Raw genomic sequence first — 72,089 nt, 5'->3', positions numbered from 1 at the left:
TACGATGTTACCCCTGGGTCAATAGGTTATCTCCCCCTATGGCGGTGACACGACGTTATGCAAACAGCCGATCCGTCATAGTTAATATCTGGAGGCACCCCATTTTAGGTCAAAAGGTTAGCTGATTTACGATGTTATAACCCATAAAACACAGGTGTTAACCAATTTTAGATCAATAGGTTATCTGCCCCTATTCGGCGGGCGGTGTGGACTGACACGATGTTATGCAAACAGCCTACCCGTCATAGTGAATGTCGGGCCTAGGGCACCTGTCTTTTCGAGTTGGTAATAAATAGTTCAATGGGTTTTCGCCGACAAACACTTTCAAACACTTTCGGGCTCCTAAGGGTTGTAAAAGGGTACCGTAAAATAGCGGGTGGTCATCGGTAAAAGTGTTTTGGAAAAAAAGAGCAGAGTGTGTACAAATTATAAGGTTTTATTATTGCTCCCAATCGCTAGAAATTGGCTTTTTTTCCCATTCACTATAAATCGCGGCAGTTTGCCCGAATTAGTTTTATCTCTCCGAAATAATTTATGTACCCAAAATTGGACCGCCAGTTTATTATTCTTTTTAGGGGGATCTCTATGGGCGTTTAACATTACAATAAAGCTAAAGGGTCCAGTTTGGGGTACATTTGGTCCGAAATGGGGTACATAGGGGCGAAAATGGTGACTTTGGTTGTTTTTAGGACACATGGGGTCCATTTTTGGGTACATCCGAATTTCAATTGGAAAAACGAAGAGCCGTAATTTGTTCCACCCATCCCTGAACTCCTTAAATTTATTGCTATAATTTATTTATCGCTGGCGAACCCTAGAATATAATTTATAAGGACAAGTTATTTAAATTTAATTTAGAACTTTTGTTTACATGATTACGACTAATCCGATATATAATCCGTTTAAATCGTAATTTATCTATATAATTGTAATTAATTCGACATTTTAAAGGGTTGAAACGAACTACCTTCTGCAACTTGTATAAATAATTTAAATAAAAGTTCTAACTCACGTATTTGTAGTGTCTAGCAGCAGTATCGTCTGACATACGAGGGACAGCGACAGTGGACCCAGGAACGTTATCTACACAGCTTCGGTTAGACATGATGCTCGAGAAACGGTTTGTAGTGTACTGCCGATGGATGACGGGGGTGAATGTCTTATATATATAGCGATAATAATTTGATGACTAATGGGAGAGGTGGGGGTAGAACCTTCCATACCGGAAGTTATCTTTAAACTAAATTTATCAATAAACCAAAAAACGGATTTCAACTTTATATATTTTATAAAAAAGCAAATGGCATACAAATTATTAAAATAAGCAAATAACTAAAATAAACAAATGACTAAAATATACAAAAAGAAATATTGACAAATAACTAATATATAGAAAGGAATTATTTACAAATGAAAAATACAAACGAGAAATGAAAAAAATATATACAATAATTAGAGGCTGTCGATGAGTAGTTGTTGGAGCATGTCGTGGAACAGCCCCTCTGTGTCGTATACAGCTTGGGACTGCTCCTCGCTGTCGGTGTACGCGAGACACGCTCCTACCTTCCATCGACACAACTCGCTTATTTCGAGCGAAAGTCTAAAAAAGGGTGTGGAGGTTTGTATGACGTAAATTTAAATCGTCTGAAATAACTTAAAATTACCTTTGAGCGAAGGCCACGACTTCGAGACTGGGTTGGTGGTCTGCTCCCATGAGGTTCCTGTTTAGAAAAAAAGACTAAGCAACACGGCGTTTTTTGTAAAAAAAAATGTATGCGTACGTTATAAGCGAGTCGCTAGGTGGGAATAACCGGAGCCTAGGGTCAATTTGGTCTAAGTCGACCGGCTCTACGGGGATTACATCCGGATATGGGGTGTCTAATAATAGAATTAAATAAAAAAAGAGACAAGGTATAAGATAAAGAATTTATTTATTTTTTATAAGAAAACACGGTTATGAAAAATGAGATCTAATAAAACCCGCAGGGTTTGCAGGTCGCTGTCGAGCTGAACCGCCGACATCGCCAATGACGGGGAGGTCGTCACCGTCAGGAACGCCCGGGCCTCAAAGAGGGCCGAAACGTCTCTGATGAGACTAAAATATATATTTTAAAATACGGAATATATTATTATCAATATTTAGGTATAAATTCAAGCTTACCCATCCCCGTCAATGACGAAACCAGGTCCGGCGGTAGGGATTACGTCGGCGGGTCGCTGGAATTGCGGGTCCGGATAACATCCTTCACCCTCCGAAGAAGAGCGACTCCAGCTACCCGCTTCAGCAGCGGCCTCCAAACCCTGCGGGTTGAACAGGTGTTCACCCTCTTGCACTAAGGCGAAGCTGAAAGTATATATATTATTATTAAAAACCCCAGCCAAAATCGAAAAAGGGTTTATTTGGGGGAAATATCAAAATAACATTTAGAGATCACCGAACTAAAAAACTCACATGTCGACGTCCTCATCCGAGAACAGAGGCGATGGACTTCTGGATGCCATGATAGCAGAGTTGTGATGTCTTAAGGATCCAGTTCCAGGGTTTTTATACCAAAAGGACCCCCATACCCACTTTGAGGGGGACCCACCATACGTAGGGGGCCATTTGGGATGTAAAAACAAAAATCTATGAGAATCCCTCGTAGTTTAAACTGAAATAGTTAAAAGGATTTATTCCACATAGTTTATGGGGCTCCATAAAAGTCTACGCGCAACAACATTCATGTATAACCATTTTTCGACAAAACGTTTGTCACCAAAAAATATCTAACACTTTGAGACGTCTTTTTTAAAAAGTTTTTGAGTATATAACTCTTTTACCATGACCATCCTTCGACGCTTAAAAACAGCTGTGAAAACAATCGCTTTTTATAAACATTTCGGTGCGTAAAAAAAGCACACTATTTTAACAATACCCGATTTGACGCGTCATGTTAAATTCAGGAGTCGCGCGTGGATCAAACTTAATTTGCATCGTAAAAAAGGTTAGGGTTGACACAAAAAAAGAGCCCCCTAAACCATTTTCCCTTCAAAGAAAAAGACCGTAGGGGCCCACATCGTTCAATTAAGACTCGAGCGGCGTGGGCCCAAAGGATTCCACACTAAGGGTTTGGTGTCTAATAAAACAGCGGCTCGTAAAAAAATTTGGGGGCCGCTCGGAGAACAAGAAGGGCACCGTCAAAAAGTTTTTTTCGTATATTCACCCCAGTTTTGTCAAAATAGTCAAAAGAGTTTTCTGCGTTTCTTTTGAAAAACAACATGTGTCAGCGATAAAAGGATGAACCGCCATAGGCCTCCCTTTTTAATTTTTTTATGGTTAGCCACTGCCTCTCGCTATCAAACAACTCTTTTTTTTTTATATGAGAGTTTCGTCTGATTTGAGAAGCGTACTATATTTAGCCAAATTAATTGAGAACTTGGGCCAAGTAACCTGAGAATTTGGTCAAGTTAAGTCCTATATCAGTTATATAAAACCTGAAATTATTTATTTTTTTTTGCATTCTAATTTAAACATCACTTTAAAAACCTTATGCAAGTCAGAATAGTTGTGTAGAGTACTAATAACGTAGATAAATATTTAGTGGTTCAGTTATGTGTAGGGAAGCTTGTTTGAAGATAAGTTTAAAATTAATTTGGAAAAAAACTTGAGCTTTTTAAATATATGATACAGGGTGGATACCAAAATTTCAAAATAAAATTTAATAAAAAGCTTGCTAAATGAAATTTTTTCACTTCCTAACAAAATCAATAGGTGAACACAGACTTAAAAAGATAATTTTCAACTATAGTTAACGGTAACTTCCCTTAAATTTCAAACTTAAAACACTAAAGTTTCATGCAAGCCAATAACTTGGACTTTTGAAAAATTTTCACTAAGAATCATCACATTAAATGGGAGCTACTCTGCATCGTAAAATTAAAAACTCAAGCAATTTTTTTCCCCAAATTCATTTTTAACTTATCTTAAAACACGCTTCCCTAAGTCTGACGAGCTCTGTAGGTTAATAATAAAATAGCTAAATATTTTTTGGGGGTCAATAATTTTGATTCTGAGTGAAATATTTGCATATATTACAGTATTAGTTGAAAAAATTTCATTTATGTCCATTTTAAATTTTTTGTTGTATCGCATTATAATATTTTTTGGCCGCGTAAAAGAAAAATAATTTTTGTAATATATCATCTTATAAAATGTTTTGTAAAAAAATAAATATTTTTATTATCTTATAAATCAGACTCGCTATTTCTCCTTGCTCGCGTCATTTTTGTTTTTAGATTACGTAATTAATAGTTCATTGGTGCATAATAACGTAGAAAATGTTTTGGGTTCATTTGACCTGTGAAAACTTTTCATATGGTAAAGTTACTGGACTGAACTTTGACTTTTGAAAATTTTTCACTCAGAATCATCACATTAAATGGGAGCTACTCTGTATCGTAAAATTAAAAACTCAAGCAATTTTTTTCCCCAAATTCATTTTTAACTTATCTTAAAACACGCTTCCCTAAGTCTGACTAGCTCTGTAGGTTAATAATAAAATAGCTAAATATTTTTTGGGAGTCAATAATTTTGATTCTGAGTGAAATATTTGCATATATTACAGTATTAGTTTGGCTAATTAATTTTTTTTCATCTGCTACCTTACTCAATGGGTGAACATAGAATAACAAAGGTAATTTTCCACTATATTTAAAGCCAACTTCCCTTACATTTCACTATGAAAACACTGAAGCTTCTTTCAATGCGATAACTTTATTACATGCATTTTTTTGCCCAGGATTACAATTATTGAATCGAAAAAAAATATGTGACCACCTTAGAATTACCCAACACAGGTATTCAGAAGAGATGGTGTTCAATTTAAAAAAATACTTTTTTTGGATCCACCCTATATCAGTTATATAAAACCTGAAATTATGTATTTTTTTTAATTCTAATTTAACCATCACGTTAAAAACGGTAACTTCCCTTAAATTTCAAACTGAAAACACTAAAGTTTCATCTTTGACTTTTGAAAATTTTTCTACCATTCTTTGTATAAGTGCTCCTAAACATTGTCATTTTCACCGCGACCCTAATAATTTCGCCGTTGTGAAATCTCACAAAATCGCTGTGTGGTACCGAAAAATCGTGTGTAAGAAAATATAAGTCGTTTTAAGATTATTTTTGCTACTTTTTCATCACATTGGTTTTACGTTATGTCTGTTTTCTAAAATTACGTTTCTTAAATAGCGTAACGTATTAAAGTTGAATAAAGAGTTTTTCATTTAATTTTAATTTTAGTGTTTTTATAATATCTTTCTGACTACATGTGTATTGTTTAATTTCTTTCATTTTTAAAAATGTAATTACTTGATTTAAATAAAGCGTGAAAATTATTAGTTTCGAAATGATATTTACAAATCTTATCCAATCTAAAGTCCATCGTTCGGGTATTAGTAAGTATTTCATACAAACTAACTTAATTAAGTATTTTTAGAAGTGAAGAGAAAACACATTGTGAAAAACCAAATGAAAAGAGACTTTAAACGGTTTTAAAAATCTTAATATATATATATTTAAAAAATCCAACGTTTCGGCAGTGTAGCATATGAAAGTATTAAGTTTCAAAAAGTGCATTTAAATTGAAGTGGGGCCTATTTTGGGATTCCCCTTGTTCCTCCTTCTTTCATCTCAGCATGTTTCCCCTTTTATCATGTTTTCTCTCCAAAAAATAGCCAAAAATCTTAAATCAGTAGGTCTCGATCCTATTTATCACCCACCGCCCAAATTGTCAGCTTTATTATGTAATAACAAAGTACCAACAAGGCCCTCATTTATAAAATCTCCTGTGATTGTGGTGATTATTACATGGGGGGGGGGGCAATGCCGTAGCCCATTTCTTCAAGGGCGTAAAGAGCCCCAAAAATATAAACAACCCGTACAATAATTCTCCCCTTAACGAACACCTTCGTGTTTTTGGTGCCATAATGCTAGATGGGACTCAATAGACATACTAGCTCAACCCAAAATTACATAAAACTCATTTCAATGTACGCGAATCCATCGAAATTTAAAAAAATAAATCTGCGCAATGTTTAAACCGTGACGATGGTTCTCTTTAACGTAGCCCCGTTTTCTCCACTTTTTAAATGTTTTATGGACCTCACCCCCTCACACAGACAACAAACCAATTCCTCCTCTCGCAGAATCCACCCATTCAGACCATAGTAGCCTCGAGCGCGAACGAAGATATCGAGCCCATATAACACTTCGACGGGGGTCGACTCGCCTTTGAGAAAAAAAAACGCTCGCTGCTAAAGAACAGTGGCATCCACTATATGTATGCATAAATATTTTTTCGTCCCAAAGTTTTACCATCGTACTGTCAGACTTGTAAAAATCCCATGAAGAAGGAGGAACAGTTCCTCCGAAACGTTCGATTTTTTAAATAAATATATTGTGAATTTTAAAAACGGTTAAAGTCTCTTTTCACTAAGTATTTTATATATTTGAATATCGGAATTGTATTTCGTTGCGTTAAAAGTAGAGTTTAGATGTATAGTCTTTTTAAGTAATACTCGTGATATAGGGTCAAGTACCAAGCATATTTAAGTACTACAATGATATTAAATTAAAGTTTAAAAATATTTCCATTCTACGTTACTTTAACAACGAATATTCTATGACGTCAAAACACTCAAATCCATGTTTCAAATTCAAATTAACCGCGCAAAACACTTAAATCTATGTTTTCATTTGATTTTTAAATTAACCGCGACGCGCCCCCAGACCGCGCCCCCCCGAGAAATCCGCGCCCCAGACCGCGCCCCCCAGGGGAAATCAGCGCACGCGCGACGCCCCTGGCTACGGCGAGGTGGGGAGGGCTTCGTATATCAACATATTGTGTTCAGGCCAACTTGTTCACTATGTTATATTGTTTTACTAATTTACGCGCACTGTGATTTTCGCAACTTACCATTAATATATTAGCATCTCTGTATAATGTATATAAACAAGGTATTTAACAATGCGTCGGTTAACGCCATGCAGTTACATTAACATCGCTGCAAAATATCGCGTTAATCATTCAATCAATCAGCTAAAGCACATATCGTGATGACTACATGTAAGTCGTTCCGGCTTCGTAGGTATGTCTCTTAAATAAATAACTAAATAAATAAATAAATCTAACCGTCATAAGAACATTTGTACCTACACATATTGCACTTTCATTACTTGAAACTTCAGATTAGTTAGATTGTATCGCTAATTAATCCACTGAATATTTTAGTATCCCGTTTTTGTGAATAATTCCAAACCGAGTTAGTTTTGTTTGAAGTTACGAGCAGACCTGTTTCAATAAAGTTTTAAAACGGAATTTATTTTTCCTGAGTGACAGAGAAAAGATTCGTTCATACCAAAAAAAAGGTAACGTCGTCCATCGTAAGTTAATGCGAACTTGTCGTATTGTCGAAAACGTATACCGTTAAATTGTTAAAGCTCTCGTGGAGGTTTACGATAATAATATGTAATGACTAACGTAGCTAAACGATAATAGTAAGTTATGACTAACGTAGTTTATTGATAATAGTAAGTAATGACTAAACGCAAAATTTAACCATGGTTAATTTAAACTAGTAAATAGTAAGTAATATACTATAGAGACAGATACTTCATGGTTTAAAATAAACTTTTATTAAAAAGAATATTGGGGAAGCTTTTTCGAGCCCACTCGTTCCTTTTCAACCCAGATAGAAATGGCTAAAAAATCCAAATACAAACAGATAGAGCGCGTAAAAAGTCATAACCTGAGCGGTGCGCGTAAGCGGATAATACAGAAATATAAATTACTTGATCAAAAAATTTTACGAATAATTTTGAGAGCTTTATCTAGTGAATAAAAGTTAACCATCCCCGACCTCAAGGGTGGTATCGACTTAGATAGAAGACCCTATATGTTCGCGAATTCCGACAACGACCCTAATTTCAACATATGTTTTTTATATTTTTTATTTCTTTCTTTTATTTTGTTTAATTATATATATTTAAAAATGAAGCTGAAACAAATTTTAAAATGACTTTGGTTTCCCATAAGACATGCTGAACACATATCAGTCGACTATAGCTATCTCAACAAGCTATACAGATGTTTCAACTCACACAGTTAACGTAACTTCAGGGCGGTGCGCGTGCGCTGATTTCCCCTGGGGGGCGCGGTCTGGGGCGCGGATTTCTCGGGGGGGCGCGGTCTGGGGGCGCGTCGCGGTTAATTTAAAAATCAAATGAAAACATAGATTTAAGTGTTTTGCGCGGTTAATTTGAATTTGAAACATGGATTTGAGTGTTTTGACGTCATAGAATATTCGTTGTTAAAGTAACGTAGAATGGAAATATTTTTAAACTTTAATTTAATATCATTGTAGTACTTAAATATGCTTGGTACTTGACCCTATATCACGAGTATTACTTAAAAAGACTATACATCTAAACTCTACTTTTAACGCAACGAAATACAATTCCGATATTCAAATATATAAAATACTTAGTGAAAAGAGACTTTAACCGTTTTTAAAATTCACAATATATTTATTTAAAAAATCGAACGTTTCGGAGGAACTGTTCCTCCTTCTTCATGGGATTTTTACAAGTCTGACAGTACGATGGTAAAACTTTGGGACGAAAAAATATTTATGCATACATATAGTGGATGCCACTGTTCTTTAGCAGCGAGCGTTTTTTTTTCTCAAAGGCGAGTCGACCCCCGTCGAAGTGTTATATGGGCTCGATATCTTCGTTCGCGCTCGAGGCTACTATGGTCTGAATGGGTGGATTCTGCGAGAGGAGGAATTGGTTTGTTGTCTGTGTGAGGGGGTGAGGTCCATAAAACATTTAAAAAGTGGAGAAAACGGGGCTACGTTAAAGAGAACCATCGTCACGGTTTAAACATTGCGCAGATTTATTTTTTTAAATTTCGATGGATTCGCGTACATTGAAATGAGTTTTATGTAATTTTGGGTTGAGCTAGTATGTCTATTGAGTCCCATCTAGCATTATGGCACCAAAAACACGAAGGTGTTCGTTAAGGGGAGAATTATTGTACGGGTTGTTTATATTTTTGGGGCTCTTTACGCCCTTGAAGAAATGGGCTACGGCATTGCCCCCCCCCCATGTAATAATCACCACAATCACAGGAGATTTTATAAATGAGGGCCTTGTTGGTACTTTGTTATTACATAATAAAGCTGACAATTTGGGCGGTGGGTGATAAATAGGATCGAGACCTACTGATTTAAGATTTTTGGCTATTTTTTGGAGAGAAAACATGATAAAAGGGGAAACATGCTGAGATGAAAGGAGGAACAAGGGGAATCCCAAAATAGGCCCCACTTCAATTTAAATGCACTTTTTGAAACTTAATACTTTCATATGCTACACTGCCGAAACGTTGGATTTTTTAAATATATATATATATTAAGATTTTTAAAACCGTTTAAAGTCTCTTTTCATTTGGTTTTTCACAATGTGTTTTCTCTTCACTTCTAAAAATACTTAATTAAGTTAGTTTGTATGAAATACTTACTAATACCCGAACGATGGACTTTAGATTGGATAAGATTTGTAAATATCATTTCGAAACTAATAATTTTCACGCTTTATTTAAATCAAGTAATTACATTTTTAAAAATGAAAGAAATTAAACAATACACATGTAGTCAGAAAGATATTATAAAAACACTAAAATTAAAATTAAATGAAAAACTCTTTATTCAACTTTAATACGTTACGCTATTTAAGAAACGTAATTTTAGAAAACAGACATAACGTAAAACCAATGTGATGAAAAAGTAGCAAAAATAATCTTAAAACGACTTATATTTTCTTACACACGATTTTTCGGTACCACACAGCGATTTTGTGAGATTTCACAACGGCGAAATTATTAGGGTCACGGTGAAAATGACAATGTTTAGGAGCACTTATACAAAGAATGGTAGAAAAATTTTCAAAAGTCAAAGATGAAACTTTAGTGTTTTCAGTTTGAAATTTAAGGGAAGTTACCGTTTTTAACGTGATGGTTAAATTAGAATTAAAAAAAATACATAATTTCAGGTTTTATATAACTGATATAGGGTGGATCCAAAAAAAGTATTTTTTTAAATTGAACACCATCTCTTCTGAATACCTGTGTTGGGTAATTCTAAGGTGGTCACATATTTTTTTTCGATTCAATAATTGTAATCCTGGGCAAAAAAATGCATGTAATAAAGTTATCGCATTGAAAGAAGCTTCAGTGTTTTCATAGTGAAATGTAAGGGAAGTTGGCTTTAAATATAGTGGAAAATTACCTTTGTTATTCTATGTTCACCCATTGAGTAAGGTAGCAGATGAAAAAAAATTAATTAGCCAAACTAATACTGTAATATATGCAAATATTTCACTCAGAATCAAAATTATTGACTCCCAAAAAATATTTAGCTATTTTATTATTAACCTACAGAGCTAGTCAGACTTAGGGAAGCGTGTTTTAAGATAAGTTAAAAATGAATTTGGGGAAAAAAATTGCTTGAGTTTTTAATTTTACGATACAGAGTAGCTCCCATTTAATGTGATGATTCTGAGTGAAAAATTTTCAAAAGTCAAAGTTCAGTCCAGTAACTTTACCATATGAAAAGTTTTCATCAGGTCAAATGAACCCAAAACATTTTCTACGTTATTATGCACCAATGAACTATTAATTACGTAATCTAAAAACAAAAATGACGCGAGCAAGGAGAAATAGCGAGTCTGATTTATAAGATAATAAAAATATTTATTTTTTTACAAAACATTTTATAAGATGATATATTACAAAAATTATTTTTCTTTTACGCGGCCAAAAAATATTATAATGCGATACAACAAAAAATTTAAAATGGACATAAATGAAATTTTTTCAACTAATACTGTAATATATGCAAATATTTCACTCAGAATCAAAATTATTGACCCCCAAAAAATATTTAGCTATTTTATTATTAACCTACAGAGCTCGTCAGACTTAGGGAAGCGTGTTTTAAGATAAGTTAAAAATGAATTTGGGGAAAAAAATTGCTTGAGTTTTTAATTTTACGATGCAGAGTAGCTCCCATTTAATGTGATGATTCTTAGTGAAAATTTTTCAAAAGTCCAAGTTATTGGCTTGCATGAAACTTTAGTGTTTTAAGTTTGAAATTTAAGGGAAGTTACCGTTAACTATAGTTGAAAATTATCTTTTTAAGTCTGTGTTCACCTATTGATTTTGTTAGGAAGTGAAAAAATTTCATTTAGCAAGCTTTTTATTAAATTTTATTTTGAAATTTTGGTATCCACCCTGTATCATATATTTAAAAAGCTCAAGTTTTTTTCCAAATTAATTTTAAACTTATCTTCAAACAAGCTTCCCTACACATAACTGAACCACTAAATATTTATCTACGTTATTAGTACTCTACACAACTATTCTGACTTGCATAAGGTTTTTAAAGTGATGTTTAAATTAGAATGCAAAAAAAAATAAATAATTTCAGGTTTTATATAACTGATATAGGACTTAACTTGACCAAATTCTCAGGTTACTTGGCCCAAGTTCTCAATTAATTTGGCTAAATATAGTACGCTTCTCAAATCAGACGAAACTCTCATATAAAAAAAAAAGAGTTGTTTGATAGCGAGAGGCAGTGGCTAACCATAAAAAAATTAAAAAGGGAGGCCTATGGCGGTTCATCCTTTTATCGCTGACACATGTTGTTTTTCAAAAGAAACGCAGAAAACTCTTTTGACTATTTTGACAAAACTGGGGTGAATATACGAAAAAAACTTTTTGACGGTGCCCTTCTTGTTCTCCGAGCGGCCCCCAAATTTTTTTACGAGCCGCTGTTTTATTAGACACCAAACCCTTAGTGTGGAATCCTTTGGGCCCACGCCGCTCGAGTCTTAATTGAACGATGTGGGCCCCTACGGTCTTTTTCTTTGAAGGGAAAATGGTTTAGGGGGCTCTTTTTTTGTGTCAACCCTAACCTTTTTTACGATGCAAATTAAGTTTGATCCACGCGCGACTCCTGAATTTAACATGACGCGTCAAATCGGGTATTGTTAAAATAGTGTGCTTTTTTTACGCACCGAAATGTTTATAAAAAGCGATTGTTTTCACAGCTGTTTTTAAGCGTCGAAGGATGGTCATGGTAAAAGAGTTATATACTCAAAAACTTTTTAAAAAAGACGTCTCAAAGTGTTAGATATTTTTTGGTGACAAACGTTTTGTCGAAAAATGGTTATACATGAATGTTGTTGCGCGTAGACTTTTATGGAGCCCCATAAACTATGTGGAATAAATCCTTTTAACTATTTCAGTTTAAACTACGAGGGATTCTCATAGATTTTTGTTTTTACATCCCAAATGGCCCCCTACGTATGGTGGGTCCCCCTCAAAGTGGGTATGGGGGTCCTTTTGGTATAAAAACCCTGGAACTGGATCCTTAAGACATCACAACTCTGCTATCATGGCATCCAGAAGTCCATCGCCTCTGTTCTCGGATGAGGACGTCGACATGTGAGTTTTTTAGTTCGGTGATCTCTAAATGTTATTTTGATATTTCCCCCAAATAAACCCTTTTTCGATTTTGGCTGGGGTTTTTAATAATAATATATATACTTTCAGCTTCGCCTTAGTGCAAGAGGGTGAACACCTGTTCAACCCGCAGGGTTTGGAGGCCGCTGCTGAAGCGGGTAGCTGGAGTCGCTCTTCTTCGGAGGGTGAAGGATGTTATCCGGACCCGCAATTCCAGCGACCCGCCGACGTAATCCCTACCGCCGGACCTGGTTTCGTCATTGACGGGGATGGGTAAGCTTGAATTTATACCTAAATATTGATAATAATATATTCCGTATTTTAAAATATATATTTTAGTCTCATCAGAGACGTTTCGGCCCTCTTTGAGGCCCGGGCGTTCCTGACGGTGACGACCTCCCCGTCATTGGCGATGTCGGCGGTTCAGCTCGACAGCGACCTGCAAACCCTGCGGGTTTTATTAGATCTCATTTTTCATAACCGTGTTTTCTTATAAAAAATAAATAAATTCTTTATCTTATACCTTGTCTCTTTTTTTATTTAATTCTATTATTAGACACCCCATATCCGGATGTAATCCCCGTAGAGCCGGTCGACTTAGACCAAATTGACCCTAGGCTCCGGTTATTCCCACCTAGCGACTCGCTTATAACGTACGCATATATTTTTTTTTTACAAAAAACGCCGTGTTGCTTAGTCTTTTTTTCTAAACAGGAACCTCATGGGAGCAGACCACCAACCCAGTCTCGAAGTCGTGGCCTTCGCTCAAAGGTAATTTTAAGTTATTTCAGACGATTTAAATTTACGTCATACAAACCTCCACACCCTTTTTTAGACTTTCGCTCGAAATAAGCGAGTTGTGTCGATGGAAGGTAGGAGCGTGTCTCGCGTACACCGACAGCGAGGAGCAGTCCCAAGCTGTATACGACACAGAGGGGCTGTTCCACGACATGCTCCAACAACTACTCATCGACAGCCTCTAATTATTGTATATATTTTTTTCATTTCTCGTTTGTATTTTTCATTTGTAAATAATTCCTTTCTATATATTAGTTATTTGTCAATATTTCTTTTTGTATATTTTAGTCATTTGTTTATTTTAGTTATTTGCTTATTTTAATAATTTGTATGCCATTTGCTTTTTTATAAAATATATAAAGTTGAAATCCGTTTTTTGGTTTATTGATAAATTTAGTTTAAAGATAACTTCCGGTATGGAAGGTTCTACCCCCACCTCTCCCATTAGTCATCAAATTATTATCGCTATATATATAAGACATTCACCCCCGTCATCCATCGGCAGTACACTACAAACCGTTTCTCGAGCATCATGTCTAACCGAAGCTGTGTAGATAACGTTCCTGGGTCCACTGTCGCTGTCCCTCGTATGTCAGACGATACTGCTGCTAGACACTACAAATACGTGAGTTAGAACTTTTATTTAAATTATTTATACAAGTTGCAGAAGGTAGTTCGTTTCAACCCTTTAAAATGTCGAATTAATTACAATTATATAGATAAATTACGATTTAAACGGATTATATATCGGATTAGTCGTAATCATGTAAACAAAAGTTCTAAATTAAATTTAAATAACTTGTCCTTATAAATTATATTCTAGGGTTCGCCAGCGATAAATAAATTATAGCAATAAATTTAAGGAGTTTAGGGATGGGTGGAACAAATTACGGCTCTTCGTTTTTCCAATTGAAATTCGGATGTACCCAAAAATGGACCCCATGTGTCCTAAAAACAACCAAAGTCACCATTTTCGCCCCTATGTACCCCATTTCGGACCAAATGTACCCCAAACTGGACCCTTTAGCTTTATTGTAATGTTAAACGCCCATAGAGATCCCCCTAAAAAGAATAATAAACTGGCGGTCCAATTTTGGGTACATAAATTATTTCGGAGAGATAAAACTAATTCGGGCAAACTGCCGCGATTTATAGTGAATGGGAAAAAAAGCCAATTTCTAGCGATTGGGAGCAATAATAAAACCTTATAATTTGTACACACTCTGCTCTTTTTTTCCAAAACACTTTTACCGATGACCACCCGCTATTTTACGGTACCCTTTTACAACCCTTAGGAGCCCGAAAGTGTTTGAAAGTGTTTGTCGGCGAAAACCCATTGAACTATTTATTACCAACTCGAAAAGACAGGTGCCCTAGGCCCGACATTCACTATGACGGGTAGGCTGTTTGCATAACATCGTGTCAGTCCACACCGCCCGCCGAATAGGGGCAGATAACCTATTGATCTAAAATTGGTTAACACCTGTGTTTTATGGGTTATAACATCGTAAATCAGCTAACCTTTTGACCTAAAATGGGGTGCCTCCAGATATTAACTATGACGGATCGGCTGTTTGCATAACGTCGTGTCACCGCCATAGGGGGAGATAACCTATTGACCCAGGGGTAACATCGTAAATCATCTAACCTATTGACCTGCCGACTATTGCCCCAAAATGGGACCCCTACAGGAGCCCGTTTCACCCTATTTAACGGTTTATAGCTGTTTGCATAACATCGTGTCACCACCATAGGGGCAGATGACCTATTGACCCAACATCGTAAATCAGCTAACCTTTTGACCTAAAATGGGGTGCCTCCAGCTATTAACTATGACTGGCCGGGTGTTTGCATAACATCGTGTCAGTCCACACCACCTGCGGAATAGGGGCAGATAACCTATCGTAAATCATCTAACCTATTGACCTAACCTTTTGACCCCGCCGAAAATGTACGCAAAATGGGGCCCCTATAGGGGGGTCCGTTTCACACCTATTTAACGGCTGTTTGCATCGTGTCCATAGGGGCAGATAACCTATTGACCTAACATCGTAACTCAGCTAACCTTTTGACCCCGCCGAATATTGCCGCAAAAGGGGGCCCCTATAGGGGCCCGTTTCACACCTATTTAACGGCTGTTTGCATCGTGTCCATAGGGGCAGATAACCTATTGACCTAACATCGTAACTCAGCTAACCTTTTGACCCCGCCGAATATTGCCGCAAAAGGGGGCCCCTATAGGGGCCCGTTTCACCCGCCCGCAGGTGCCCCCTTATCGGTATACACACTCACTTATCTCTGCCGTCGGAGTTTTAGCTTTGTCGAAGATACAGCTTTCATATCTTTTCTCTGATTTTGAATTCCCAACTAATTTTCCTCGTATAAAGGACGCGTTATCGTTTAGCCCATTCTTCCACGCGATAAAGAAAGGGACTGAAATGTAACGGTTGCCGAGTTACGTAGTTATTATACAACGCTATATTAAAAACCTTTGAAAGAAGAAAATTTTACATTCTCAGCTGCAGCTGGTAGTGGCGTTTATAGAATCTGTTGCTTCGAAAATAGACTGAACCGGCGAACCTTTTTCTCTTGACACTTACGTTAAAAGCGTGTCTTATCTGAAATCGGATAATAAAATACACCGTTACTTTGAAAAGGCTTCCAATAAAATTCGATAGAATTTGGACGTCACGCCGTTAAGGTCTGTACGATATAATGCCGTTCAGTAACTCCTAACTGGATCCCCCAGTGATCTTTTCGGCTAACGCGGAGGATCATGTCGGTTACGTTAGTTTTGGAGGTGTTGGCTGCCACCGTTTTGATTCTAGTCACGTCGATTCTCGCATATTGGTAAGATAAGATTTGCGTTCGTATTTTAACAAATAATGTATTTAGTTACTTAAAGGGACTTTCAAGGGTGTTGGTCCATTGATCGAAAAATATGTGATCGACAGTCGATCATTATACGTTGCAATTGATCGAAATTCCATTTGATCGAATCCCATTTGTCATTTGTTTCATAAGATCGAACCTTCAAATGATCGACAGTCGATCATTATACGTTGCAATTGATCGAAATTCCATTTGATCGAATCCCATTTGTCATTTGTTTCATAAGATCGAACCTTCAAATGATCGACAGTCGATCATTATACGTTGCAATTGATCGAAATTCCATTTGATCGAATCCCATTTGTCATTTGTTTCATAAGATCGAACTTTCAAATGATCGAATACTATTTGATCGAATTCAAAAGTATTTATAGTACCAGTTGGTATGTTTTTATTTTACCGTATGTCAATATGAAGTGCAGAAGGAATAATGATGGAATAATTCATTGCTTAAATGCAGAAGGAATAATGATGGAATAATTCATTGCTTTAACTGTAAATTTCGCTTCTCTAATTTCACCTTTTTTGAGCGGTAAAATTTTCGCTCCTCTAATTTTGCCTTTTTTTGAGCGGTAAAATTTTCGCTCCTCTAATTTCGCCTTTTTTTGAGCGGTAAAATTTTCGCTCCTCTAATTTCGCCTTTTTTGAGCGGTAAAATTTTCGCTCCTCTAATTTTGCCTTTTTTTGAGCGGTAAAACTTTCGCCTTTTTTTGAGCGGCGAAATTTTATCATTTTCGCACTTTTTGAGTAGTAAAATTTTCGCTCCTCTCTTTTCACTTTGCTCTCTTTTAAAAAGATCTGTTACGTCTCAATTTCACTCGAAATTGCACAAACTGCTCAAAATGAGAAGAGACCAGATCTCCATTTCCACCGAGACTTCGTTCCGTTCATATTTGTTTCGTTGCCCAATTACCCACTCGTTCTCCATCTCTATGGGGCTGCCTAAGTAGCCCCTTTTATTTTTATAACCCTGTCGAATTGACCAAGAAAAAGTATTGAGGTTTGCTGCCTTGCCAACAGATGTTATTTCTTATATTTGTTTACGCTTTGTTGTGTTTTATTGCTATTTTGAATTTATGTTCGCCTAAAATGGGTGAAAAGTATATATTTTTTTGTGGTGGTCACCCGGAATGGGTGGAAAGTCTGTTAGTTTATGGAGGACAGCTGGTGTCTTTTGCCAAACAAACTGTCAAAGTTGAACGAAGTGTGGATGGTCGTGATTCATCCTTGGAAGATGCGAGGTCTTGGTGATCATTGCAGAAATAACTTAAGTGGTAAGCAGTCTGAATTCCCAGGGGTGCGAATTCCTGCTCGTATTTAAACTGAACTCAAACAAATTTGGAGGAAAAGTTTAATATTATTGTCACGCCGTCGAAAGAATTCCCTCCAGAGCTATCACCAGAACTGCCGAAATATGCTTAAATATTATTTCGTTATTTATTTATTTATATATTTATTGCTTTAATTCTATCAGAATATCATAGCCCCCGTTTCCCTATACGTACGTGGCTATTGATCACCCCCCACTTGTGTTGGCACGTTTTTCATTATTATTATTGTGTATTTCTTTATCACGTACTAATTGCTGTCCCTTTTATTAAATATTAATAACAGCAAGAGTCGGATCAACGTGAAGTAGCGCTTTTTTCAAAACAAGATACTTAAACTACATTCTGACCAAAAGGCAGGGACTTACGTTGATCGGCTCGTTTGTAAATTTGAAAAGAATTTAAATAATAGTAATTTTTAACTAAATATTTCATATGTGAAATATGTATGTAGAGTATAAGTTGTCTAATTATAATAATTATATGGTTCTCTGACAACGTTATTGTCTCGCTATTTTGAATTTTAGCTTCCTTTGCTCTTAATAGATAGCCCCACGCTCTCCAGTAAAGTCGTTTATCGAAGAATCCGATAGATTCATTGCCATCTCTTATAACAAAGACCTTATCATACTTCAGGTGTCAATGATTGAAGGACAGTTGCTTTGAATATTGGCGAACCTCAATTAGAGTTTTCTCTTCTCTCCCTCCAACAACTATTTCTTAACGCACTAGTCCGTTTTTAAAATAACTTAACTAAAAATCAACTTTAAGCAAATCCCCTAGACATTAAGTTGACCATAACAAAATTAATTTCCTGTAAGTTAACTCGCCAGCCCCAATAGTGAAAGTTGTGCCGTCTACCGGGCCAGTTATTTTTACAATTCAGTGCATCTCGGACTTTTGCTCCTACGTCCTTAATGGAAACTCCAGAGACCCGACACGGAAAACGTTTAGAAAAGGCTACAAAATCATTCATAATTTAGTTTTTGATATAGAATTATATGTTACCTCTCACCCCTGTAACATGTAGTAAAGCTTCTACAAACAGTCCAAATCTCTCTTAGTAAGCTACACTGTTATTGAAACGGGGTAAAAAAACAACCTTTTGGGGTGTAGAAGGCTGAGACCCTGGACGAACCCTTTTTGGTATCATTACGCACCTTTTTTGGAGGTTCGATATTGAACCTTGAAATAGGGTTAAATAATAAACCTTAAATGATTGATTTCAGCACCCTATAAGGGTTTTAAAAACCACCATTCAGGGTACAACTAACCACCATTATGGGTAACCATAACCACCATTTCGGGTTGACCTAAGAACCATTTCGGGTTCAAATACCCACCATGTAGGGTTCATATAAGCACCATTTAGGGTTCAAATAAGCCCCATTTTGGATTCAAATACTCACCATTTAGGGTTCATATAAGCACCATTTAGGGTTAATATAAGCAACATTTAGGGCTCCAATAACCCCATTTTGGATTCAAATACTCACCATTTAGGGTTCATATAAGCACCATTTAGGGCTCCAATAAGCCCCATTTTGGATTAAAATAATAATAATAAGGTGGCGCATAAGCAGACGTTATTGACAATCAAAGTTTTAAAACCGACGCGGCAATTTACTAAAAAATCTTATTCCTTTCGAGGGACTTTCTATATTATAAAAACACAACACAGAACAACAGATTTACAAATTTTCGTCTCTAGCAGACGCTACACACGCTAGTGGAGTGTGGCGAGAAAACTTCAGCACCGCAGCGCCACCTAGAGCCGTTTCGGTCGCAAATAAGTTTTTTCCTCTCCCACTAGTTTTAAAACGAACTTTTTACCTCTCCGAGAGGACTATGTCTTCTAGGAGGGGTTTTACAATCACCGTGTCTATCTGTCTGTGTGTCTGTGTGCTGCGAACGCGTTACCGGGGCAAAGTCGAAAAACCATGTTTTCAGTTTAAAAGGAGGCAAAACCACCGTGTGACGGTGAGCGTTAACGGATGATTTTGCAGTTGTTTTTGTCGTTAACGCTCACCATCGCGACGGTTTCAATTCAGTTTTATTGGAAAGTTGGTTTTTTGTACTTGTTAAGCGTAGTGTGACGGTGTTTGGTGTGTGAATAATGGCGGATGTGGGTGATGAGTTTAGTATTTATGGGTGTTTTCTCTTCAACTTCTTATTGACTTTTTGGGACGAACCGAGTATTGAGGGTTACGTCTCAATGTCCAAATGGCAGGGTTCCCACCAATTGTTTACGGCATTCGTCTTAGTATCAATTTGCGATCGCATCGGGCGGGATTTGAACCCGAGACCTCTTGTATGACAGGCGGACGTTCTACCAAAGCACCACCGACACTTATTACGCATTATCGAAAATTAGACCTTTAGCTTTATCAGAAGCGTTTATTACAAATTAAATTTTGGTTTTTATTAAAATAGAACGAAATTTCGTGTTCCATTTAAATTATTGCATCGAAGTAATTCTAATGTAGCGTATTCTCTGTTGATTAAAAACGAAAGCGCCGCCCAGGTTTCGATCCCGAGCCCTTCTGCATGACAGGCGAATGTTCTACCACAGAACCACCGATAGATGTTACGTTTCTTTGAAAATTATAAACTCAGCTTAGCGGAAGAGTGTATTAATGGTTTTTAAAGTCAAAATGTTTTACGTATGAAATTTTAAAGGTCAAATCTTGTTTTAGCGCAGTCAGCAGAACCTGTGGGTGATCCACTTTGTTAGTTTTTTTGTTATTTATTTACGGGTTTTATTATCGTCTTAAATATAGTTGTAATATTGCAAAGGCGTTTATTTAACGTTTATTGATATACGAGCTGTCGTTTAGTCAAGAGGCTCTATGTGCTTTGTTGGTGGTAAGGTTTTTGCTTCTTGTTAATACATTTGGTTTGGATATTTAGATATCTACGATTCCTAATGCAGTCACTTATTTCCTGGGTGTGCGAGTCATTATATGATATTTGAAATTGGACGGTATTGGTCTTTTTCATTCGGTATGTGTCACAACGTCAACTGGAAGTCTACCAGTCGTCCACTACCATGCATATGTCGAATATAGCTATTTTACGGTATCTTCATCAAGGGCGAGTGTTGAAATAAAATGATCGTTAAAAATGAGGCAACTATTTCGTAAGCGAGAAAAATACAAATACCCTCTGTAGATATTTCTTTCATTAAAATTGGTTTCGTATTATATTCAACTGATAAACTTGTACTATAAAAAGGGTTAAATTCAATTTTGCATTGTTTTAGTACGTCTAACTCACTGTTGTAACTACTTAATTTATAATATTCTGAATAAATTATAATCGGTTGTTACGTCTCAATTATTTTAATTATAACTAAAATTTTATACCGGGCGGGATAGAACCGGGATTACGGTTTTAGAAAATAACTCTGAATTGCGGAGATATCTTCAAGGGTCATCTCGAGAAATTAATACCACTATTGACAATCCTTCCGAGGAGAGGTATATTTTGGCTTGCCAACTTGTTGTACTTGTCTAGTTACAAAACATTGCCTCGTCTATTTTTAAACCATACCAATAGATGGCGTTTTTTATGCGCAAAATTTTAAAGCATTTCTAAAGACTACTATACGGTACCTATATTCTTCTGGGTATTTCTGAGACAAGTGAAGCACGGGGCCAGTGAAGATAAAGGTGGCTGCGGCTAAAGAAATATATTAGGTTTTTCCAACATTGAACTGTTTTGAAAGACCTCAAAGTAAAATTAACCAAAATTCTGAAACGTACAAAAATTCTCCATAAAATTTTATATATGTACTTTTGTATTTGTTATTTGAAATCGTACACATGTACCAGTTTTGCCAACACTGAAAATCCCACATCCCGGTTAATATAACAAAATTTCCGGCAAACCCCCAAAACGTTTTTCACCACGCCCTTCTCAAATCTCACCGGAAAACATACCAAATATTTTCTACTTCCGTAGGCTAGCGCTGAAGAAAAGTAAATTAAACAAATATAAAAGAAAATACTAAAATCCGAAGGTCATATAATATACACAAAAATATACACTTGATATTTTTTCGACAATAGTGCTTTTTCCTAAAAAAATTAAACCAAAATATTTAAGGTCAAAAATCCCAAAAAATCATTGATTTTCACTTAAACATTCCTTTATCCCACAGAGCCCAATAAATCGTCAAAAATCCCACAATGCTGGATTTATCCCACATATTGGCAAAATTTTAAAGAATTTAAAAAATACCCTTTTTGGTTACAATTTGAACCCTTTTTGCTTCAAAATACATAGGGTGGAAAATTGAACCCTTCGCTTTGTTTTTCACACCCTTTCGTAAAAATAACCGTCGACGGTTCAATATTACACCCCGAGGTGTAATTTTGAACTTTACATGCACCCTTTTCAATAACAGTGTATGCTATTTACCAATGGTCCCTAAAATGTCTCTCTTGTTTTACAGTGTATATTTCAAGCGCTCCCATTATTGGGTGGATAAAAACATTCCCTTTGAAAGTCCCGTTCCCTTCTTGGGGATATTCTTTGGATTATTGAGAGGAAAAGTAGGTGTCTGAAGCGTCAATGCGTTACACAGTACCAACTCTCTTAATAAATCCTCTTTTCTTCAGTCTTTCCATGGATATGATCAAGAACTTTACCAGAGGAACGGGAAAGTCTTTGGGTAAGCGAATTTTAATCCTTCCTTCATCATACAATTCGTTTAAAAACTGCATTTCTCGTAGGGCTTACGCTGGATTTCAAACGTACCTATTTGTTTCCGATCCCGAATTACTTAAACTCGTTTTCGTCAAAGATTTCAATGTTTTTTCAAGCAGAAGGGTAGAGTAAAATTTTAATATTATTTGACACTTTTTGCGGTTCGTATACAAATTGGGTTTCATTTACATTGAAGTCCTTAAAAGTTGTGGCTTCATGACTGAATTTTTTAATTCAAACTTTTTCGTTTCCATTAAAATTTAGGGAGCTTTCGAACCGCTAAATTTTAAATGTAATGAAATAGTTTTCGTCATGAAATATTGTGTCTCTTCCATATAATTTTTTAAATACTAATTGGGCTTATATGACTGATTAGATTACAACAAAAGTTTAAAATATATTCCTTAATTGAAGTATTTATCAATAATATAACGGAACTCTAAGATACTTAAAAAGTTTCGATTCGAAAAATGAAATTAAAGAAGCGCTTGCAATAGAACGATTTCGCTGTTGATCAATTTATTTTCTTTATGTACGATATTTTATTAAATTACTATAGCAACATTGCTACCCAGCTACGATATAACTTAATTCTAAATCTGTTTTTATAAATTTGAATAATATAAGTACAACAGCAGACACCCAAAATTGGCAGCTAGACCCGAAGTAGCTCTTTTTTCAGTAGCTGTCACTAGCGTCGAAATAAAAAAGGCGGTACTTATTGGTACCCTTCGTTGATTGGATCGTTTGTAAATTGGTCAATAACACAAATTACAGCAATTATAAACAATAGTTTTACACAGGATATATAATCTAGGTTAAAGTCCACTAAATATAGCATAAGTTGTCTAACTACAATACTCTACAATGGCTCTCTGACGACGTTATCATTTGGCTATTTTTAATTTTCGCTTCCTTTGTCATAAATAGAGGACACTACGCTCTCCAGTAAAGTCGCGTTTTTTGAAGAATCGGATAGATTCATGGCCATCTCTAATAACAGGGGCCTTTTCATAATACAGGTGGCAACGATAGAGCCGCCAGTTGCTTTAAAAGTAGAACCATTGAGTCGAGGATATTACCGGATATTACAGTAACAACAATATATTAGAGGGGACGGTAGTCCCCACAGCAAGGTCCGGGAAAGTGACTAGCTTTTCGAGACCAAGCTAGTATTATCCCGATGCAACTAAGGGCCGATTTCAGCCCCTTGTATCTCCTGAGCCACTCAGAGTAGCGAGACAAGCAATATACCATTGGAAAGACCAGGTGCATACGACAAACATACAATAAAACTATATATCTAGGGCTGTTAGACTAATAATGCGACGTAGCTCAAAAATAGCTAAAATGTCAAAAAAAAAACTTTCGCCTTCTTCTTGCAGACCGATCTAGAACAAACACTACTTATCCGATTTGCATAACAATTGGTAACCACCTTCCACTTGATTTCCCATTGTAGCCTTCCAAAGGATAAGTCACAGTGCCTAACCGTCGATGAGGAAAAACTTTAGCCCCGCCACAATATTTTTCCAAATATTTGAATTGCGTCCAAGCAGAACCTGTTTGTTTCCGTGGTTTAGTGTCTCCGCTATATCTACAAATGTATTATCATAACGATTTAGACCTAAGCTATAGAACGGCTCGTCACGTTTTAATTTAAATTGGTATTTTCGAATTTTTATTTAATATACATTCTCATATAATAAGAAAAGCTTGTCATAACTCTCACTAACCCCTGTCCCCACGTATCCCCCCGTTGGCGTGGCCGTTACACATCTCTCGCCCTGATTAATCAGATGGTTTCTTCGCCGGGCTCGCGGTCTTCTCAGACTCACTCAGCCCTTTCTTCTTTGAATTAAAAAAAAACTCTCACTATATTTATTTAGCTGAATAATTTGAATACATATTCAATATTTATTTTATTTAGCTGAATAATTTGAATACATATTCAATAATAATTTTATTTAGCTGAATAATTTGAATACATATTCAATATTAATTTTATTTAGCTGAATAATTTGAATATTCAATATTATTATGAAAATACTACAAGACGTGCCAGGTAAGAAATTGTAAAATGGTTAGCGTACTTTTATAATCTAAAATCATGCAATTTTCCCCTACACGTTTGTTTAGGAGGGGGGGGGGGGGTAAGCTTAAACTCTCTATTGTCTCAAAATTATTTAATTTGGGATGTGTAAGTTTTAAGATCAGATTTCCAATCCGCAAAGAAAATTCTCTCACGTTGTCTAATTCTTTTCTGGAGGTGCCAATTAAGTATTAGAGAGGTCTAGGTCCCAATTTCCCAAAGTGTCGGGATGATTTTTTGTAGTTTCTTATTTGAATTTGTGTTTTTTACAACAAAATTTCCCGACACAGATATGCTTATAGCTATAGTATAATTTTAACTGTAAATCTACCGGGGTGGAATAGTGGAATAAGGTGGGGGGGGGGGGGGGGACGCAGAGTGGTTAATAGTTCTGGAACTACAAAAATATATGAAATCTGGCCAAAAACCTTAAGGTTAATATAGATGTTGCAAATCATGAAAAAAAGGGCGCGCAAGGTCTAGCGTATTTGATGTCAAGTAGCGTGATATGCGGGCTTTTTTTACCAAGAGTTATGAACAGGCCCATATAGAACTAGTCCATATTTCTTTTAAGACCTTGCCCATGGTTTGATTTCACTACTTTCATGGGCTGAGACATTAGGACGTAGTGTTGTTCAGTGGACCTTAAGGTTTTTGGCCAGATACTAATTACTAAAGGAAATCTAAGAAACGCCAAATGGAAATTGCGTAGGCAGGGGAGGGGAAATAGGGCATGTTTTCTTTTGCATGGTACCCCCTTTCCCCTCGTAACTAAAATCCTGGTTACGCCACTGTGCATAGCAAATTGTACGCGGGAAAAGCAAGCTTTATGTCAGGATAAATTGTAACGGGACTAAATAGTTATTTTTAAATACCTGACAATGCAAAGGAAGTTTTAATTAAATTTTATTTTAGGTGTTGAAAACAGGAATATCGTTGGTTGATAATATGCTATTGGTTATAAATGGCGAGAAGTGGAAAAATATTCGGAACACAATCACACCAGCGTTCTCCTCCGGGAAACTAAAGAGCGTAAGGCGTTTTAATGTTTAAATTTCATTAGCGTGTTTTTTTATCAAAAAGGAATTCGTAGATAACGCGCGTTATCTTGGAAACGCACAATGTATTTATTCATTGTTCCGGGGCTGATCCCGATACTGAAGTTCAAAATCTGAGCTTCATTTAGTTTCAAAATAGACCCATGATGTAAGTTGGGGGGCCGAAAATTAACAGTTTTACCTGGCAACTCAGCATTTGGACGGAACATCTGTTTCCTTACTTCATTACGGGCAGAATTTAACATATTCAGGAAAGCATCGATTAATTGCTTCAAATTGAAAATTCTGAAACTCGCGCGCTCAGTGATGAACTTCTAATTTTAAGTGACAATTTCTTCGCTAGATGATTCCAGTTATTTGCGACTGTGCTCAAATCTCCACGAGCAATTTTGTGAAATATTCCGAAGATGGAAAAGTAGTCAACTGCAAAAAGTAAGAAACTCTCAGACCCTTTCCAAAGGGTGGACCATTTTCATATCCTTATTAGTCGATTCATAGCACACTAAATGGGACATTTGCTCAGTCAGGCCACCTGTAGTTATAACTGAAAAAAGTTCCCTTTTTCGTACAATAATCTATATAATAAAACGCTAAATCCCTTTCGTTTCGTTTTCCGAACCCGCTTTCGCTGCGCGCAAAACCATCCCTTTATCTTCTCGATTTTTAACGGGTTGGTGTGAAAGAAAGGAATGGTTCTTAAACGAAACTGCAACAAAATAAGGATACTCTTGTCGAAGAAACGATACGGCTCCGTTACAAAAACTTACAACGTGCTGTCGAAAGTTTCGTTGGCCATTTTCTGCTTTTTTGTAGAGCTCTAATTTAGGTCGGACGTCCAAGGATTCCGTCTCCATCGGTTTAACGCCGAGCCAAAATCTGCCAGAGAGTAATACGATCGGGTCCAGCACGATGCTTTTAGTTGCGAAATATCCAAAGGTTACTTTACTATTATGATGGTTCGTGGGTTGGTCACACTCATTCTGTTCTGGAATGGCTATATTTCAACTGAAATTAAAAAAGAGTGCTCTAATCACGCTACGGGGTAACCTCGGCACTTAAATGGGTTTGTGCAATTGGACCCGAATTCAAAGGCGTATTTAAGGGGGATTTTCGAAGTGCAAATCCCCCCTTGAAATTAATCAAGACGGGGTGATTAACATTACCTTTCAATATCAAGGGGCGCAAATCGTGAGTTACTTTTAGGTCTCAAAAGGGGGGGGGGATTTGACTACCACCCGAAATAAAATCTTGAATACGCCCTTGCCAGAATGGTTGTCATAGATATTAAAGTTTTCACGGAGATATTAATTCGGCACTCAAAAGGATAAATAGTATTTATTGCCACGCATCATCAGATATAAACATGCCATTTGTGTTAAAATGGCGACCATTCCCAATTAGAGTAACATGGTCAAACACGTGAATATTTACCAAAACCAGTGTTTTCATACGGTCAATTGTACGTAACTTCAAATAAAAATTACATAAACCAGTTTTAGACACCGACGACTATATATTAACTAAAAACGTTGTCTATTTACAGAGATTTTATAATTGGCGGGGTCTTACTGCCATATTATTACCAGAATTTTGTTTCACAACATTAACTTATTCAAATTTGCTTTTGATTACAATTCATGAAAACTCTTGAACCACATTTGTTCACAATCATTTAGCCATTCGAGAAAAGTGAATGCGGAATGAGTTGTTCCGAGCTATCATTGAACTGGGATCAAACCCGGCTCCTCTTGCTGCGAGGCGAAAGAGCTAACCACTCCGCCACCGCACGCCAAATGACATAGTGTAATAGTGTTTTAAGGCTCTTTTATTAGGCTATGGCCTGGTGCCACTACTCTGTTCATATCCGCCATGGCCGATACACTCGGAGGAGTAACAATTAAGTAACCTAACAAAACTGAAACTAAACTTGGGTGAACGCTTTTTAAAGGGAATATTACCTCGGGTATTTCTTGTTGAACACCAACGTTTGCATCTCTGGCCGCTCTTGCCTTTGGCTTTAGAAATGTTTGGCGCCACTGTACAGGGTAATTTGAAAAATTGAAGGGTTCTTCCATAAAGATCGCTTTGCAGGTTATATTTCCTTTAAATGAATCATAAAATATAAAACCCAGGTAGCAAAACAACGTTATTATTTGGTTAATATTTCGTTTGGTCGTTGAAATAACGTTTTCTGGTTTTTTATTTGCCCTTCTTCAACGTTAATATATAATTATAATATTCACAATTTTTCATGTGTAAATTTGGGTATCAATATTCACTTGAAATTAACGTCATTTTCACTGGTTTTATCAACGGTTGATTTTAAGCTAGAAATTCACGTTTTAATTAAGTTTTTTTAACAATTTTTATTCACCAGTTTTCATGTGTAAAATTAGGTATATATATTCACTTGAAATTAACGCCATTTTCAGTAATTTTATCAACGGTTAATTTTAAGCTAGAAGTTCACGTTTTAATTTCGTTTTGTTTTAAACTATTTTTGTATTTATTAAATATTTATTTTAATAAACAAAGTTATATTGTGTTTTTAAAAAACAAATATTAATTCTGATGGTAAATTTTTACTATTCAATTTCTATCAATGACAAATGTTTTTTTCTACTTATATCCAGTTCTTATATTTTTTTAAACTTAGCTATACCCAAGGTTCGTAAATCGTGCATGCTATACCAAAGATAATATAAATACGTACCCTAGATTCGAAATATCGGCGTTTTCTCGTTAGGGTTTTACTGAGTTCGCGCCGGAAGTCGGAAAAATCGTGCTCCATAGCAGGGTGAGAAATAAGGAATTTCAAAAGATAACCCAAAATTATATTACTCACCTTTAGTTTTGTTTCGTTTAGAAACATTTTTAGAGCTACAGGCATGATCCATTATTGTTTTAAAACATTATAACGCAAAAATATCTGGTATCTTGAAAACCGCAAGTCAAAAACCACGGCGAAATTTTCACTTAAACTTTACGTTTTAACTACATGTCGGTAGCCCTGCCAGCTCCATGGAGGCAGTTTTTTCCGACTTCCGCCGCGAACTCAGTAAGAGCCTGCGTTACGTGAAAGGAACTTGATTTCCAATCTAGGGTACGTAGTTATAATATCTTTGGCTATACCAAGGCACATGAACAGATCATAGAGTATAGCAGACGGACGGTGACTAATCAGTCGTGTAGTGTCTGATGTCTGTTAACGGACGTGTTCGTTATTGGAACTTATTTCTAGAGAATTATTTACAAATTAAAGTAGGTTAAGGCAAATGGACTGCGATAAATAAGGTAAAAACAAAATGTATTTAAAAATATTATTAAAAAACGACAGGGGCGTAGGAACCAGGGGGGGCAGGGGGGGGGAAATGCCCCTCCCTAGAATTTTGCTGGGAGGGGCAGCTAATGTTATTGCACCCTCCAACATTTTGATCTGTTGAAATCTTCAAAAGGCTCAAATGCTCATTTTAAACGCATATAAAGCTTATAGAAAGAAGCACAACTGTGTTTAATTTTCAGTCTTTTCCCACCAATTCACATAGAAGTAAAAATTTCACATGCACTCGGAGAAGCTACACTCCATTAAAAATTCAAAACTATTCTTTAGGCCCCTTTTCTTTTCTCTTTGCCCCCTCCAACTTCTAGAACGTTCCTACGCCCCTGAAAAACGAAATTATAGCTCATAACCTTAATTATTTTTATTGACTTTGGTATGAAACGAGCATGTGTCCTAGGCTTAACGAAGAGAACCGTTAGCACTATCAGCAAGGGCCGCGTCAAAATTCTGAGAAGGAATTCTTCTCTTGAGAAGAGTTCTTCGTGAGAATTTTTCTCCCCGGGAGATTTCGCTAAAATAAAATGCGTCAAATGTAAAAAGACTCTTCTAAAGATGGCGGCTTACGATAATCCCACGATCGTAGTAAACTAAGCCTTTGACAATAAATGTTATTTTTACACGATTTCACGACAATATATGAAGCAAGGAAATATTTTATTTATAATTTAAAAGGAAAGGTTTCATAGGAAATTGACTAACCATTCTATATTCTCTTAAATAAATTTTCGTCCACAAAAATATCATAATGTTTATATTCTTCAACATCAAGTGAACGTATTAGAATATTAGCTGCCATTTTTATTTGTAATTTGACATGTGTGTCAAAATTTTGAGAAGTGAGAATTCTCACTATCAAGGGAAGAATTCTTAGAATTTTGACGTGCCCCAGACACGCAGATTTTGGCTAGTGCAGCGCTAGTTTTAAAATGCTTTCTTAATGGAATATAAATAGTTGTCAGTTTCAATGTATAGAATGATTTAAAAGTTGGTAAATTAATAAAAGTGAAGCTTTAATTAAAATTTTACATTAATTTTATTTCGCTTGATATGCCATGGGGTATAAATTATCTAATATATAAAGTAGTGTGTTTTTTTATTTGTCCGCTATAGTAATCTACAGTTTTCAACTTAGGCCGACTACATTTGGAATACTATCTCATGGTACCTAATAATTAGGTATATCCGCTATGTACAAGATACTACTCTTTGATCTTAGCCAAAACACCGAGTTTCTTAGTTCTTTAGGCATACACACGAAAAAAGCTTAAATGATTGCAATTTTTTTTTTAAAAACCTTCTACCAGACACTAGGCCATTTAATAAAATGCAAATTATTATGTAATCAACGTGTAATTGGTTAATATTGTCAGTAACTAGGTATGGTGCCATGCGTGGAGACAATTATGGCAGCGTTCTATTTTAATGTGTAATGTGTCGGAGTTTCATTACTTACGCTTTTTCCTTGATTACACAAATAATTAATTTTCCCCGTGAAATACTGGGAAATCCAGCTAGAATTAATTTTTTAACTTTGTACATAGTTCCTGCATGATGTTTCTTCCAAAAATATATTTTAGTTACATATACAAGTAAATAAAGGTTGATTAATCGTTGTTTGCAACGTGTTAGAGCAGTTCATTAAACGTTTCAACAGCTTTTAAATAATAACGATTTATTTGCATTTATATAATAACGATTCAATTGCGTTGTTTATAATAACTTCAGTAAATCGTAGATTATTATGGAAACAAGAACTTTTTTATACGTTACGCGTCTCGTTCTGTCACCGGACATCGTCAACGTCACACTCAACGTTTAATCTCATCTTAAAATTAACCGTTTTTGAACGGTTAATCAACGAGTTTTTGCTACATGGGAACGTTATGAAAATTATGATATAATAAAATATGTCCATTTCAGGGTGTCCAGACAAATCCCTAGAGTCCAATAGATAACCCCTCCCAAGGTGTCCACGGAAATGTCTCATTTGTTTATTTAGTCATTAATGTAGCAACTTGACGGAGGTTGCTCCTCTGGTCAATTTTATTTATTTTGACTTTTGTACAGGTTATACGGTAACTTTACGTTGGACGTCATTGCGAACATTGCATTTGGAACTAGACTGGATTCGCATAATGATCCTGATAATAAATTCGTCGCCCACGCCAGAAAAATATCCAGCAATGAAATCAGCTTTAAAACATTCATAGCTTGTAAGACTTTTTTCTTGAGCGTAACACAAATTCTAGCAATAAATAACTAGGAAATATTCCCAATTTCAGTTTTATTTCCAAAACTGGCCAAGTTAACTGGCATATCGTTATTTCCCATGGATCCTTTCGAATTCTTCGAAGAGATAACCAATTCTATAATAAACAGACGCAAGCAGAATAACGAAGTAAGTTAGATGGAGGTTCCTTCTACGATCCTTAACTGTAGTTTTTACACACAATCCTTAAGGGATTTAGGTGTACTATTTTCGCTCGGTACGTAGCCGCCGCCGCCGCCGTTCGATGTTCGGGTTCGGGTAATAACTCTCGACAGGTTTGTAGGAAAATGGTAAATGATACGTCAATCTATAGCTTGTATAAAACACCCGGTCCAGAAGTGTGTAATTTGCGTATTTTATTTTTTTTTGCCGATTTTCATTTTGAAATTTGAATTTCGTGCCAATCCTAGATTCAGAAATCAAATGCCATCTATCTCCAAATATTTCATCTTCGACCTTGGAAAATTAGAATTTTCGCGCTTAGTGAAACGGCTTCTAGCTATAGATACCAATTTCGCTTCTTCGTGTTATTCGGCCCCACTTGAAAAAAGTGATAAAAAACGCTAATAAGTAGAAAAGTCCATAATGAAAAAGGATAAAAAAGCTAAACCCTACACAGTTTTGAAGAAATTTAAAAACTTGTAAATAGCTCGTACCAATCGCTCTTCGAGCACACATAAAGAGTAATTGAGTTATTGTACAGGGTCTTTGAAATTTTGGTTAAATTTACACTCAGGGTTCTTATAGTGAGCTTATTAATTTAATGACAGGGTGATTGAAATATTGTTCCTAATTAATTAACAAGGTGATTAATAAAGCGCGGTCATGGGTCTTTCTTTGAGTTAAAATTACATTTTGGTTGTCAATGCTTAGTGGCTTAGATATATTAAACGACAAGGTGATTGAGATGATGTTTGTAATATACAGGGTAGTTGAGAAAACGCTTATTTTCGACCAAATTTATTTTGGGTTATAATAGTACGTTTATTAATTTTATGTACAAGATGATTCTAAATTTGTTCAAATTTTAATTTAATATTCAAACTATATTTAATACATCGTTGGGGGGGGATTGTGTGTACTTATATGTCCGTGTTAACTTTGTACTTGCTCCAAATAGCTTCCACAGCAATTGCATATAAATTTATTTATTATGCGCTAGTTCTTGAATTTTCGGGTTTTAGAAACGATTTCAATGTTTTGTTTTATGTCTTTGACTAGTGTGATATTGAAATGTCTTTTTAAAAATCTATTTATTTTTTGTAAAAATAACGCCTTTTTCGTTGCTGTAGATGTTTCGAACTTTGTGTTATGACAATTAAATTGAATTCCTAAACTATAATACACGTAGCATGTCTTTTCAATTGAATTAAATTAATTTAGAGTATAAATTTACACATTTTATTTATATTGCACTAAATAAAGTATATTTAAAAAAGTTTTTTCATCAATTGATAGAACTGAAGTATTTTGCGACAATTTAAATTAGGAATCTTTTTTGTTTAAAATCAAGGTGAGACCCGATTTCCTTCAACTGATGATAGACAGTCAAAAGGTCGACGAGAAAGTCTCAGAAAATCCTGTGGATCAGTCAAATCAAGCTGAAGGTGACAAGACAGAAAACGTCACCCAAATTAAACGGAAACGTAAGATTTTCAAATTAGGAAGGTTGGAATTCTAACAGAATAACCTATTTTTAGTCACTGTTGAAGCCTTAATTTTGGTTTGGGTGGGGGACGTTGGCCTTAGCGGCATTATTTGCTGAACCTCTCTCTTTTCTGGTTTTTATTTGGTTTTCTGTAAACAAAATGAAATCGTAAATTAATAGGGCGGCTAAAATACTTAGCGAAGGGCCGTTGAAGACTTAAGTACGGCTCTAGGCCAAAAAACAAATGCGATCGGCTCAATGATATTTGAAGCTCTGACGATTTTGACGCCTAGAGCCATCAATAACATTAAATGAATTGATATTCAGGAGAATATCTTCATCAATCTAAATAAAACATTTGTTTTTACATGTTACTTCATGTAGCTGATATATTTTACCTGAGATGTTTTTAAAGTTTAGTATTATTTATGTTGGGTTCGATACCAACTTGTGGCACTGGGTGAAAACTCGGAACAACTCCTTCTGCGTTGAGTTTGCAAGTTCTATCCCCACTGGTTTAAGGGGTTTTCCCCCGAGCTCTTCGGTTTCCCCTTCCATAAAAACTTGTTCAGGTTAATGGTAATAGTTAGTGTTGGGAGCTGTTAGCTCGATCGCGTGGCATGCAGGGCTTGCCACCACCCTCCTATATACGCATTGTAACCCGGCCACCTGAATTAAAGGCATCAAAAGTCGCTTGACGACTTAGGCCTAAGGTGGTGCTGATTATTATTATAGTTACTAATTTTAGATTTCCGTTGTTAAATGTTGGGACACAAATTAAACGTACCATTTTAATTTTACCTTTTTTTAAATGATAAATCCGCTGGAAGTTCCTATTCACAAAAGTCTGTTAGGTTCGAACTTACTCAATTCGACTTTAACTAGATAGCACAGCTATAATTAATACCCCTGACCTCGACACTCCCGCTGAAAGGACCGAAGTAACTATAGGTCCATGCTTTCAAGAGCAACATTAAGAAACAGCGATCGTTTGGGCACAAATCAATTTATATTTCACTTTTGCTGAAAGTCCATTATGAAAGGGGGAAAAATAGTTAAACACTAGAACAAATTCCAGAACATTGGTGGAACACTAGAACAAATTCCAGAACATTGGTGGTTCTTGTGAACTAAATATCGAATAACGGCACTAGAACTGTTATAATTACCTAATATTAATTAATTTTTTAGCAAAAGCTGTTGAAGAGAAATTCACCTTTTGCGGAGACCTTTACGAATCGATTTTGTTTCGGGGGGAAGAAACCCCCTTTGCTAACTATAAGCGGCACGGCCCTAGCATGTAATTAAACGTAAGCCTAAGATCTTCAAAATATTAAAACTTCAAAGGAATCGTACCAGAAATGCTACTTTAGTCACGCAGTGGCGTAGCTGAGAAATCAGAGGCCGCCCGCAAAAATCTCAATGGGGCGCCCCTTTTCAACTTTTTTATGGTGAGCAGGGCCCCGTGAAGCTCGCCCCCCCCCCCACGTCCTAAATTTGTGTTTGACAACACAATTTAAAAAAATTCATTCAACCATACGTTCCAGGGCCGATAAATTCCGGGAAATTTTAAGTCATTCTTTAAAAAGGAAAATTATTGTGTATACCTTTGTTCCCTATATAAACCAAATAAACAGGCTAATATACAGGCTACATATTCTTCTACCCTGGTAGTACATAGCGTATTTCAGACTTCTATCTATAGTTCCGCGTTCATCGATTTCTATAGAGTTCTACTCTAATTGAATGTGGGTTAACAGATAAATTATTAGACGATAGACAGTTTCAGCAACTCATGGATATTGCTTAAACATGAACTTCTACTTGTCTTAGCCACGCTTGGTGAGAGATAGACCTACTATTAGTTTGCGTTAGCGTCGTGAATTTATAAAGCTAATAGAGTCGCTAATATCATTTTCGCGATGCGCCGTTGAAAAGCTAGAGACGGCTAATGCGAAGAGGTCAAGCATATTTGAAGCTCTGACGATTTTGAAGTCTTGAGCCACAAACAACATGTGATTAATAGTTGTATTCAAGGGAATATCTTAATCAATCTTAATCTTAAACATTTCGTATAAATTTATGCAGCTGAGATTTCACGGAGAGATTTTAAAGTAGTAGAAATGAACGTTTCGTGGGGATCCTTTCGACGTCTTATGTGTCACATTTTTATTCAGTGGAAGTAGATTTCCCCCGATTATTAATTAATATCACAGGTGTGGTATTTTAACGGTTAAATAGAGGTACCTACTACTAATCGAACGACGCATCAGTTAATGATTTTTCAAGTGCTAGCGCCGCGGCGTATTCACCACCGCCAGGATCACAATTTAAAATGTTTGCTAGACAGAGACCTGGTGAATGTTTCCTAGAGATTAAGCTTAAATTTTTTTCTACAGCCCTGACAAAGGACGAAGCTTTGTCGCAGTGCATCTTGTTCTTCATCGCGGGCTACGACAGCACTGCCACGACCCTCACCGTGGTGTCTTATTACTTGGCACTGAACCCCGACGTCCAAGAGAAGGTTCTTGAAGAAGTAGATCGTATCTGGAATAAATGGGCAAGTGTTCTTGATAACTAAGGTAGGGTGGCGGAGTGGTTAGCACTTTCGCCTCGCAGCAAGAGGAGCCGGGTTCGATCCCAGCTTGTGGCACTGGGTGAAAACTCGGAACACCTCCTTCTGTTTGCAAGTTCTCTCTCCACTGGTTAAAGGGGTTTCCCCTTTTTAAAAAAATTGCTTAGGTTAACGGTAATAGTTAGTGTAGGGAACTGTTGGCTCGCGTGGCATGAAGACCTTACCACCATCCTATTACGCATTGTAACCCGCCCATCTGTTTGAGGCATTAAATGTCGCTATATGATTTGAGCCTAAGGTGGTGTCTTGGGTTTATTAAAATAAAATAATGAAAAACCACATAACATGAGCAACGGTGGTTTTGCTTTAAATAATTATTTAAATTATAAGACGATTTCTGATACCAGTGGTGAATTACTAATTTACGATTATACATTTTTGTACCGCACGTGTTTTCGCTATATCATACTAGCTGTTTCAAATGTAAAAATGAATATATTTTTTAAATTTAACCTATCAGTTATGTCGATTTAGCTTTCAGACGGCGATTTAATAATGATGGAAAAACATTTTTATTAAAAATTTAAAAAAATAAAACTTATATGCTATACTCTAATAAGTGGGTTTAATAAATGTTTGTAGAAGGTTCTCGATCCTGAAGCTCTTCATGAAGCCAAATATATCGAAGCTGCTATCGATGAAACCCTGCGATTGTGCCCACCTATTTCGAGGTAAACTCTCATAACGTTAGAATAGCTCTTAATCCTAAAAATTACTATACAATCTTTAACATTACTATAAATAATAACGCTCTGAAAATCTAATCAGATATATAGATAATAATATCTTTATTATTGTATTTATTATATGTATTTATTCTAATGTCCCCCTAAACATGTACGAGTCTTAAGAAATTCGTTATTTAAGTGATTCTATTTCATAGAACAAATATGGTTTGTAAATATATAAATATCCCTACGGAGTGTAATTTTAACATAAATTAATACCCAAGACACGACATCTAGCGATTGTGTCTTGATAAATGTTCTAATCTTCCCAATATAGGATTGAGCGAACTGCTGTGAAGGATCACGTACTTGGAGACACTGGTATTCCGATTAAAAAGGGCATGGTAGTAGGAGTACCTGTCTACGCCATGCACCACGATCCCGAGTTTTTCTCGGAGCCGGAGAGGTTTAAACCTGAAAGGTATTGATTCGCTCTGTTACTCATTAACAAGATAACTCTTTCGTTCTTGAAATATTTCCTAATGAGAAAATTCAAGCATTTCAAACTTTCTTGTTGGTGAAAGTGTTGTAATTCCTTCAATTGCATGACGCATATTTTGAAACAATGAATGTCAAGATTTGTTCTTGTCAGGTTTTTCCCGAAAGATGAGAGTGAAGTTCAGCCATACACCTATTTGCCATTCGGAGCTGGACCTCGTAACTGTGTTGCCATGAGGCTGGCGATTATGGAAGTCAAAATCTGTTTGCTCCATGTCCTCAGATCAGTCAAGTTTACTACTTGTCCAGAAACAATGGTATGAACGTTAAACATGTTTTTTTTCTGTTCATAATAATGCGTCAAGAAATTCGTAATACCTATTATTTAAATTTGGAATTATTTTAGATTCCAATTCAGTACATAAATGGATCTGGTTTGCTACAGCCAAAAGATGTTATCCTAAAAGTGAATTTAAGATAATTAAATATATTAATTTGTATAAATAGAAAACTATGTGGTGTGATAAATTATGGTTTTGTATTTTTTATATCTTAATGTTCACTCATTTTGGTTGTATGGTGTATTAAATATTAATTCGACAAACTCATGCGAGCATCGTCCTGTTGAGAAACGTAGAAATAGCAAACCCAAATTAATACTTATGTGGGGAAATAACTTCAATTTAAAATTGGATAAAATGGAGCATGCGTCTGTCTATCTCGACAGTCAAACCACACTAACAAAAAATACAACATATTATCATCGTTGCCAGATCGAAAATCTGAAATTATCGTATCTAAGCCAAAAAATTATCGATTTTCCTGGAAAATTATCGTAAATTTCTTTTTGGCGATAAATTTTAATTCATACATAAATGCGTTGAATTTAGATGATTTTTTAAAGCACTACAGGAGTTTTATTTCAGGGAAATAAACAAAATGTCTATTATCATTATTAACTAAACTTAGTATGTTTAAAAATGTTTGAAAAAATGCGGTAATAGCTAGGAGTAATAAACTCACACTCTGGACTACGCGTACAGAAAATGTATATCATTCATTTTTAAGTAGAAAAGTTATATAAATTAATAATTAAATATAAATCGTTCGTAGGTTTTTAAAAAAATCTAAAGATTATCGTACATTATAGTACGTTGAGGCAGAATTATCGAAATAATGGTACGATATCGTACGCCATGAAAATTATAGTACGCCCTAAAAATTTTGATTAAATTATCGCACTGTGCGATAATTATCGTACGTCTGGCAACGCTGCATATTATTGAGTCTTCTGTGCGACTATAAAAACAAAAAGGTTATCACGCCTAGAGTTGGTGGGTTAAAGTTCAAATTTACAAAACAGGGGATAGCTATAAAAAATCAAAGGTCCGACGTCGGTGAAGCGATTCCGTTAGGAGGTCCGCAAAACAAAATAGTTTTAAAAGAAAAATATAGCTTAAATGTTAGTTTTGGTTTTTTAATTTCCAACACGTCCATCAGATGTAGGGAAAACAGCGTAAATATCAAAATTCTGTAACTGCTATTTATTAAAAAATCAAATAGATGAAACCATTTAGAATTTTTAATTTCGAAACTGAAGGACTTATTGTAAGAGTAAAATTCTAAATGAAGATTTTAAAGTTTTCACGATAATTGCATTCCAGGTCAATTTAACCAAATTAAATAGACAGGGGCGAAGGAACCGGGAGGGGCAGGGGGGCAATGACCCTCCCTAGAATTTTGCTGGGAGGGGCAGCTAATGTTATTGCCCCCTCCAACCTTTGGTCAGTTGAAATCTTCAAAAGACTCAAATTCTCATTTTAAAAGCATATAAAGCTTATAGAACCTCCCCTCCCTAGAATTTTGCTGGGAGGGGCAGCTAATGTTATTGCCCCCTCCAACCTTTGGTCAGTTGAAATCTTCAAAAGACTCAAATTCTCATTTTAAAAGCATATAAAGCTTATAGAACCTCAACTGTGTTTAAATTTCAGTCTTTTCCCGCCAATATATATAGTTGTAACAAGTACACATGCATTCGGAGAAGCTACTCCATTAAAAATTAAAAACAATTCTCCAGACCCCATTTCGTTTATCTTTGCCCCCTCCAACTTCTAGAACGTTCCTACGCCCCTGTAAATAGATGAGTTTTGTTCATGGTTTTTATCTATAAAATTCAATAAATGATTTTACCTTTGAAGTTTCAACCCAACGAAAATAACTTGTTATAGGGCAAGGTTGGTAGAACTGCTGCTCAGCCGCACTATTAGGTTGGAGCATTCACAGGGGGCCCCGAGCGAGATACACTAGAAATTTTAGTTGGGTGGGAAGACAGTTCGTCCCCCGGTTTTGACGTCATATGTGGGCGCAACAAGAGGCGACGTTCGTACCGAGTCGCGTGCGTAACTAGCCCCTCTCGCTCGCTCGAATGAGAGAAAAAATTATCGGAATTTATCTCCAGCTGCAAGTTAGGCTGCGAAGTAAACAGAAGAAGGCAGGTCGCGCCTCGTGCGTTATTATCGCCAATATCGCCATGACCTAAGCCTTTGGCTCTCTTTGATAAGAAGTAAGTTTTTAAATTTGATTATTTTTAGTTATTTAAAATATAAAGCCTGTTTAGTTATTAAAAATATAAAGCCTGTTTAGTTATTAAAAATATAAAGCCTGTTTAGTTATTAAAAATATAAAGCCTGTTTAGTTATTAAAAATATAAAGTCTGTTATGTTATTAAAAATATAAAGCCCTTTATAACATTTTAGATAAAATAAGAGGTTTTTCTTATGAATTGACTCATTTTTAATTAATGAAATTTATTATTATGTTTAGGATTTACCCTTATGGAAAGCGAAAATGCCTGGGATGTATTGTGCTGTATTAGGCTGTGGAAACAACATAAATAAAGCCAAGAGACATAGAAGAAAAAGAGTCTGCCTCTTGAGCTCTCCCCTAGCTTCCACCACAGGTTTCCTGAAAACTTCCAACTTCACCAACCTCCCTCTTACGCCCCATACTAGCGAGCCAATCATATTGTTAGAATTCAAATCTTTTTTTGGGGAAAAAATAGTATCGCGACACTAGCGACCCTATTATTAATTCAGCCGAATTCACGAAACTTCGTCTGCTTTAGTCAACGAGTTTCCAAACATAGGCTTATTACGTTATAATCGATTTTTATTATACTTTTACGTGAAATAAATTTTAAAATGTCGGGAAAGAAAAGTAGGGTGAAGTTGACCAATAATCCAACGCAGTACAATGCTTTTGCAAAACTTAAAGATGTTCGTTAAACTGGTGTTCAGTGCCTTAAGTTATACTGAGAACTCTATCATGCAATTTATTTCCTGTTTTCTTAATCCAGTTTCATCAGTTGTAAAGAAATCATCCTTCTCATAATCTTTCAATATGATTTCCCAGACAATTTCCCTAGTTTCCATTTCAATTAGTTTTAAAAATTTTCAGTACTTATAATATTAAATAATACACTAAGCCTTGGTAAAAACGTGTTTGGTTACTTGGTAAATTGCAACTACGCCTTGGTAAAAACGTGTTCGGTAAAACTATGCAAGGAATATAATTTCAGCAGCACTATTTTTCTCAGCCGAATAACGCATTTTCAAAGTGCTACGCCCGTCAAATTTCTAGTAATCTAGCGCCCCCCCCCTAATGGGGAAAAGAACTGAATACTCGATACCCAACTCGATTGCCTAAAACCACTACTCGCACAGCCTTATATAAAATGCTTAAAATTTCCGAAAAACTTTTAAATTTGAAGAAAGTTGTAGAGCAATACTTCAAAATAACTTGAAATGCATTTATTGAAAGAAAGTGCTCATGTAAATATTGAAATAAAACAACGCTCCAATAAATATCACAATTCTGAAATTAAACCCAGGAAAATAATTTAAAACATAAATTGATATTTTAAATTTATTTTATCGAAAGTAAGTGCACATGGAACGAAACTTACACTTGCAATTCCTTTCATTATAAATTGCAATTTTAAGTTACAGCATAAAAAATATGTATTTTAAAATGTTTAAAAAATATCAATAATCTATTTAACCCCTGAATACTCAACTGGAATACCCTTAGTCACCTCCGGAGCCAAATTATAGTGACGTATCGCAATAGAACTCGGCTGTTATTTATAAGCAGTTTAGTTCCTAAAATGGCGCGGTATGGTTAGGTTTCCTTTTTGCAGTATTTTATTTAATTAAATATATTAATGTATTTATTTAATAATATTATTAGAAAAGTTGTTATTATAATAAATTATAACATCATTTATTATTTAATAATAATAATATAGGAAACACAGATTCAGGTTTTCTTCCAAGTATCCACGAGGATTAGTTTTTCTGTGATATTTGTATGTTTCAATGTTTAAAAACCTCATAAGCACTCGATAGAATCGCTGTCAAAAGATCGGAGCTACATTCCTTCAATTTGTAATTTTATTCTAGAAATATTTATAACTTTAAACCTTATTTTTAAGAAACCGTCCGTGATAAGTCATTTCACGGTGATTCTGCTCTCATGAACTATCTTGCGCTATAGTGACATCATTTGCGAATCCGTTCTTATTGGCTTAAAAAAGTTAATCACTCGTAGGGCGCGAAAATAGGCTCCGCCCCACGTTCTCAGAGTATACCGTTGATACTGATAGAGTTGGATATTTATGGTTTAAATCAGGAATTCATACCTCTACTTGGAATGCTTATCGCGGCAGAGTAGCTAACTGTTTTTTTTTGACGTCACTATATTAACTTAACAAACAAAAACGTGAGTGTGAATATTTTATCACGCAGGCGGGTCCAAAGCCGTCAGAGTGATCTTACCATACGCGATACGCCAGGATAAGCATTCCAAATAGAAGTATGGATTTCTTGTAAAATATATTCATAAAAATACTAAAAACATGGACAATCCATGTGTTTCTTGTGTTCAAACTATGTACATTTAATAAGTATTTAACGCAGACAAATAATACAATACAGCGCGAAGCTAAGCGAGTTTTTAATCCGTATCGAGAGAGTGCGCTGTCGTCTTTTGAAACGTTACAGGCGAACTAATACCCGTTTCCCAAAACCTCTCTGGCACTTATTCAAACAGTTCTTAAGTATCCGTTTCAACGTCTAGCACAGTGAACCCTGCCTCTCAATCTTTAAATTGGCCTAATTCGAACGCGCAACATTCACGGCCCACTTCGGCTTAAATGATGAACGAGGGAGAGAAAACGGCTCCCGAAATAAACAAGTTGGCAAAAGACAAAATATAGTTTAGTTCAATATTCGTGCAATCGGAATCTTTTATTTTAAGTTAATTTATTATTAATTTGTTTATTTAAATTAAATAAAATAAAATTAAATTAAATGTTGTATTTAGTGTGCAAATCAACTGTACCGAAGTACCTACAGGGAGATGCACAGGCAGTGCCAATCAATGTAGCAATCATAAAAACAAAGGGTTACAGGAGTGAGATAATTAATGGTTACAATTTGCAAAATCAGGGTGTATAGTGCACAGATATAAATACAGCTATAAGAGATCAGATTTTCTATACACAGGAGGCAATATTCATTTTAGTTGGTTAATTTATTATTATTTTAGTTATTTAAGTTAATTTATTATTAATTTGTTTATTGAAGTTAATTTATTATTAATTTGTTTATTGAAGTTAATTTATTATTAATTTGTTTATTTAGATTAATTTATTATTAATTTGTTTATTTAGATTAATTTATTATTAATTTGTTTATTTATATTAATTTATTAATTATTTGTTTGTTTAAGTTAATTTATTATTAATTTGTTTATTTAGATTAATTTATTATTAATTTTTTATTTAGATTAATTTATTATTAATTTGTTTATTTATATTAATTTATTATTTTGTTTTAGATTAATTTATTATTAATTTGTTTATTTAGATTAATTGATTATTAATTTGTTTATTTAGATTAATTTATTATTTTGTTTTAGATTAATTTATTATTAATTTGTTTATTTAGATTAATTGATTATTAATTTGTTTATTTAGATTAATTTATTATTAATTTGTTTATTTAGATTAATTTATTATTAATATGTTTATTTAGATTAATTTATTATTAATTTGTTTATTTAGATTAATTTATTATTAATTTGTTTATTTATATTAATTTATTATTAATTTGTTTATTTAGATTAATTTATTATTAATTTGTTTATTTAGACTAATTTATTATTAATTAATGTATTAAGTTTAATTTATGTATGAAGTTTAATTTATGTATTCAGATTAATTTATGTATAAAGTTTAATTTATGTATTAAGATTAATTTATGTATACGTTTTAATTTCTGTATTAAGTTCAATTTATGTATTTAGTTTAATTTATTATAAATATATTTATTAAGATAATATAATATGAGGATATATTATGTAGTGTAATATAATGCAATGCAATTAATTTTTAATTAATACTTATTTTATTTCTAAATTTTAATTAATCTCAATCTTAAAATGGCAGTTGTCGATATTCAAAATCCATTCTATATTTGATCTTGGGGTCAACCAAAACGAAATTAATGAAAGTTGTCCCTGAATCGTGGTATATTTCTGGCGCCATCTATGAAGCGCCGCACTTAAAAGGTACGTGTTGTGTATGGCAAGGTCGTATAGTTTCAAAAGATTAGAAATTTATTTTCGAAGCTAGGCTTTCAAACCACATAAGCGCGATGTAGTTTTATTTTAGTCGGAACAAAGATATAAACATCAACCTTAAGATATAATTATTGGTTGAGACTTTTTAAACGACATTGAAAAAACTTGATATGACAGTGAACTCTGGATTTGTGCGCTGTACGTCAAATTTTATATTATTCTCAGCTCGATAACGAGTGACATAGTCGCGTTGTGCGCTTCTGGAATCTGACAATGTTGGCTATTTTGGTTTTCGAGGTGTTGGCCGCCTTGTTTCTAATCCTACTAGCTTCCTTTTTAGCATATTGGTAAGTGAACTTTTTTATTTTACACGTATACAATTTCACGCTGTCAAATTTGAAAAAACCGTTATTACAATTGTAATTATAATATAATTTCTACTTATCCAAATAATTCTGAGTCTGAGCTACTCGTTTTGGTATTTTAAAGAAATTATGAAACAAATCTTTATTTATTATTTATGAAAAGGCCCCTGTTATTCTATTAGATTCTTCGAAAATCGAGACTTAACTTTAGAGCGTGGTGCCATTTATTTATGGCAAAGGATGCTAAAATTAAAAATAACTGAATGATAACGTGGTCAGAGAGCCATTATAAATAATAGTCTTACATATATAATTTAGGTTAATTTCCGCTAAATAGAGTTGTCTAAATATAATACTATTTAGACAACTCTATTTAGTGGAAATTTACCTAAATTATATATGTAAGACTATTATTTATAATTGCTGTAAATTAGGTTATTGACCATGCAATTTACAAACGATCCAATCAACGCGAAAGGTACCGTTAAGTACCGCCTTTATGATTTCGACGCTAGCGACATCTATTGAAAAAATAGCTACAACACGTCGAGCCGCCACTTGCTTTAACTTTAAATTCGACTTCAAAATAATAGTTTAAAAGGTAATGTAACTGAACGCGTAATCAATGTGGTAAGTTATACCAGAAGTTAATAATGTATATTCATTCCGAGTGAAGAATCCATATAGGCCACTAAAATTAAACATGCATCTTCGCAGGCTCGAGGTACATTTCACTGATGAAAAATTGGTGAATAAGTAGATAAGTCCATAATGAAAAGGGATAATAAAGCTAAACCCTAAACAAATTTGAAGAAATTTAAAAACTTACTAATAGCTCGTACCGATAGGTCTTCGAGCGGATGAAAACGCGAAACTCGGACCAAATAGATCTTCGAGTGAATAATTAAATTAAATAAAATAAAATAAAATAGCCAGAAAATCCAACGGTAGACCGGTTTCGTCCTATTTGGGACTCGTCAGTACCGTGCGGGAAAACTGGCTTGCGACTATAACACCGAATAGAGAAACTAAGCCTAAATATTAAAAATTTCAAAACGAGTTGCATATAGCAACGGAAAGCCGAATAGGGGGAGAGTGGTGGAGATTATTCTATACGTAATGTTAAGTTAAAAGGAACCACCTATGGACTGCATTGTACAGGATGAAAAATTGGTGAATAAGTAGATAAGTCCATAATGAAAAGGGATAATAAAGCTAAACCCTAAACAAATTTGAAGAAATTTAAAAAGTTACTAATAGCTCACTGGATTAGAATTTGATCTCGGATGATGGTGCGAAATAATTTAAAACTCAATTCCTTCTTGCAAATGCAGTTATATTTTAGCTTTATATATTGAAAATATCTTAAACATTATTCATCCTGTCGTTTTATTTAATTTTTTTATATAATTTTTATTTTTATGCGAAACTTGTAACATGTAATATGTTTTTTGACAATAGCAAATTTATTTTAAGTATGACACTCGTGAAACCATATTTATGGTTTCCGCCATGTTATGAAAGGAATTTGATATTTTACAAAGAGTAAATAAATATTTATTCATTCAAATATTTTTACATCTGTCGATGAAAATTTTTTTAAATTTATTCTTCGTTGGTGTTATTAATTTATATAAAAACTATATTTTCCCGATCGAGTGATTTTTTTTAGAAAAAGCAAATAACATAATGTTATGAATACTTTTAACATTAGAGTTATATTATATGCTTATACTCATATTTACACTAATGCATCGGTGCTTTATAGTTAAATTTTAGTAAAAATGGTCTGGCAAGGTTTCAAGTGATTTACGATGTATGGTTTATCACCATAAAAATTTTAAATCAATACTAATTAGTAAACCATTTTCTTTCATCAAGTCTGCAGTTCGATATTGTTTGGTTCGATATAATTTTGGTCGATATCGTTTCAATAAATGCTGCTCTCGTGTTATTTCCTCCCCTACGCGTATGCGCGAGTCACTGAATAAAATAGTCACGTGTTTTTGTTCGTTTTATTTGTAAGGCTAAGGTTGATAGCGTGCGCGCATTTTTTTCTTTCAGGAGGTGCGTGTGTAATTGAACGAGCCCTTTAGCGCCCGCTTTAAAATATAACGCTTTTACAAGTATGTCCTGGATACTTCAATTAGGCTAATCGCTGAACAGGTTTTATTTAAGCGTCTATTGGGAATTACATTTATCGTAGTTGCGAAGATGACACCGTTTCCAAAACTTGTTTATTTAGTTTAAGTAAATTAATTCAGTTTTAGAAAAGGTTATTGTTGCTAAGACATTTCAAAAGTTAAATAGTAGATATAATTTAGACTTATGTACTTAATGAATTTCATTTATAACAAAGATATTTGAGATTACGTCAATAGAAAGATAAGATAATAGAGTATGTCTTCCCTCTTATGATTAAAACCATTCAGTGACATTTCTCCACTTAAAATTGTCTAGTCTATCACATACCTTTTCATCCACCATCCATCATCTATCAATAAATATATAACATAATTACTCATAAGTGTGGCAAAAGGAACGTCTACTCAATGAGACCTTGTTCACAGGATATGACGTCTTTGACGTCACTTTCCAATCGATGACGGCTTTTTCGTCATTAAAACCAGGTCTGGCGGGGAGGGAAGGAAGTGAAAGCCGGTTTTGCGCGTAGCTGATTCGTGATTTCTTTGGTGGCTGTGAAACAAGTTCTCATTGAAATTTTTAATACAGAGATGTTATATAAGGGCATACTTATGAGTAATTATGTTACATATGATAAAAGTATTCCTATCTATTACTATCCAGTTTACTGCGATGTGTAGTTATTTAGAACATTTATAATCAACTAATCAGTTAAAATTAAATCATTTAAATCAGATAAAGTATTCAAAGTCATCTGTAGATAATCGAAAAATTTGTAGGTATATTATTGATAATTTCGAGCTCTAAGCTCTAGTAAATAATAATAATTAAACTAATTAAAATAATACTTATTAAAAATATGAATACATTTTATTTAATAATTAATTCACAGGGTATATTTCAATAACAACCATTATTGGGTAGATAAAAATGTGCGATATGTGAACTCAATTCCCTTACTTGAAATATTCATCAATATCTTCAAAAGAAAGGTAAGACGGAACCCCTTGCTTGGAAACAGAAGAACGACCACCTTACTTAAAGACACTTTTTTCAGTCTCTTCATGGAATCGATCAAGAATTATACCAGAAAAACGGAAAAGTCTTTGGGTAAGTGCAATGTTCACACATGAAAATAGTTAAATTTATAAATAAATTTTAATATCGAAATCTGATAGAGCGTACGCTGGATTGGAACCGTTCTTATATGTTTCCGAGCCCGAATTACTGAAACTCGTTTTCGTCAAAGATTTCAATGTCTTTTCAAGCAGAAGGGTAAAGTTCAACTTATTTTTAATGCGCGAGTTTAAGTGTTAGCATGAATGTATTCCTATACAACCATGAATATAGAACGTACTTAGATCGCCTCGCTACGATGAAGCTGTCGTCTTCAAGGCAATCGCCATGAAGTAGTATTTCCGAGAACCAGGACTTGCAAGTTAATGTTTATATAGTGCTGGTTGAAATAATGGAAACTTTACAACTGTAAACAAAACGTCGGGTTTTTTCTAAGCCTTAATATGTTAATACACGATATCTGGTTAAAAGGAAACACTTGTTGAATATCGTACATGTTAAAAGTTTCCATTATTTCAACAACTATTTTATAAACGTAACTTGCAGTTCCTGGCTCTCGGAAATATTACTTCTTGGCGATTTCATTGAAGATGTTTTATTGAATCGTCTATTGAAGTGCCGTTCTTCCCGAACATCTGGTTTAGTTTCCGTTCTGAAATAGTGACAATGACGGTGGTTCGGCCACTGCTACCGACTTATGAAGTGTAGGGTTTACTCAGATTTATATTTATGTTTGTAAATTGTTCACGGTGTAAGTGTGTCAGAGCTTTTCTTACTGCTCTTCTCTGTCAATTTGATGGTGGTTAAATCAATTTTTAGTTTTTACCGCTAGGGAAATTGTTCATTGAATCTTAGGGTAAAAAACTACCTTAGTAAAAGATGATTCATTCAACAAAGACTATGTGTAAAAACTCCGAGCATATTTGGCGAAGTGTGAAATGGGGATTTGAAATTAAACCATTGTCTACCACAATTACTTCCCTCATTTTTAAGAATACTATTATTTATGAAATTACGCTTACCATCATCGCAGTTAATACGAGGTGTTAGGTCACTGCTTACGCAATAATTTAATGTGTTAATACCAAATTCAGGAATTCATATCTGGAATTCCAATGGTGGACAATATGGTTATATCCGTAACTGGCGACAAGTGGAAAAATATTCGCAACACCATCACACCGGCTTTCTCCTCTGGAAAACTTAAGAGCGTAAAGATTTTATTATTATAAATTATTGCGTTACAGTTGAAACAAATAGTTTTCGAGCGCGTTCAACGGGACTACTTGTTTTACTTGAAAATTATCCAGTCTCAGCCAACTAAAGCAACGTTCACACGAAAGCGGTACAAAACGGTTTGAATCGATTTAAAACGGCATGGTTCACACAACTCCATCGAAACGTTTTGAATCGATATTAAGGCCAAGTGTGAACGCGGCTTAAGGGTTTTCCAAACCGAAATCTGAACTGAATAAAATGTATTTATCATTGTAAATAGTTAAGAAATTAAGGTATTTAAAGTTCTGACTCTTTACCATTGTATACCTCCTGCTACGCTACTGTCTCTTTTCGTGTGTTATGCTGCTGTGTATATTGGAAAAACGGAAATTTACTCCCGCGGATTTGTCATTGCGACATAGTGCGAATCATTGAACCAACGTTATAAAATCTGGAATTACGGATAGAAGAAAGAGAATCCGTTACTACTTTGACCTGTCAAGACAGTTTTAAAAACCTCGCTCGGTTAGAAGTAAAGCCGCAAAAAACCTAGCCGTTTGCTTATAGGGACCATTGGCCAAATAATGATAGATACGAAAAACCGGTCCAATAGTGCTAACACCCGACCACTATTGCAACCTATTGGGAAAAACGTGCTTAGTTCGTAGGATCGCATTGCGTTTTGAATCGTGATCTGTCACGTGAAATAATGTCATAGCGGCCGTTTAAAGGCGGGGCTTAGTTACGACGTACGCCTACGACGCCACGAACAAGCACCCAATTGTGAGAGGGAAGACGGAGGGCGTGGTTTTTCTTCCGTAAATCACGAGGCAAACATGGCGGTGTCTGCGTGTTCTCTGTTAATCTAAATACATTCTCGGTAATTAGTAATTGGAAGAGTTTGTTCTAGATGATTCCAGTTATTTCTGACTGTGCCTCGATTTCAACGAACAATTTTGTCAAATATGCCGAAGACGGAAAAGTGGTCAACGGTAAAAAGTAAAAATATAATTAATTTTCTTTTAAAAGAGTTTCGTTTGTCCTTACAATCAAACTGCAAAATTTTTCAAAGTTATCATTATTTAAGACCAAATTGAAATATTAACAGATTATACGGCAACTTTACGTTGGACGTCATTGCGAACATTGCATTTGGAACTAGACTGGATTCTCACAATGATCCAAATAACAAATTCGTCGCCCACGCCAGCAAATTCTTCGGAGCTGAAGTGAACCTCAGGTTAATTGTGGCATGTTCGTAATTATGATATTAATTAATAACAATTAATCGAGTGACAATAACTGCCTCGGTTTTTTCAGTTTTATTTCCAAAATTGGCAAATATTTTGGGTGTATCGTTTTTTCCTTTGGACTCGGTACAGTTCTTTAAAGACACCACCAATTCCATAATAAACAGACGGCAGGAGAATAAAGAAGTAAGATTTACTAGATAGTCATTACGTAGACAGTTTATTTAACTCAAAAAATATTACGGCACCAAGCGCATTCTCAAAATTTGGGTTATGACGCTGTTGGGGTTACTAGTTAAGTAGTTAGCACTTTCACCTCGCAGCAAAAAGAGCCAGGTTTGATCCCCACTTGCGGCACTTGGTAAATACTCAGAGCACCTCCTTCTGTTTGCAAGTTGTCCCCCCACTAGCTAAAGGGTTTTCACACCGAGTTCTTCGGTTCTACTTTCCTTAAAACTCGTTAGGGTTAACGGTAATAGCTAGTATAGGGAGCTGTAGGCTCGCGTAGCATGAAGTGCTTTCCACCTCGTACGCATTGTAACCCGGCCAGACCATCTGAGTGTGTTTTGGGTAATAGCCTAGCTGATTATTATTCCTAAGCAGTTCTATATTCTAAAATTTTCATTTGCGTTTATTAAATTTTATAATGACTAGTTCAGCAACAAAAAATTAGCTTACAAAATGTATGGTTTAAAACTTTGAATTTAAAAAAAAATTCTACGTGTAAATCAAGGTGAGACCCGATTTTCTTCAAATGATGATAGACAGTCAAAATGTAGATGAACGAAGTAACGAAAAAGCTGCGGATCATTCCATTCAAGAGGAAGGTGCCAAGACGAGTATAGAAAAAGTTGACCAAATTAAACGAAAACGTAAGCTATACATTGAGATTTGGGTTAACCTACCTTCTCATCGATTCCTTCGTGTCATTTTCTTATCTGGCATCTTCAACTCAACAGCCCTAACAAAGGAGGAAGCCCTGTCACAGTGCATCTTGTTCTTCGTCGCGGGGTACGACAGCACTGCCACGACCCTCACAATGGTGTCTTATTACTTGGCACTGAACCCCGACGTCCAAGAGAAGGTTCTCGAAGAAGTTGATCGTATTTGGGAAAAGAGAGTAAATGCTCCTTTGTGTAATTTTATTATATCATGAAATACCACGCTCTATACTTCTTTAAGCCAAATATTCTTGCCCACCACCCAAACATGGCTGGCAGACAACAGCAAAAAGAGAAGCCTGTTGCTTGTCCGATCTTGGTTGCACAAACTCTATGTTTGAATTGGAAAGGCGTTTTATGGAATTTGCTATTATCAACTTTCTAAATTGTTTATGGAAACAGATAAAATCAAATTTTTAAATATTTTTATACCTGCATTTAAATTACATTAATAGCCCTTTAATTAAAATATTAAGGGTAAATTGTTGTTTGCAACCCAATAACGGATGTTTTTAAAACAGTTTGTTGCTTAGAAAACGCAATCCCGCAAAGCGTTTTCATTCAATGAGGTTTATTTCAACATTCAAAAGAAGATATTTGACAATTAATAAAATGTTCTGCTTAATCAGTTAATTAAATTCAGACATAAGACTATTTTTAAAGAATTAAGATAACACCAGTATTTAAAAGTTTACTAATAAGTTAGTAAAAAATTAAGAATAATAATTTTTTCTTTAAATCTTTCTATTTAGATTTTAAAACTGGTTCGTTTCTTTAGGAGACACTTGACTCCGAAGCAATATTTGAGGCCAAATACATTGAAGCGGCCATTGATGAGACCTTACGATTATGTCCACCTGCAATGAGGTAAAATATAGCTGTCCAACATTTCAGACTTTTGGAAACTAAAAATAATCTAGGAAATCTACGGTACAACCTGGAATAAATAAGCTGACAAATGAATATTTGAATGACCTAAGAAAAATCCCAGATATTCCAGTAATCAGATTGATGCTTCCGCCGTTTTTGACTAAATATTCCAAATATGACCTTTATTATTTTTGACTTTTTATCTGTTTACTCTACAATGCTTTTAAGGGGACGTCAATAGAAAATTATCTAATCTACATTTAATTTATTGTAAACAAACTGAGAAAATATTAAAAAAATTCCAATTTTTATAGTTAAAATAATTTAAATATTTTTACCATTACAATTTTACAGTCACCTTTGGCACGGATGTTAGACGCGGGTTTAATTCTTTGGGAATTTTAACATTTCAAATTGTTAAGTCAAGATTTCATAAACCACTAATATTATCATATTTTAAATTTTAATAAAATCAACTTTGGTATTTTTAATGTGCAACTTGAAATCGGAAACAGCATACCACCTACGTCATATCATATTATTCATGAACTTGTTGGTCACGCCTGTTAATAAATAATAATTTTTTGAATAGAATTGAGAGACAGGCCCACAGAGATTACATACTTGGAGACACTGGCATCCCAATTAAGAAGGGAATGGTTGTGCTGATTCCAGTCTACGCCATGCACCACGATTCTGAAAATTTCTCCGAACCTGAAAGGTTCCGCCCAGAGAGGTACGTTCACGATCAGTCTCAACATCTGTTCTGAGTAGAATTGGTATATTGAATATTATATTAATAAGATAGGAAATAATTATGAAATTGATCTACCTACTGATAACTTCTTGATAACATACCTTAGTCAATCGCAATTCGCACGGTCTAAACTATAGATATTGGATCTTGAGAAACTAGTGAAATTATAATGATTCTCCGGCCCTCTAATAACCGTGTTCTAGACATGAGTCATATTAAAACACGCCCTACTGCACCGACAGCGTGTCTAGCACGAGGCTTTTTTGTCAGTGATAAATTGTCGGCACTCGAAATAGAATTAATAGAGACACTAATAGTCTAATACCACCTAGCGGGTGTGCAGTAACACGTATATATATATATATATATATATATATATATATATTTATTGTACCTAGGGACAAGCAGTCCGTCGGAAAGCAGTAGACGATACTCATGTCAATAAAGTATTTCTTTGTTTTAACCTTTGTTTAATCACTTAAACTTTATTTAGATTTTTTGTGGGTTATCAGAGATTATTTTGCAAATCAAAAAATGTATATTCCCTGATTATCTAGTATTTATATTTAATAGGCAGTGAAAAAAATGCACGGATGTTATAGGAAAGTAAAAAATATGTTTTACAGGTTCATTCCGAAGGACAACAATGAAGTAAAGCCGTACACCTATCTACCATTCGGGGCTGGTCCACGTAATTGTGTCGCCATGAGGCTCGCAATTATGGAAGTCAAAATCTGTTTGCTGCATGTTCTTAGATCAGTCAAGTTTAGTCCTTGTCCGGAAACAAAGGTTAAGAGATTGATAATAAGCGAATACTATGAGTTAACTGTGTCAGTTTGCGAAGTAATTGGAACTGGGAAGGATGTATATTTCAACACTGTGTCATTTATCACGATGAACCACGCACTAAATTGACTTTTTACTATCTAAATCTGGGTAAAATCGTAACAAATAACCAATAATAATATTATCTAAAAGAAAAACGAGATGTCGCTATTGTCTAAAGTACCCCTCGCGTTGATGGGCTCGTTTTTAAATTTTACAATAACTTTCATTATAGTAATTTTTAACAACGTATTTATATGGGATATTTATTTTAAAATAAAGTCCACTTAGTAGAGTATAATTTGTATAATTTGTCTAATTATAATACAGGCGCGTAGGAACGTTTTGGATTAAGGGTGGTACAGTTTGTGTGTTTAAATTGACGCCCCCTTTTTAATACAATTTCGCGCCTTTTTCGAGGGGTACATTGTACCCATGTACCCCCCTGTTCCTACGTCACTGTTATAATACTCTACAATGGTTTCGCTACTTTGAATTTTAGCTTCCTGTGCCATGAATAGATGGCACCGCAACCTCCAGTAAAATCCTTTTTTCTAAAAATCGGATAGATTCATTGCCATCACTAATAACAAGGGCATTATCATAACACAGATTGTAATGATAGAACCCACAGTTGCTTTAAAATATTGTACTGCTTGTTTTGCTACCGTACGGTTATATCATCCGGTTAAAATAAATTAGAAACTATAGCACTAAAAAAAAATTGAAAACATACATCGATAACATTTTCCTCATTGAACTACAGAAGCTATAATCTTATAAGATTTTTAGAATATCCTGATACCCTAGACAAATCCAAACAGTTTAAACATGGAATCGGGTCAAAAACAATATCCTTTTAAATACCACCAAAACTTCAATCTCAGTGTATAGAAAGGTGTTGGTCCATTTGATCGAAAAATATGTGATCGACAATCGATCATTATACGTTGCAATTGATCGAAATTCCATTTGATCGAATCCCATTTGTCATTTGTTTCATAAGATCGAACCTTCAAATGATCGAATACTATTTGATAGAATTCAAAAGTATTTATAGTACCAGTTGGTATGTTTTTATTTTACCGAATGTCAATATGAAGTGCAGAAGGACTAATGATGGAATAATTCATTGCTTAAGTGCAGAAGGAATTATGATGGAATAATTCATTGCTTAAGTGCAGAAGGAATTATGATGGAATAATTCATTGCTTTAACTGTATTAAGCCACAAAGATGAAGAGCTTTTTACTTTATACACTATATGATGGAATTTTTTTATAACATCGACGATAACGGCCCGTTGTTTTTGATATATATAAATAGGGTCAGGGTAGGTTAGGTTAGGTTAGGTTGATGTACGCGCGTATGCACCGTTGTATACGAGGGGTCTGACCACGTTCACGGCCCTTCTATTGCTAAAAATTAGGTACAGAGTTCGTTTTTTTAATAGGTCTTTCTATTAATTATGTCCGTGAAAATATTTTGTTTTCTACGTCACTGCGCTCAGGTTTTTTTCTGTATATTATTTTTCTTTAGTACAGTTTAAAGAAATAATTATTATGCATAGAGTCTACTGTATCTCATTCTGAAAAGATGTTGCCTTTTCGATTTACTCCCAAAAACTAGTAGTTTTACCCTACAGTAGCTTTCGATCAAATGCCATTCGATCAAATGCAATTAGATCAAATGGAAATTCGATCAAATGGGACCCGTTCGATCATTTGGGAATCGATCAAATAGACTCAAACCTATAGAAAGCTATTATACACATATCTAACCATCCATTCTGTCCAAAAATATATAGAGCCCGGTGTTCAGACCAAATTTCTCTATAAAAAGTAATGAACTTAATCAAAGCCATCGCGAAAGATAGGCAATATGATGTAAATCTAATTACTCAATCACTTCCAAAGTGAAAAGCAGTGGCCTAATATACTGCAACACAAATATCCTATATGAGATGACTCATATCTTAAGTAACTGTATTATTAAACAAGTATTCCAGCCCTGCAATAACTTTTGGAACGCATTAGGTCCTAAAAAGAGAAGCTGCCAATTACGGAAAACTATGGGATATTCAAAATACCGTGTACATGCACCGATGTATTCTAAGGTTTAACTAATAGAAATTTTCATTTCCACTTAAATGAACATAAAAACGACGTTAAAAATAACAAAGTTTACTCTTCCGGTGTTGCAGCAAAAGCAAAAACAATACGAATCATAAAATTATGTTTGAAAAAAATAAATCATTTGTAATGTTAAGAGAATATCAATAAATTGTAGATAAATAAAACAATGCACTCTTCGAATGAGACGATTACCCTAGTTCTTATTTTGCTAATTTTTTTGACACCTATTCAACAGAGATATTAAAAAATGGAATACGCTCTCACATGACTCAGAGTACGCCTATTGATGTTACCGAATGGTAATAAAACTAGTAGTCCAATGTTTTAAATAAATATGTTCACGTTTTGTACCCAATAGTGTTTTTTTTTAATAATTTTTAGTTTTTTTTTTAATACGTAGTGTTAGATGAGGGGTAGCTCACTACAATGATTATTAGGACACCCTCGTATGATTAAATTATGATTAGATTACATTAAAATTAAATCTGTAGCTTTGGTTGCACAAAGATTGAAAATTATTAAAGCAACTCACCGATTATCCACATAATAAGCAATGAGAGCTCGGCCTGGCTGTGTCGAAAGAGCACTGATGGCACCGTACCGAAATCGATTTTTTATTGGCTGTTTTCAGGCTCTATGATAGCTAGGAGCAACAAACAAAGCACCCCACACAAGGAGAAAGCAACCCGTCAAAAGTCGTGTATTTTCTTGTGTACAATTTCCATTGGTTAGACGTTTTAGCGCCTGCTGCCGTGGGAAGAGGAAAATTCGCAAATTTTCTACCCCCTTTCCGTAAAACGTTCAGCGTAAAGGCTCGTCCAATGAAATTTGTACACAACACTGCCTTAGCGTGTTGAAAGGCTAGCTGCGTTCTCCTCGCGTTTGTTGCTCCTAGATGACAGCAACTACGTACAAAGGCAATCATTCATGGATGTGTATAAATAAGTTCACGTTTAAAATTAATTGCCCTAATACTTTGCCTTTGATATTAAACTCGGTAAATTCGGTAGTTAAGGTTTATTATACCTCACTAGTATTTATCGATTGAGATATTTCTTTTGTTAATTTATCATTTACAAGCGTGCCCATTTTCAGATCCCCATGGAATTCCTCAACACAGCAGCCTTGATGCAACCAAAAGACGTCATATTAAAAGTCACACTTAGATCTTAGCATGATCATAATATTAGATAATGATGTATTCAAAAATCTACATTGTGATGTACATACCAAGTTGATACAATTGAAATAAATGCTTTTCTGATCGAAACAGGTCGTTGTTTCCTATTAAATTTTCCTTATTTTTGGGAAATAAAGTCTTAAGCGTCAGCAAATTAAAGGGCAACGCAAGTGAGCTGGCATTTGTGTGCCTATGTATGCAAAGTGCGAAATTTACGGTAAACTCTGCGTGGTTTCGCCAGTACCGAGTAGGGGTGGAGGGGGTTAAAAAGCACGCAGCTTTTTCTTTTTTTGCCACAGAGCTTGCGTTGCCCTTTAAAATATTTTACACTGGTAATAAGCTTAACCTTCAAAATCAACTTGTCTACCCTCTCAATATCTGACCCTTATTTCTAAGCATTTAGACCACACCTGTGAAGGTACGTATTGCAAGAAAATAACAATAGCAGGATAGTAATTTAAATTCTTATATCGTAATTCTTTTACAAGCAATGGTCGGGTATGGCTTCCAGTAATGTATTATATTTATCATAGAAACATAACTATTTATTATTAGTAAAAGTTATTCTTGTTTCTTGTTATTATTGGAAATTTCTCACTGCAAAACAATAATCTTTTAGTAAATTTATTAAGTTTTTAGAATACGTTACTGGCGCTATAGACATTTAAAAATAGAAATAGTAGATATAATTAGTCGTATGGTCTTAATAAATTTTATTTAACAGAAAGATATTAGAGATTACGAATATAAGACAAATGAACAAAGACTAAAAACCATTAACAGTGACATTTCCCCGAATAAATCCAGTCAATCATCGACCTTGTCACACAGCACTGTTTCAATTTGTATCCAGTTCGATTAGACCTGTAGTCATTTAGATAATTTTTAATAAACTAAAAATAAATAAATTGGCATCTGTTAAATTAAACGATATTAACCGTTTAAAATCGTCAAACTTGTAGGTAATTAATTGATTATGCCAACTTCTACGCTCAGCTCTCTTCATTTATACAAATCAGGATAATTAAATAACAATAATTAATAGTAATAATTTTTTTTAATTAATAGTAATAAAAAAATTAATTAATAGTAATACATTTTTTAATTAATAGTAATAAATTTTTTTAATTAATAGTAATAATTTTTTTTAATTAATAGTAATGAAAAATCTTAATTAATAGTAATAAAAAATTTTAATTAATAGTAATAAAAAATTTTAATTAATAGTAATAATTTTTTTAATTAATAGTTATAAAAAAATTTAATTAATAAAAATAATTTTAATAAATTCGCCGGGTATATCTCAATAACCACCATTATTGGGTGGATAGAAATGTACAGTATATGAAGCCAAATCAGTCATTTGGAGTATTTATCGATATCTTAAGAGGAAAGGTAAGGTGTAACCCGATTCTTTGAAATAGACACTATTTTCAGTCTGTGCATGAAATTGATCAAGAAATATACCAGAAAAATTGAAAAGTCTTTGAGTGAGTGGTTATGTATCCCACATGAAAAAAGTTTAAATAATAAATTAATTGAAAAACAAATTCTGGTAGATCCTACCTTTCTTATACGTTTCCGAGCCCGAATTATTGAAACTCGTTTTTCGCCAAAGGATCAATTTCAGTTTGATGTGAGGCATTTGAAAGAAAAGGCTCTTCCTTCAAGAACCGAACCGAACCGAACCGCGGAAACCCTAGACTCGATGAGTCAATACCGAAAGTAAAACTTACTCTCGCCCCTGGTTTATTAGTGTATCCTGCGTTATTGTTGTTATTCAAAGCATTCTGTTATATCGTAACTCACTCGTTAAAACTTGAATTTAACTCATGCAGTTTTTACTAGCGCAGATTAAGTAAGGCGAAATTACCTAATATTAATTCTACAGAAGATGGAAATCGTCACAAATACTAGCGAGATTAATTTTTGAATTTTTGGGTTTGGCAAAATCAAAAGAAAAATGGCGTCTGCAAGAGACGAAAAAAGAATCACCTGACTATCGGCTGACCAAAACACTAATGTGGCATTAATCAGAAATGGAATTTAGGAAGCCATAGACTCAGGGGCGGCGATATAGGGTACGCAGGGTACGCAACTGCGTGGGGGCGCAAGAGGTTTGGGGGCGCTACTAACCCAAGCTCCGCCACTGCCATAGACCTTGGATTTGGACCCGCAATGACAGACGCAGAAAGGAAATTAAACCTAAAAGCTCTTTATTACTTATGCCTTGCAGTCGAAGACAATTTTTGGGATGATACTGGCAGTCACATTAGAGCTAAAGATGCATGGCTTACGCTTGAAGATAAGTAAGGATTGCTGCACGTTTTGAAATTGCTGCGAGACTTGTTCAATATCAATTCAGGAAATGAAAAAAGTTTATTTGGGAAGAATAATGGACCTACACATAAAATTAATAGCGTGTGCCTATGGTTTTTCAGGCATAAAAGTATTTTGATCATGCTTATGGGCTTACCATCGACCTTAGAAAGTCTTATTCGGGCGTTGGAACATGATACACATAACATCACCACATAAATTATCAAGTCACGTCTCGCAGTTGAAATAAGAAGACAATATAAAAAGGACTAACAAAGCTTTTAAAGGTGGGGTGGCTGAGTGGTTAGCTGTTTAGCCTCGCAGCAAGAGGAGCCGGGTTCGATCCCAGCTAGTGGCACTGGCTGAAAATCCGGAACCACTCATTCTGCGTAGAGTTTGTAAGTTCTCTCCCCACTGGTTAAAGGGGTTTCCCCTTCCCATAAAAACTTGCTGAGGTTAACGGCAATAGTTAGTGTAGGGAGCTGTTGGCTCGCGTGGCATGAAGGGCTTGCCACCACCCTCCTACGCATTGTAACCCGGCCACCTGTTACTTGATCACGCACAAGCAGCATTGCTTATGTGGTCGAAGGTGGTGCCTTGGGTATAAGCTAAAAAAAAAAGTCGCAACTATCAAGAAGAAACCGCAGAAGCAAAACATTACGAAGAAGGTTGGTCAAACCGAGATTAGATATATTAAATACTAATTTTGCTGAGTAATCGGCCATATTACGAAGCAGTGTCCGGACATAGAGAAAGAAACAGGTCAGAAAAATGTTGCTAAGAAGGCGACTATATTTCAGAAAACCATAAAGCACTTTGCTCGGGTAACCATAAAGTGGATGGCGCCAAAGAAAACACTTGGTTTCTCGATAATGGAGGTAAGGACCCAGGGGCGCCGATCACTTTTTTCTCCAATGGGGGCCGAAGCTCACTAATAAACTCGGAATAAGGCTGCTGGCAACACTTTCTTGCTACGGATGCTTAAAAGTAAACGGCCTTTAACATCGGTGGTTTTACCAATGGGGGCTTTGCCCCCATGGATTTTTCCCAATGGGGGCTTCGGCCCCGCCGCCCCCATGGGATCGGCGCCACTGTAGAGACCACATGTCATCGCAGAAGGCGAAGATGACCATTTTATCGAGTTCAAGTCTAGCATATAGGTAAGTTGCTAACAAAGACTCAATAAAAGTAGAAGGAAAAGGTGAAATGGAGTTCACACCAAAGTCTGCGACGGACCAGGGGCGTATTAACCATTAGGCAAAGTAGGCACGTGCCTAGGGCGCCATTTTTCTAGGGGCGCCAAAACTCTGATAAAGCCCCACGGTCCATGTACTTGGCTTGCCCCTCCTCAAAATAACGCCGAAAAGGTTTTGGGGAAACTAAAATATATTTATTTATTTATTTATTAAAAACCGATACGCCCCTCCTTAGCTGACCAATGCCAAGGGGCGCCAAATTTTTCTGTGCCTAAAGGCGCCGAAAGGGTTAATCCGCCCCTGCGACGGACAAATATATTATCAAGCTAGAAGAGGTTTTATATATACCTGAACTAGACAGAAACCAAATGTCCGTTGGCCGCATAGAAGAGATGAGGTATTTCATAGAATTTAAAGACAGATTGGCTGCCAGAAAGGAGTAAAACGAAATAATTTTAACAGCGACCAGGGTGGGCTGACTCTACAAAAAAAAAACGATATTGTAGCACATCTCGCAAAACTGGTCAAAACAACTAACTTAGGAACAAATAATGTTATTCACAAACATTAATACACACATTAAAAATAATATAACAATGAAACCAATTATTTACACTCTATAATGTTTTTTAGGTGAAAGTTAAAAATAAAATGGCTAATCTACGTTTAGTTTATTTTATATCAAACCTAAAAGTATTTACCATTTTATCGGTAATACTTGAAATTATTTTAATGATTTTACCATTACAATTTTTCAATCACCTTTGGCATGAATGTTAGATGCTAATTGAATTGTCTGGTAGATTTGGGAGTTTGATGAATTTCTGTATGAACATTTTAATCTGTTGAATCAAGATTTCATAAACCACTAACATTATCAATATTTAACTACGTAGGTATTTTTGATGTCCAACTTGAATTCGCCTACGTCATATCATGTTATTCATGCACGAGCTTGTTGGTCACGCCTGTTAAAAAATAATTATTTTTTGAATAGAATAGTTGATTTTATAAAATAAAAAGTGGTCTTGCCCAACTTGTTAAACTGTTGCTCTTACGTCACAAGACCCAGCTTTATTAGTGTATTCTTCGCACGAGCGATTTGCACGCGCTCTAGAAAAAGCTATATTCCTCGCGACTGTAGCGCGCGCTCGTAGGCTTGTCAAAGTAAGAGACTGTGACGTAAGAGCAACATTTCAACAAGAAGGCCACGTTATTTTATAAAAAGAACTATTGAGAGATCGACCCACAAAGATTACGTACTTGGAGACACTGGTATCCCAATTAAGAAGGGAATGGTTGTGCTGATTCCAGTCTACGCTATGCACCACGATCCTGAATATTTCCCGAACCCGAAAGGTTCCGACCCGAGAGGTACGTTCACAATCAGTAGTTACATCTGTACTGAGTAGAGGTAGGGCCACCAGGGTTTTGGCGTATTGAATATCTAGACATTTTTACCTATTACATCGTTATAAGTTAATCTTTTATTATGAACTTTATCGAAGTATTCCGCTTTCTTACTTTGTGATAACATATGTCGGCCAATCACAATTTTTCTAGCCTTATTTACGGAGTGGGAAGCTATTGAAATATTAATAATCCTGGGGCGCTCTGTTAATCGTGTTCTAGACATACGCCATTTTAGACACATGCCCTATAGAATCTTGTTTTACTTTCGACGCTAGCGACATCTGTTGAGAAAGATCTAGTACACGTCGAGCCGACACTTGCTTTTATTTTTTTTAAATGCTTAGAATAAACAAATCGACGATAAAATATTATTTTGTTATTATTTTTTCACCGCGCTGTGAGTGAATTCTGGGAAACAAAATTTTCGGTCGCTCAGCGGGATGAGAAATTCAAATTTGAATAAACTACTGCCTCTCTCGGCGCAATTTCGCTCAGCCCGCAGTCAGCGCTTTCTAGTGAACGAACCACCCCGCCGCTAGAGGACGCAGCGCTTAAAATCGGTATCGTCCCTTTCGTCCGAAATCCCATAAAACCATATAATTTCATTGACTGGAAAGTTGAAAGGTCTCATTCAATCGAAAAATAGCCTTCCCATTTGACCGAATATTTTCGAGCCCAAAGGGACAGAAAATTCAAAAGGGCCATTAAATTTAGACTAGGTTAGTTTAGGTCAGGTTTTGTTGGGTTATGATTGGTTAAGTTGGGTTAGGATTGGTTAAGTTGGGTTAGGATTGGTTAGGTTAGGTTTGGTTGGGTTAGGTTATGGTGGGTTAGGTTGTGTTAGTCTGGGTTGGGTTTAGTTAGGATAGGTTAGATTGGGTTAGGTTGGGTAAGGTTGGATTTGGTTGCGTTAAGTTGGATTAGTTTGGGTTAGGTCGAATTAGGCTAGTTTCGGTCGAATGGGACATAAAAAAACGCATTCGGTCGAATGGGACCAAACCCGTCGATTGGCTGATCTCGCTCAACTCGCCGTGAACAATCACTGAGTCAGCAACCTAATCGGCGATTAGCCTGAGCTGGCTCAATTCATCTTTCTCGTTGAACAAGATCAAATGACCTTCGTATTTGAAGTGCTCGCCCGTTTCGAGAGGATCGCTCACAATTTTGGCCCTCCTCTGTTTTACATTGCCTACACTACGTCGTTAAACAATTAAATAAATAGTTGTTTTGGAACGTATTGAATCTCATTTTTATTTAAATTCATTATGTGCTAATTTCCTTATGAACAGCACCACTTTTGTCTCCCAACAATTAAAATAATTAAATCCGAAAAAATTATTTGAAATAGGCGATAGCATAAACTGCAAGGTATATCGGGTAAAATATCTTTCGTTAAACTTTTGAGCGCCATTAAACGGTAGAAACCTGTAAAATAGTCACCTGGTTATAAAATTGCTTTACAGTTTATCGTTTAACAGCGACTTCCGGCTTCATTAAAAAAACTTTAAAAATTTAACTTTTAAAGAAAGTCGTACTTAAAATTTTGTGGTAAGTTATGTTTTAAAATATTTTTGCTTTTTTAATAGAAAAAAAGATTTATTGGTTAGACTTTATTTTCTAGCGACTTGTAAATTACTATTATTATTGTGATAGTGATGTTAAGTTTCTGACTAGAAAATTGTAAAAAATTAAAGACTTAGACTAGAACACGTTTTTAACCTAGGCGTAGTGAAGCAGTCCCTATGTTTTGACCACGACCAGATTTGGGCAAAACTCGGAGTGAATTTTTGCGAGTGATTTTCGCCCTCACTTTTCTCACTCCACTCACTCTCAAATCAAAAACTCAACTCTTACGATTGCAATTGGAGTTTTCACTTTTTCGTCACTCGCCGAGTGAGCAATCGGGGAAAAGAGTGAAGGTGGTCAACGTCAGCTCTTACACTCTTATCGATTTTCAAGACTATTAAAAAAGGCGGGAAATTCGAATTTAAATTTAAATTAATGACTTTACTGGAGAGCGTGGTGCCATCTATTAACGGGAAGGGAGGTTAAAATATACTTTTTGGAACAAATTCAAATTTCCCGCCTTAAATTTCAAGTTTTCCCCCGGGAATATGAGTGAAATGAGTGACCTTGACTAATCTCACTCATTGAGGAAGAGTGAACTCGGCGAGTGTCGAAAAGCGAATGTGGGAAAGAGGGAAGATTTTAATTTAGTTCCATACTCACTCTTGAAGGAGAGTGAATCTCAAAAAATCACTGGCGATTTTGCCCATGTCTGACCACGACCAACAACGATTGCAGAAGCGCGTTATTTAAGTTGGCAGTGCTATGAAGAGTTTCTGGGACCATTATAACAAGTAAACTAAACCCAAAACAATTAATGCTATCGCCTAATTTCACCAGCATTTAATATTTATGTTCTTTTTATAGACGCAAGAAAGAAACCTATATTTTTGCATAATGACATGATTGATCGGTGAATCGTAGGTCCGCAATCAGATTCGGATCGATGTTCATTTCCAAATAATCGTCGATTTCTTTTTTCGTTTCGTCATCAAGTATTGGAGCTCTCGATAATATGAGGAAATTATCTGTTATTAATGAAAATAATGTTTTTTTATTTGAATACGTGTTCATGTACAATGACTTATTGATGACATATTTTCGGTTAACTCCATAAATCTAAACTTTTTTATGAATTTGCCTTTGTACATGAATAATCTTCGATAATAACAATTGGCGCTAAGGTGGTACATTGGGTATTAGCCTAGCTGATTATTATTATCATCATTATTATTATCATATTGTAACATAATCACTCATAAGTATGCCATATAAGCATTTTCTTTAATGAAACCTTGTTTACCGGATATGATGCAAATCACCTCATTTCCGACCCCCTGACGAAAAACGCGTCATCAGCTTTAGTGCTGGGAAACGAAAATTGGTGAAGTATTTCTCGCGCGTTTCTAACTTGAACAATACATAATTTAGCTCTTGCCACGCGATCACGTGATTTTGTTGCCATGGTAACCTTTTCATAAGCGCAATAATTATAATAATTTTTGTTCCGTGTGAAACAAAGTCTGATTGAAATTTTTTATACGGAAATGTTATACAGAGGCATACTTATGAGTAATTATGGTACATATGTTATTATTAATATTTTCTAATTTATTGCATATTTACCGGATGAATTTGTTATGGAATGAGTATTTTTGACAAAGCACCTATTATAATAGGCAGTTCGGTCTTATTTGAGTTGTTTTAAAATTAAGTACTTACAAAATGTTGCAGTCTGGAAGTCATTGTGTGTAGTTGTAAAATTGGTTTTGGAAAATGACATTTTGGAAAAGTAACGTAATTATCATTTCTTATAATAAATTTGGTTAATTATTGATAGTTTCAAAAATGCTTTATCCTTGGCGTTTAATTTGTATTTGGACCCTCACAATGATTTATTTCCAAATGCAGTAAAAGATACCTGTTTTAAGAATATCACATTTTCAGTATAGAACGACGGATACTTATCCTGGAAGAGCGTATAATATAATAATAATAATAATAATAATCATCTATAGGCTTATACCCAAGGCACCACCTTAGGCCTAAGTCATCAAGCGACTTTTTAAAGCCATTAATTCAGGTGGCCGGGTTACAATGCGTAGGAGGGTGGTGGCTAGCCCTTCATACCACGCGAGCCAACAGCTGGTTACTCTAACTATTACCGTTAACCTCGACAAGTTTTTATAGAAAGAGGAAACCGAAGAACTCGGGGAAAACCCCTTTAATCAGTGGCGAGAAAACTTGCAAAACTCAACGCGGAAGGAGTAGTTCCGAGTTTTCACCCAGTGCCACAAGTTGGGATCGAACCCGGCTCCTCCAGCGTTTCTTTCAGAAAATTTTCTTCGGGGGGTTTCCCAGTATCCAGTGGCGAGCGTAGCACTCCATGCACGCCTGGCAGTGGCGTCGGAAAAAGGGGAAGCTACGGGGGGCGATGCCTGGAAGACACACTGGGCTCCTCTTGCTGCGAGGCGAAAGCGCTAGCCACTTAACGACTGCTGGTAATATTGAATGTAAAACTTACATTCGAGCTTGCAAAGTGACTGACCGTACCAATTGTAAATTATGGCAGCCTTTTCGTAACTGACCTTTAAAACTTTGAACGGAGTTTCGTCGCAAGGTAAAGGCCCTAAAACAAACAAGATATGAAACGGCTAACAAACGGGAAAATGTAAATATTAGCAATCCATAAACATATCGTCCTCTGTAGCACAAAGAGTCGATTTAAGGTCGCGCTTTGCCAATTAATCGTTCAAAACTGTGAAACTTTGGCGATTTAATAAAACAACTTGAAATATTTTTAAAATAACTTCCTTTCTGTATTATATTTCTTCGAAAAAGATTATATATTCAATCTTAGAATGTTTCCGTATGAAAAACCTCTCAGCTTAAGTAGGTTACATTCGTATAGCTAAATATGTTAGGCTAAGATATTATTAATGAAGATTTATTCGATACTTTTACTAAGCCCCAAGAAACTCTAGAACTCTGTACTCTAGATGCAAAAGCTTTCCGATTGATGGAAATAAACTCATTGTTTCACTCCCGTTTATGGGACTTGACCAACTACATACATGTATATAGCTATTTATATAGCTATATTTAAGATTTTATTTGGTCATTTTCAGTCACTTAAAATATCAAAAAGTAAGTCGTTTCTACGTAATTAAACAGTACATTCTTAGTCGGTTCTAAGGTCTATTAAAAGGCGGTAAAGAGTCGACGTTTTGTAGGCGGCCGACGGTCGGCCGAGCCTTTTACCCCTAGGACATTTCGACCCGAAATCCAAAGGTCAGCCGACCGTCGGCCTACTTTAGTGTTTAGTACCTTTTGCCGACGTCGGCCCGACTCTAATTTGCTACAGGGGGTATTTCTGGTTAGTGCTTCCAATTGATAATCAGATAACAGTTCCGTTATCTGAGCCGAGGAAATAATTAAGATTGTTCAGAAATTATTGGATCAGTTGATTCGTGTCAAAATGCAAACACGATAGTTTAAGCACGAATGTAATCTGAATTAAATTTTCACTTTTTAGTTCCACATCGATATATATACATATCGAGTGGCACTATTGCTATGACCGAAATGTAATAGCAGTAGTGTAACGCTCCGACAGCATTAAAGATGGCGTTAGCGCCGAGTGAACATATTTGTTTTTGATATGCGGGTTTTGATCCGTGGCCCCTGTGCTAGACCCTCTTGTCTCTGCTGCCTAGAGTCTCCTATTATCTTGAAGACATGGTTCAAGGTCATCGAGGTTATCATTTTTCTTTGGCCTCCTGCACGAGCTACGTAACATAAATTTTAAATTCCTAGAGAAAACTGTTTCTGGATCGTTTTTTAGTGGACACCCTGTATAACTGTTCAATAAACTGAGATTTATTATAGCAGATCAGTTCAGATCAGTTATTGGGATTAATTCATCAGGTATAGTTTTTAATCAGATTGTTGGGTGAGGGGAATATAAAAGATTACCCGATCTGACTAATTAAAACCTGACTAACCTGATCAGTTGACGGTTGGAAACATTATTTGTAGTGTTGGGTTAAATTACAAGAGGATCAACCGAAGTTATAAGAACGAAAAATTTTATTTCGAACAATGAAACAATAAAATTAATTTTTACCAGCTGCTCTTGAATATCCGATTGTGTACTTGGAATCCACTGTGCAATAATTAGTTGTTTCTTTTAGTACGGCTTCTACGCGAACTTTATTCTTTTTCAAGTGCTTTCTGAAAGCATTGTAGATAATTATAGAGTTTGCACTAATCAAACATGACGAGTGACTTTGCTATGGTTACTATCTAAGTGGTTAGTATTTTATTACCACGATTCTCTTTGCGGGAAAATTTAATTGCAGAAAATATTTTTTAAATATCTCTTAAATTGTTATTCAAAAGCATTTAAATTTAAAAGGGTGTTATCTAAGAATATTCAATTCGAATTAATTATAAATGAAAAAGTGAAAACCATAATGATTTTATTGGGACCATTCATGGGCATGATAGTCTAATTAACCTCTCCCCGTCATTAGAGGGTAGAGGGAAAATTGTCACCGGCCTGCGCTTCAATCGAAAGATATAGATTTTTGAGCTATGTAGATTGAGAGCTAAGCTAAAAATCATCTCAACATATTACGTCTTCCTATATTTAATAATCAACTAGGACGTCTCAAACAATATTTATAATGTTAGTAAGAATGTCTAAGATATTTATAAAGTTAGTATGTCTAAGATATTTATAAAGTTAGTATGTCTAAGATATTTATAAAGTTAGTATGTCTAAGATATTTATAAAGTTAGTATGTCTAAGATATTTATAAAGTTAGTATGTCTAAGATATTTATAAAGTTAGTATGTCTAAGATATTTATAAAGTTAGTATGTCTAAGATATTTATAAAGTTAGTATGTCTAAGATATTTATAAAGTTAGTATGTCTAAGATATTTATAAAGTTAGTATGTCGAAGATATTTATAATGTTAGTAAGAATAAGCAATCCTTGTGTTAATTGGAGAATAATACTAACAGAAAACTTTAAACATTTTTAGAACCTACAAGCAGTGGTACATTCTATACACGTATTAGTATTTCGGGCACAACGACAAATTTTCTCTCTACAACACACAAATATTTTCCCATCGAGATGACGACAATGAGAGCTCCACTCAATAATAATTGTTGTAAAGTATATTAATAATAATAAAAAGTTAATAAATAGATATAGTTAAATACATAAAGCAGAAAAAATATTCAAAGAACAGGGTTTACGACCGAATGTTGCAATTGTAAAAATATGGTTACAACTAAATGGGAACTTTACGCAGATATTTCCTAATTATACAACTACTCTTTAAAAATTCGTATTTGATAATAAATATTTTGATGAATCATACTTTAAATTTGGAATTCCCTCTATTGAAATCCACATTGGAAGGCGGTAGTGCTTCGGCGGGTTGAATGTGTACACGACGCAATCTTGATGATCCCATTGCTCATTGTAATTTCGACGAATTTCGTACCATTTCCCCAACATCTGACAAACCAATATAAAATTATCGTTGTTTTCTCGATTGAGCTATTAAGTGCTCAAGGAAATCAGGAATTAACTGATTTTTTTCAAAGAATACGGTACCTTGTTGAAGTCCACATTGTGATCTTCAGTAACTGACAAATTTTTAGATTTAAAAGGACATTTTAGCCCGTAGAAATATAGATGGTCTCCAAAGTGATTAACGTAGTTAGATTGTACGCTACTAATTTGAAATATAGACAGACCTATCGCGATTTCAAGAAAACTTATCAATTTAAACATGGTTTGTTCTTTACGTTTAAACTACTGTGTGAAAGATTCTTATATATTTTATTTTTGTATATTTCTCAATGTTGATTCAACCTTTCACTGTTAAAATATCCCGCTATTTAAATGAACTGCTGGTTATATAAGCTGAATACATTTAAATAAAAACAAAATTACCTTTTGTAAAAGTTATAAGATTTTAACACGAACGTATACCGTATGGGACAATTGTTTGGAAAACTACTTGGTATAAGTGCAGACCACTTATATCCAAGATTGTATTTATTTAAAGACCCTAGTCACAAGCAGAAACAAATATATTATTCCTGTGACCCAAAGAAATTCTGCTTGTATAAATGCATATAGATTTTTACATGTAGAGTGATGCGACACCTACTGTCAGTTTTTGTAAGCTTTGAAAATTCTTTGAAAATAAGTATTTAGTGAAATATATATTTAATATAATATAAATTATTTCGAATAAGATCATTGGATGTTCTTATGAAACTAATACTTAGTTCAAATATCCTTAATAATTTATATTAATGGACAAATGATGACACCATAAATTTTCTTTTTACTGTCATGATGTGACGAATATATTAAGTGTCTAATTACCAGTCCCACTAGTCATAAGTCATCAGTAATATAAACGAAGTCGTGGAAGTGACAATTTTGTGCAGTAACTATGCTAACAGTAAAGCGAAGGAGCCGTTTCCTTTCAAAGCTAGCGATTACATTCATTTGAAATTTGATTATTAAAATTCCAGAGCGTTTGACTTTTTCTGTTAAGAGTCTCGTAAAGACCAACAGATAAACCTAAAAATTACTTCAGTTTCGTCTGCTAAGCGAGCACTTTGTGTTTCATAATAGCAAATTGTCTTCTAATCAGACGAAAATCCAGCGGCATATTAACTTCGCCCTTTAGCCGATACATGGCTGTTATATAAATCGAATAAGGCTAATTTAGGGATATTAATATAACCAGGAATCCATAACGCTACTTGGAATGAGTATCTCCCCAAATCCCCTGTGATTTTGTGGCGGGACATTGTGGGAGGGGCTAAAAACGCTTATACCGCCTTAAATGACGTCAAATTCAGTGACAAACAAAGGCTTATAAGCTCCGCCTACTAAGTTCCGCCCCAACGGCGGGGAATCGAAGCCGTTATTCATTCCAAGTAGCGTTATGGATTCCTGATACAACAAATGAAAACAGCGATTGTTTGTAAATAATAAAACTTTTTTTAATAGAGCTCTAACGTGACATGTAGGGGTTTACTTTTCCGTACTAGTGGGTTAAATAAAAATCTAAAAAAAAGTATATCTAGGACCTAGATCTTTATTTAATGCCATTTCTTGGTGCTTAATACTATTATAAGATTCAATGATATTCAAATATGTTTCGATTTTATATTTAAAAATGCATTCAGTATTATTCCAAATTATCACGTGCGATGGATTTTCTCTTATATGCTAAGCCAACGCTGATTGATCAATTTGATTAATGTCCGTCCTGCTTATGTGTTTGTTCAGGTAGGTTGACAGTCGTCGTTGTGTTTGCCCCATGAAGTACCTGTTGCAACTACAAGTGATTTTGTAGACGCCCGAATGGTCTACTTTTTCCATGATTTAAATGTAAACCATGTATAAAATTTAAAGAAGAAATCGGTACCAACAAAAGAAAATGACTCCCATGTTTTTATACAAAAAAATATATTCGTGACAAGCAAGCTAGAAAACAATTTGCAGTTTGCGTACCACCTCATTCGTCATCAGCGCACCCATTAAGTAAAAAATGTTTCGTTTTTTACCCATATGTATTTAGTGCTTTAAATGTTTGCAACTCAGAAAAGACAATTAAAAGTGAATTATGTAACATATAACAATTTGAAATAGATATTACGTACATCAGGATTGACCATTTCCAATTTGAAAATGCAATGTGGCAAGCTACCATTAACTTGACAAGCCAGGTTTAAAAGGGAATTTAACTAAAACATCATTACGCGAGCCTTTATAAAATTTAAAAACAAATGAACTATAGCTATATAACACACCTACACTTAAAATCGCAAAAGAATGCACAGTTTCGCGGAATAACATTGACCTACTACCCTGGAATATCGACAAGGACCTGCTCTACCATCATTAATAGTGAAAAGTAATAACCCACGTAATAGGATAACGAACTTACTTTCAAATTTAAAAGATAAACGAGTTCCCACAGTCCATTGTACAAAATCACTTGTAGTTGCAACAGGTCCTACATAGCACAAACACAACGACGACTCTGAACCCGCCTGAACGAACACAAAAGGAGATCAAGGACCTAACCCTGGTGTCATTGATTTTTGGAGATTGTTAGTTAACGCACTAGTGTACAAACAACCGCTGTTTTAGTTTATTTTATTAATTACCGGCAGCAGTGTTCTACCCAGGGTTTAAAAAAACCCGGGCTTTTTTTTAAACCCAGCCCATTGGGTTTTTTTTTGTTTTTTTTTGGGGGGGGGGGGTTAACTAAAATGATACCCTAAATCGATGATTTACTTCATTTTAATTTTTTATTTTCAATTTAACACTACTTATTTCTCGCCCTTTTTCTCATCTTTCGTAGATGTAAAGTATCGTCTGCTCCATGTTCTGCTACATATTGATTGAAAGTTTATTAAAAAGCCATATTTTTGTAATATTAAAGAATTTAAAGAATTAAAGTTTAATTCTTTAAACCCGTGGGTTTTTTTGGTGAGTTTTTTAAATTCGAACCCTGGTTTTACCCAAATCCAAATGGCAAATTACTCCTCTGTGTTAAATGATATTGTAACTAAATAAAGAATAAATATAGCCAGTCTCGGAATTTGTAGCAGCGCTCTTAAACGATTCATAGCGATTCTATTTGAAGTAAGAAACAACTAAATTTAATAAATCGAAAATAAAGAAAATGTCTAGTTTGTTAGGAAAAGTTAAGATAATTACCGGGACAGGTTCGGGCATTGGAGCCGCTTCGGTGATTGAATTCACCACGAAAGGGTATAACCTGACAATCTTCGATCTATTATAAAACTCTCTGCCTATACGGGTCGCGAATCTAACAAATACCTACCGACGGACAGTTTGGAAAAATAAACATAAGGACGAATAACCAGTGGCGGCTTAAGAAGGCTGGGTCCCCGGGGCGGCAATGTTTTGTGACACTCCCCAGGACCGTGCAGAAGTTTTCACGGGTCCTTCGTTTTGCACCCCCCCCCCTCTCGAGTCCAAAAACATTCTTCAAGTTTAATCGTTCTGATTTGCACCCCCCCCTCGAGGTTCTCCGATGGCACCCCTGGCTACCCTGGTACCCGGGTCGCACCCCTCACCCCCCCTTACGCCGCCATTGCGAATAACGCGGCCACAGTCGAGGACATGAAAATATCCGACCGTTCATGAAGTGGGCCCCTGAAACATGATAGCCTTATAGTTGTTAAAGCTGGGGCCCTTTGTCTTCTGGAAGCTCAAAATATTAGACCCAGTTCGCCACTGTCCGTCTGATTCAACTCGCTTTGCCTAAATTGCCTTAGCTTAAAGCGAGCCAAGGCACCGTCGTCAATGTGTCCAATGTGGCTCCTTTCTCAACACACTTAAAGGTACATTCCTATTGTTCCTTGAAGACCGCGTTCAGCGTGATGATCAAGAACGTGGCGCGAGAAGTGGCCAAGAATAAAGTTAGAGCAAGGTTTCTTAAATAGACTGGTTGACCGACTCCGTCTGAAAAACCCCATGTAAAAAAAAGAGCAAGCTTTCCTGCAATAGCCCGGGTATTGAGATCAGAGCCATCGCGTGATTGACTTTTGAAATAAACTGAAGGTTCAAGGTCGTCAAGCAGACTTTTTTTAGCAGTTAGCACA

The 72,089-nt window shown here is 35.2% G+C and overlaps 2 protein-coding genes across 2 annotated transcripts; both read left to right on the top strand.

Moving 5' to 3' along the window:
* The first annotated feature begins 16,094 nt into the window (after window positions 1-16,094).
* LOC149955609 (cytochrome P450 3A21-like) lies at window positions 16,095-37,082 on the top strand. The gene is made up of 14 exons (XM_090166711.1): window positions 16,095-16,217; window positions 22,044-22,143; window positions 22,210-22,262; window positions 22,324-22,420; window positions 25,305-25,421; window positions 25,791-25,879; window positions 30,855-31,000; window positions 31,070-31,185; window positions 32,570-32,702; window positions 35,104-35,270; window positions 35,922-36,010; window positions 36,345-36,488; window positions 36,660-36,822; window positions 36,912-37,082. Exons 1-14 carry the CDS (start codon window positions 16,144-16,146, stop codon window positions 36,984-36,986), a joined length of 1,563 nt encoding a protein of 520 aa, XP_090022837.1. The 5' UTR covers window positions 16,095-16,143; the 3' UTR covers window positions 36,987-37,082.
* Window positions 37,083-43,271: 6,189 nt separating this feature from the next.
* On the top strand, window positions 43,272-55,988 carry LOC149955608 (cytochrome P450 3A21-like). Its single transcript, XM_090165334.1, has 14 exons — window positions 43,272-43,494; window positions 46,550-46,649; window positions 46,715-46,767; window positions 46,836-46,932; window positions 47,829-47,945; window positions 48,863-48,951; window positions 49,061-49,206; window positions 49,273-49,388; window positions 49,936-50,074; window positions 50,162-50,322; window positions 50,922-51,010; window positions 51,606-51,749; window positions 52,397-52,559; window positions 55,825-55,988. Exons 1-14 carry the CDS (start codon window positions 43,421-43,423, stop codon window positions 55,900-55,902), a joined length of 1,566 nt encoding a protein of 521 aa, XP_090021460.1. The 5' UTR covers window positions 43,272-43,420; the 3' UTR covers window positions 55,903-55,988.
* The last annotated feature ends 16,101 nt before the right edge of the window (window positions 55,989-72,089 follow it).

Source organism: Leiobunum rupestre, chromosome 2 (genome assembly GCF_980474605.1).
Source record: "Leiobunum rupestre chromosome 2, qqLeiRupe1.1.hap1, whole genome shotgun sequence".
Lineage (NCBI taxonomy): Eukaryota > Metazoa > Arthropoda > Arachnida > Opiliones > Sclerosomatidae > Leiobunum > Leiobunum rupestre.
Note: the sequence above shows the minus strand (reverse complement) of the source record. Positions and strands in the feature narration are given on the sequence as shown.

Excerpts from the sequence above, each read along its gene's own strand:
- LOC149955609 (XM_090166711.1), top strand. The coding sequence starts at position 16,144 with ATGTCGGTTACGTTAGTTTTGGAGGTGTTGGCTGCCACCGTTTTGATT. Across the intron at positions 31,186-32,569 it reads GACGCAAGCAGAATAACGAA|GTGAGACCCGATTTCCTTCA; the intron begins GTAAGTTAGATG and ends TTTAAAATCAAG. Across the intron at positions 35,271-35,921 it reads TCTGGAATAAATGGGCAAGT|AAGGTTCTCGATCCTGAAGC; the intron begins GTTCTTGATAAC and ends AAATGTTTGTAG.
- LOC149955608 (XM_090165334.1), top strand. The coding sequence starts at position 43,421 with ATGTTGGCTATTTTGGTTTTCGAGGTGTTGGCCGCCTTGTTTCTAATC. Across the intron at positions 46,650-46,714 it reads TCAATATCTTCAAAAGAAAG|TCTCTTCATGGAATCGATCA; the intron begins GTAAGACGGAAC and ends CACTTTTTTCAG. Across the intron at positions 50,323-50,921 it reads ATCGTATTTGGGAAAAGAGA|GAGACACTTGACTCCGAAGC; the intron begins GTAAATGCTCCT and ends TCGTTTCTTTAG.